Below are 72,089 nucleotides of genomic sequence, written 5' to 3'. Positions count from 1 at the left end.
AACCATGGAAAATATTCCTTTGACTTTGTCAAAAGGCGTCATCAATTTTGACAACATAACAATTTGATTCATGCTCTCACTCATGAACTTAGATCCCAAGTTGCATCTTGGTCATTTTCATTATGGAGTTTGGATCTTATTGGAAAAATATCTCCTCCTTCACAAGGGCATACATTTATCATTATTGCCACATATTACTATACGAAGTGGTTTGAGGTTATTCCTCTTTGATCCACTACATCTGATGCAATCTCTCAATTCATCCCAAACAACATCATCTCTCAATTTTTTATACCGTCCACTTTGATTTCAAAAAATGGTAATTCATTTAAGAACAAATATGTGAAGAAGTTCCTCAAGAAACATCACATCCAACATCAATTTTCTAGTCTATACTATCCTCAATTAAATGGCCAATCCAAAGCTTCTAATCAGATTACCGAACAAATCCTTTATAAGACTGTCAATAAGCACAGTAAGGACTGGCATACTCAATTAACCTATTCTTTATGAGCCTATAGAATTACTATTTGTATAGCTACAAGTATAACTCCTTATAATCTTGTTTAGAGTGCCGACACAATTATGCCTTTGGAGTTAGATATTCCTTCATTGTGAATTTATCTTAAGGGAATTATTTACGATGGCTCTTATAGAGAACAACACCTCCAATAACTTGAGATGTTAGATGAATAGTGTATAAATACTCTCAAACACATTCAATCTTATCAAAAGACTTTGCAGTGAAGCTATGATGATAAGGTCATTCATCACTCTTTCTCCATGGATGACTTGGTGCTCTATGATAATCAACACAACATAAATGTTCTACTAGGTGGAAAAGGAAAATTCAGTCTAAATTGGATTGGACCATACATCATTACAAACATTTATGGATCATGTGCTTACAAGATATTAGATGTGGAAGGGACACCTCTCAAAGAGCACATAATTCTATGCATCTTCTTAGATACTATGCTTAATTATCTCCTTTTCTCTTTCCTTCCCTCTTTCATTATCTTCATTTAGTGGTATGCTAGCATATTCATTATTAAATCATGTTATATTAGATAAACTCAAGTGTTATTTGGTATACATTTCTTTATTCTCAACAAAATTAGGTTGTCTTGAATTCATTATGTAATTTATTAGGAGGTTACATTTCTTCATGTTAGCTTATGATTCAAGTTTTCTAGGTAGTATGTTAATTAGATCATAGTATGTTTGGTTAAGACACATTTTAACTTAGATCATATAGGCATAGACATTTAATCCAATATAGGAACATTACATCATCAATAGTAGCATTTAGTTAAGCACTTAACTTGTTTAGTTAAATCACGCATGTATCAATTTAATCATAATTGCATTGATTAATCAGTCAGATGAGTATTAAATTAGACATACATGTTCATTACCATACTACTTTTAAATTAAAAAAATATAACACATTATATTGTATTTAAAGAGACAAATATAACAAAGATCATTATATAAGTTTTGATACAAAATGCATATCACAATATCACCACTCATACAAAATGTAGTGTATAATCTTGTACAATCATCTACTCTATGGATGATAGCTACTTGACCCCTCTAGTCCTGGATGCAATGGTCCCATGGAGGTGAATTTGTGAGATGACATAGAGCATGACTGACTCCTAGAGGAGCTCCTCCTATCTCTCCCCAACATTATACCTATGAACATTTTTGTCTTTTCCCTAGACTCCATGAGCTCATGCTATAGTTGTTCCCTCTCCTCTTGTGCAACCTCCAACTCAATCCTAACAACATAAAAAACATCCTCATGCCACCTCGCACTCTACATAGATCTAGGTGTGATCTGAGAGGATCATAGAATGTGTGTTAATGTGATGATATCTCCAATAAAATAATGAGTGAAGTCACACCACGCATATACATTAGCTATATATATCATAATTAAAATAGAATAATATCAAAATATCTCTAAATCAATCACATACCATGCCTAGATCCCCTTCCTGCAAAGTAGGATCAAAAGAAGTTGGAGACTGAGATAATGTGGCTAGGGGCATAGCTCTACTAGACTCTCCCCACTTATGTTTTATCGACATCTCAAAATGTGTTGGTGATGATCTACATGTTCTTGAGGAGGGCCTCTATGAGGGTCTGTCATCATCCTCCACCTTCACCTCTTTCCCTCTATCCTCTAACTATGCAATGTTTACATTTAGAATCTCCTCTTCCACATGACTAGGACCACCACTCTCACTCTACTCATGCTCCTCACCATCATCACCACCATGCTCTCTAGTTGCCTCATCCTCTCTCCCCTAACTAGATGGATCTACCGATCTCACCTATGGTTGAGGATCTCTTGTTGGGTACTCTGGTGGAAACATAACACATGGATATGTAGCTTCCCATAATCTAGTATATATATAGTAAACACCAATGTCATCCTCAAGTGGTGGATGTGCTATAACCTCTCCTCTTCCTCCTCATCAGTAATATCTACATCCTACACCATAGGTCGAGGTAGGGGCCCTAGTCTCATGACACTCCAAGAATGTTGTATGTATATTGACACTACTATAAGATAGCCCTACACTAAACCGAATTGTCTTATCACTCTATCATAGTAAAACAAAATGATGATGTTGTTATGGAAACCCTCAAGTAGACAATCTCATTACATCTACAATAACTATATATGTTGCCCCTCCAAAACATACATGCGTCTATAGGGCCTCCATATAATATCTATAGGATGTAGACGATCCATCACAACTCTCCAATATAGAAAATCCCATCTTTGCCATGGTCTACCACAAGGATATGCATTCTCTCAGGGCTCATCAAAGGAGATATCTACATGAAATATCATAGGCCTCATGCATGATATGTGCTCAAATATCCATGCTTGATGTAATGTGCAAGTCATCAAGCTCTTACTCTCATAATATACACAATCCCCTACGTCATGGTAGAGATGAGCAAGCATGCTTCATCCCCATGCAAACATAGTATGGTTCTCCTCCATCTCATGAATAACATGAGTAAGACCTCCATGCATATGAGTACCTCACACATAAGGACGCACAACTTGCCCCACTCTATCATTCGTAATCCCCTGAACCAATGGAATCCCTCCTATTATGTGTAGTAACCATCAGATGAATATTTGACCCCTAGAATCTATGGGAGTCACTCTACCAATAAAATATATCCGATCCTTCTCTACCACTACTCACAAGCATCATGGTGACTAATACTTCATGATCTTCCCTTATACTAGTAGTCTTAGAATGCGGTACACATCCTCTAAGGTGATGTCATCTATTCAGTGGAAGATGGAGGGTAGATGTATCAACATCCCATCTCTCCATCAATACTATCAACATTGTCTCATTGTATTTCATCACTACAATGCAATATACCCAATACAGTCCCATCTCTCGAAGGTAGTTCTTCTCATCTTGATCAAGGTTGGAGAGCTGACTTTGAAGAAATTTTTACAAAGAGCCTTCAGTATATTCTTGTGTGTAAGTTAATGCCTACAAACACAATCATCAAAATGAACTATCAGAATCATAATCCTCATATCAACACATCAACACTATCCTAAGCCCAAGTGTGTTGCATGGTCCCCTTCCTAGGACCACAACACCCAAAGGGGACCATGGCACCTTGGGTGGCCAATGAAGAAACACAAGGTTAGGAATAGAAAGAAATATATCAAATGAAAATGAATTAAAAACCAAGGTTGGTTAGCCTACCTCATCTAGTGGAAGGTCCTCCTTGACTGATTGCCTCGGGTTCTCCATCCTCGTGGGCACATTTGGTTGTCAACTTGGTATTTTCCCTCAGTGGTCTCCTCCTCTACACTTCAAGATAAGAATGTGAATAAGACAAATGAATAGTATGTTTGTCACTATTTAAAGGTAACTTCTTAAAACCTTAATTTTGTATGTTTTACTTAATCCTTCTTATCTTAAGCTAGATAAATCTAATCATTGTGTTGTCTGTTGTGTTAAGATCTTGATTCAATCCTCTTTCTTTCTAGCTAAATGCTCATTAAGTAGTTTTGATTCCCTGTTTGAACCTTGTTGAAAAAAAAAATCATCACTTACATTACACAATCCGAAGTGGTAAACATGATACCTTGTTTATACTTCCTAATTAACAAGCAAAAACAAGGGGGTATACAACTACTCTCGGATTTCATCACCCTTAGTAAGCATTCTAGAAGATTTTTTATTTTATCTAACAAAGTGGTTTTATAGAACGTGGTTCCTAACATTGTATTACATGTACACACTGGAGGCCTTGTGACACTTATGTAAATACCTTTTTTACTTGAATGTTTACTCTTCCATACTTTAGCTTTCATACACATGTAGTGTCATATGACTATTAAAGTGGGGACTAAATGTAGCATTGTAAATTGTACACCTTTGAGTAAGGTGTCCAATTCGATGCTTAGTTGGAACTCATTATAGTTTGTCTCATTATACTATGAATTATAGGACTTTCATATGCATTTATTTAATAAATTAATTAAAATTTGAGTCCTTCATTAATTTAAATCACAACAAAAATTGAGCCCTTGATTCTAGGTGTGCCCTTTTATCATGTTAACCTTATTTATACTTAATCCTATCCCGATTTCGAATTCCAAAATATATTTTTCATGTCCTTGCATCATGGTTTGAGCCACTGAGCTAGAATTAGCATTAGAACCCTGTCATCTTGCATCCCCAGAAATTTGAAAAAAAAAGTTGTCGAGACTAGTTTGCCCCACAGCTCCCTATCCCACATTTTTTCCTCAAATTTCAAGAGGATAATTTGGCAATCCTAATCAATTAAAATACCACTTCATATAAAATTTAAGTTGACTTTTCATCAATTTTAAATCTAAGATTTCATATATAGGGAAATTCACTTCCTCATTTGTGGATATTTTTGGAAGAGCGACAATTATGCAATTGAAGGAATCCTAATGAAGTGAAGGAACTGCTTCAAAGGAGTCTTAGATATGAAAATCAATAATTTATCAAGTATTCATCAACATTCATTCAACTATGGAAGCTTCAAGAGACATTGGAGGATGACAAAGAATTACTGACTAATGATTGGCTTGTACCTCTTCCTAAGTGATTTCGCATGATTTCATGTAATTCTTATGTTTCTATCATTTAGCTTCAGATCGACATCATATCTAGTTTTAGATCTTTGTTATTGCTTTATATTTGCATTCTAATTATGTGATTTAAAGCATTTTCAATTCAATCATTATTATTTGGGATTTTTCTCTGATACATTTGAGTAGGACACTAGTTTGCATATTAGACACTTTAGCTCATAGAAATCTTAGACACACTTAAGATTCATGAGCACACACTTTATTCCGATTTCAATGTCCGCTATTTGTGGAGGTGGAAATCGCCAAAATAGGGGGATGACCAAGGCAAACCCCTATATAGCCACCACCCTACCATTTTTCATCTTGCAGGTACAATTACAAGTACCCGACAGAGCGAAGAAGCCCAAAACAGAATCAAGAGGTTGATATAGACCTGTTCCCAAAACTTAGACTTGATTTCCTAGGACTAGGGTGCTTGGGCCATCCCTATCCTCATATTTTTCCACCAAATTTGACAAGCGGCCTCCAGATAGTCTCGGGGTGTAGATTTATAGATATTGACTCATAATCAAAAGACCAAGATGTTCTGAGCATCTCAAACCTGCAAATTCATCTTCAAATTGCATTTACAAGTACATAATCAGATTTACCATCTATTTATGTGTATGTTACAACATTTTAGCTTGTTTATTAGTTAATTATAGGAACATAAGTCTTCATTTACTTCATACTTTAGTCATAGTTTTACTTTCTTTCAACATATCTCCATAGTTCATTCACTTTCTAAAGCAATAAAAGGAATAAAAACCCTAGAAGTATCATTTAGCTCTCTTCTACAAGAGTTATTCAAGTATGATCACTCCTTTAGGTGATTTCATATTCTATATTTTGTGTGAAAGTGGATCTTGGTCTTAGTCCTACCCGGTTTTATTTTCATCCAATACAACTTAATAAAAGGAGGGCCTTCAAGTTCCTTAGATGGTGGCATTCCAAAGGAGGCACGGATGGGTAAAAAGGTAAATTGCTCATTTCTGAAAACTTTTGGTTGTGAAGCATTTATTCATATTGAGATGAAAAATAGATCAAAGCTTGAGGCGAAATTCAAGAAGTGCACTTTTATTGGATATGAAATTACTGATTTTGGTTATTGTTTATGGGATTATGAAAAATCACAAAAGCATTAGTAGTAGAGATGTCATATTCGATGAGAAGGTCATGTACAAATATTGGTTGCAAGGAAAGCATAGAATATATGGTACTTGATGAAATCCCAAAAAATATAGTTCCAATGGGGCCATAAAATCCAAATATTCAAAAACTAGAACAACAAAAGGTACCTTAAACTCCGACAAGAATATCTACCAATATAAGTAGATCCCCTAAACGATACTCGCCCTGATTATATTATGTATTATTGATTCAATCTAGTGAACCAAAAAGTCATGCAGAAGCAATGCAGGTAGAAACCAAAAAGAAGCGGGAGAAAGGAATGAAAGAAGAGATGGACTCTTTGATACAAAACCAAACTTGGGACTTAGTTGAATTTCTTAAAAGTAAAAGAGCATTAACAATCAAATGGGTTTATAGGCTTGTTAGATCTAATATGCAACACGAATATGAGGTCAAAAGTAAGGAGGACTTAGTGTGTAAGGAGGACTTATATGTTGATGGAATTATTGTTGTTAGATCTTATATGCAACACATCAATGAGTTTAAGCAGAAATTATCAAAGTCATTTACTATTGTAAAGTGGAAAAATTTGGATTCTAGGGTTCCATCCAAGGAATGAAAACCACTAGATCTATTTTTCACTTAGAGAATTTACATTCAAAACAGGATGGGGAATTCACTAGATCCAGTCATAAATTAGATAAAGACTGAATACTAAATGAATTTAGATTATAATGTTTCCTCTTTTGTAAGTTGAAATGCAGAAATTAGGTAAAAGGCTGAAAAATGAAGGTAAAAGCATGGAAAAAGTAAGCTACGGATGTGGGATTTTCGCACATACCTGGAACTAAGTAATGTAAGTTGAATTGGACCTGCCCCCCAAAATTGCTCAAAAATTGTCAAGACCGTGGCGCATCACATCGGTCCTCTGAACTTTTCTCACGCCAAAGGGAGATGATCTGTCTCTATGAATAAAGTTTAATCTGAAGAGTACTACTTTGTACCTATTTCTTTCACAAAGAAAGAAAGGGAAATGTGTTGGGAATAGGGGTTTGCCTTAGGTCAAACCCCGATTTTGAAATTTACCATGAAATTGAAATAAATGTAATTGAAATGACTAAAAGGAAAGGATCTCCTTTTGAGGGAGATGTTGAATTATGACTAAAAATTGAATTATGATACCTCCTTGTGAAGTTTTGATTGCCTCCACATGGAATTAGGGTTTATGAAGTCTTCAGCCAAATAGGATGAATAATGTCTCCTTCAATGCTTGAAACTTGACTTTACCGCTGCTCCTAAGCTGAAACAAGATTGATTGTTGCTCAATTGCTTGAATGCTTGATCTCTTATGTGTTGATTGATGCTTGTATATTGATCATGTGATGTATGCTTTATGTTCAAATGAGAGGGGAAATCCTCTTTATATACCTGTCTGTTGGTAAAATTGGTTGATTTTCTAACATGAGTCGACACCAAGAGGGAAATCCCGCTCAAATTTTAAATAGGACCAAGGGATCAAATGGGGCCCAATTTAGGGAGGACCATGGCCTGGCACCATCGTCCTAGTGAGGACCATGGTGTGGTGCCATGGTCCTACCCTATTTTGGGGCAAGCATAAGGTGCTTCATGGGGTACAATTTGAGTTAAATGCCATTTGTGATGTGCAAGAGTATAATTAGGTCTTCAATCGGGCCAAAGGGTGCAAACACTAAGGTGAAGACCCAAACGCGATCGAAATTGAAAAGGGTGCAATTGTAGGACACTACAACTATGAAATATTTGGGTGCAAAAAAACAAATACTTGGTATGAAAATGAATAAAGAAAGGAAAAATAACACATTAACATTGTCTCAAAGTGATTACATAGAGAAGGTTTTGAAAACATTTTAGATGTAGGATTCAAAACCAATTAGTACACCTTTACCCAGTCATTTTAAATTGACTAAGGAGATGCATCCAAAGACAAAAGAGGATATTTAATACATGTACAAGTTTCCATACTCTTTAGTGGTTGGAAACTTGATGTATGTCATAGTCTGTACAAGGCCAGTTATTGAACATCTAGTGGGAGTTGCAAGCAAGTATATGAAAAATCCTCGAAAAGAGCATTGGAATGCAATAAAGTGGATTCTTAGGTATTGATAGGTACTAATACTCATTCATTATTTTTTGTAGGTTCTTACTCCACTCTACAAGGATATGATGATTCAAATCTAGCAAGAGACATTGATAACAAGAAGAGCATAACAAGGGAGATATTGATCACAAGAGGAGCACAACAAGGTACGTGTTACTATAGGTGGAACAATGCTTGGTAGGATTTCACAATTTCAAAAATTTGTTTCACTTTTAAAAATAGAAGGAAAGTATGTTATTGCTATAGAGGCTTGTAAGACGATGATTTGGTTACAAAGGTTTATGGAGGAATTGGTTAAGCAACAAGAGAATAGCAGGTTCTTCAGTGATAGTCAGAGTGTCACTCATCTTGCAAAAACTCAATCCTTCACTCTAAGACAAAATAAAATATAGTTCAGGTGCCAATTCATATGCTCAATTTTAGAAGATGGATAGTTGAAGTTGGAAAAGATACACACTAACTAGAATCCTACAAATATGTTGACCAAGGCTATAACTCGAGAGAAACTAGTTTCTTGCTTGGTTTTTATTGACCTTTAAACACGATAATAGTGGAAATAAGAAACAATTCAAATCCAAGTGCATCAATCTATTTTGAAATCCAAGTGCCAAATCCAAGTGCTACAAGAGAAAAAATGTCCATCTAGGATCCATCTCCAAGTGGGAGATTGTTTGGTGTGGAATCTAATCAATCTCCAAGTGGAAAATTGTTGGTATCTGTAAATCGATCACATTGTTGGGCTTAAATTTTGGTGACTTTTTTCAGTCTCATTTTCCTTCCAAGTCAATTAATAGGGGAGTATAGGAGGGAAAATCCCCTCTTGTGGGGCCAGTGGGACCATTCTCCAGTGGGGTCCTAGGGAGAAAGTCCATGGTTTGAGTTTGGGGGCAACACTCGCAGCGGGAGTTGTTGGGGACAATGCACCTAGCTAAGGGATTGATTATTATTTGATAAACGAGTTGGCTATTATTTTGGCATAGAAATTGACCTTTGTAAACTACCAAAAAGACTTGATAAATAAGTGGTTGTGTAATGTGAAATATCATTAGATTGTAATTTTCTCTTCATTGGATAATAAAAGAAATTCGACAATTATTTATCTACGGATGTATCCCACATTGGTTGAATCCCATTAAATTTGTGTTATTGTGAATTGCTATTTTTGTCTCTTTTATTATGCATTATATTTAATATTGTTTATTGCTTTGGTCTACCTAAACCCTAATAAATAATTAGTGCTATAGAAGATGACATAAAATTCAAGCTCTCCTAAATGATAGTAAATATAGAACCTAAAATTTGATAAAGTACTAGATTTAAAATTTGGGGTGTGCTGCAAATAGCAAAGTAAAACAACTAGCATGCAACTAGGATTTTAAAGGATGTTGTGGGAAATGAAAGCAAGAGTAATTTGGAAATCTATTAAATTTGAATATTGTTTCCTTCATAAACATGATGATGGTAAGATATTGGACTACTACTAAATATAAATAGTCAATGGACAAGTCCTAAATGAGGTGATGAGAAATATATTTTCATCTTGGAATTTGTGTCAATGAAATCACACTATAAGTCAAATACTCAATATACCCATACAAACTGATGTAAATGAATGTAAAAATAGAAGCTATGCATATTTATCCATTGCAATGGTTAGCATTTGACCAATGAGTACATATTCTGTAGCATCATAAAATTGTGACCCTTGCAACTTTCGACCGCATTTGGGTCTTTCTGTTAGTGGACGAATCTTTAAGCTTGATCAAAGACCCGAAACATGGTCATGACTTCAAAAACTTGCATTATTCATCATTATGTACTGCCTTCTTGTTTTTGCATGTCCTAAATTAGGGCAGGATAGGGGCGTGCAACCCTTGTCCTAGCCCTATTTTGGGCCCCCTTTGGTCTCCCCTTGCATTGGGCTTATCAATTGTTGAGTGGGAAAAGGTTTTCCTATGTCGGCCTAAGATGAGAAATTACCTAAAACACCCCTAATTGGCAAGTATATAAGGAGCACTTCCCCTCCTATTTGCATAAGAGAAAATAAGTGAAATCAAGTGCAAGCGAAATTAAGGTGAACAAGTGAGAGGTCTCCATTATCATCATCAAACATTCAAGCATTGAGCATTTCAAGTCTCCTTTCAAGGCTAGGTGTTGCATTCAAGACAAGGATTCAACCATTGAAGAGGAGATTTCTATCAACATTCAAGACATCCTATTTCACATATCCATTCAAGCAAATTCATCTACAAAGGTATGAAAATTTCAATTACATCCCCTTATTGAGGTGGATTTTACTTCAGACATTTCCTTTCATTTACTTGCAGCATTTTACAACCACTTGGTTAATTCCAAAACAGGGTTTGACCTGAAGGAAAACCCCCAGTCCCAACAACATTTCCCTCTCTTTTTTATGTGTAGGTTGCAGGTGCATGACTATAATTGTAGGTTTAGGCTTCATTTTTCAAAGACGAAAAAACCCTTTTTCGACGCGCATATTTTTCGGAGGACCATGCATAACTTATGGACAGTCCCTGCAACTTTTGCTCAGATTTGTAGGGAAGCTTCACCTCGACATTCTACTGCTAATTCCAGGTGCATAGCTTCATCTCGCATCTCTATCTCAAGATATAATCATTTCTTTGTTCTTTCTGTACTTAGTCTCAATTTGCTTAATTCAACTAGTCTACTACAAAAGAGGGTTAATTTACTTTCCTAATACGTTCCAAATTTACTGCAATTCACTTAGTATTCAATCTCTTACCACCGAGGATTATATCTAGTGAATTCAACCCCTCTTTTGAATGTAATGTGTGAAAAATTGAAGGGAATCCTTTGTGAAACTTTCATTCATCTTTTGAGGGGAGTAAAGCTTTCCACTTGATCTCCCCTCATCATTTTTCAAGTGAAACTTTCATTCCTCTTTTGACGGGAGTAAAGCTTTCCACTTGATCTCCCCTCATCATTTTTCACCTGTTACATATTCATATTATTTTAGAGATTATACATACTAGAGCTATGTGACCATTGAAATGTGTTAGCTATGTCATTATCCTTTCCATTTTATATAGATAATAGTAAATCTAAACTTTGACTTATCTTTCATAATATTTAATCCTTAAGATATGGTATCATTATCTAGCTTGACCATCTTCACTGTCATTGGACACATAGGCTTAGTGATTGGACACAATGGCTCAGTGATTGGGCACATAGGCTATAGGCTCATATTTTATCTTAAGGTAGTTGAGGTTTGGATCTCACCACTAAAGGATTGCATCTACCATAACACTTTTAAAGGCAACATATATTATATTTGTTCCTAGCACAAGGTAAGGATTGGGAAGAACATCATAATTTATGAGATTAAGAGATGTATTATTGATTGCATGGAGATTTAAAGGCTTCACTATCTACATCCTCTTTGTACATCAACGACAAACACTTCACTATTTTTGCTACAAAGTTATCATCTTTAGAGGCAAACCATTATAAAGGTCGTTCTCATAATATTGCTAGATTGACTACTTCCTTTCAACCCATTTTATTTATTAGGGACCTAAACATCCCTAAGAGACTACAAATCTATAATATATTAACAACATGTTGCTAATACAATGCCTCCCTCCGAGTGTAGTTATGAGAGTTTTCCAATTATATTGTTTATATATTAGATGCAATTGATTTATCATGTCAAAACCCATGATGTTCTTGTTAAGGTACATTTTAATTATTAAGTACCTCTTTATGTTAAATGATTTGTCAAATTAAGATGCTTAAAAATTCTCTACAAAAAAAATCTTATTTCCTTATATTCTTATCTCAAAAAATAACATTACTTTTAATCTAAATTTCCATTAACTCCTTTTAATAAGATCTCCCCAGCTCAATTTAACTAAATTTTAACCAATAATATCTATATTTAAACACACATTTCTTAAATTCTCCCCAATGCATATGAGGATACCCATACTCATTATGAAGACAATTTGAAAGGGTGATATAAATGAGTTATTTGAGGAGGCAAGACTTCACAAAACAATAGGCTTCTTGATCAAGATCCACAATAAAAAAATCGACAATGAAAAGAACTTAAATATTAGTAACAAAGATACTCTTAATCACATAAAGTGATGATCTAGTAAACTTCATTGAAACTCATTCATTCATTCCTTAACATAGTAAATACCTTTGTTCCTAATTATTTTTATCAAACCCCCCATATTTGGAATCACACTGCATTATTTCTTATGATGCATTGTTTCCTCCTTGATTGGTCCTCCTTTTCATCCTCCTAGAAAGTAAAGGTAACAAGAGTGACACATTGAACATCTGATGAACACAAAATGATGACATAAAACATGATTGGCCTCTAAGCCATGATCATCTTCATTATGGGTCTCATCTTATGCACTTGTTTTCCTTTTAAAGTTATATAAAATACCACGGCTGTGATTCCAATGGGTTGAGATAAAAGGTGGTATATAAGCAAGTGATTGCTCATCATTCTAGTTCACTTTTGAGATAACTATATCATTTTATTTTTCATTCTAGTTCACTTTTGAGATAACTATATCATTTTATTTTATAACCTCATTATTGTTTTGTACAAATTTGTAGGAGTATGCCAAACGTTGAGGGCAGTCAAATCATTGTATGTTGCAAAGCTATCACTTTCGGAAATCAAAACGATTAAATATACTCAATTTCTTCTTCTCTAAAGTGAAAGGGTTTCGACACGTGTTACCACGTGAAATACAACGATCGGGGGTTTTTCAGCTTTCAAGTGTTTAATATTTATTTATTTTTATATATATATTTTTTTATTTTGATTTACGATTTTGTTTGAATAATTATTTATTATGAATGTTGGAAGTGTATCATTACCATGTATGTGTGAGTAGGGAGTATGTTGTGCAGTCTATTTTTAATGGAAATGTTTTTTTTAAGATTGTAAATTAATTATGTTATAATAATAAACAAATAAAAAATTTAAGATAAGTGTTGGAATTAAATAATGGGAACATGATTGTGTTTCGGTATATTAAGTGAAAGGTAAAGGATTTTTTTCATTCTATTTATAATCAAAAAATAAATACATAGTAGTAGTGTCTTGATTATACACATGAAAGATTATTATAGCTTTGCATAGATCGTATAAATTACTGAAATGATTGTAAACTAATCCTACAAAACAATCTAATAGTAAGCAAAATGACTATGAAGGTAGACCCTACTCACTATAAAAAATTGATGTCATTAGTTGCTCCAGCCACATTGAAGCACTCTTGCTAAGATATGTCCTTTAATGTTTGCAAAGTGCCAAAAGCTCTAATTGAGGATCATAGGAACGCCAAGCCTTTGAGAAAGACTTGAATATTGGCCACTTCTCTCACCAACGCCATTAACCTTGTCTAAATACCTTGCATAGTACCCATTGACTCTAACCCACAAAATTCATAACCACTAAAAGGAAGAGACTTGATTGTTATTGTGGTTGCATTATCCACCATCTCTTCCATACCATGCTTGAGCTTCTCTTGAATATAATAACAACCTAGAGCCTTTGTCAACTCTTTATCGATAGCTATAATAAAGATGTTTGTGTTGACCCTATGGTAAGCAATACCTTTTATGAAATCTTTTCCAAGCACTTCTTGGATGGCCTCCAAGATGTCTACCCTTAAAAGAAAAAGCATTATGTGGCCTAGTTTACTTGATTTCTCCCAAGAAAACCATGTATCATAAGTCACATTTTAATTGAGTATAGGGCTCCATGGTGGGGTTGTTGTGACTACCAAAAAAATAGAAGAAAGATGGAAAATAGTGCAAACTTGTGTAAAGGGAATGGTAAATAGAAAATGTATGAAATGATTTTGCAGAACCCTCTTGAATCATTCATATGTGCAAGGAGTATTCAACATTGATCAAAGAATGTCAAGGGAGTATTTTGGGTGAAGTATAACATGATCGTCCCAACTCTAATATTAATCATTTGAACTATCTCATAGCTCCAAAGGTGAGGCCAACAATTGATGTCATCTTGATTATTATATCCTCATTTTCATTAATAAATCAATTTGATAAAAAAGTATGTCAACTTATTCCATTCTTGATAACAATTGGTAATAGAAAATGGAGGTAGACTATAAAAAATGACCTATAATTCATTTAGGATACCTTTTATTCTCTATTTGGTTGAGTGTATATTAGCTATGCAAAGAATGGTTACCATCAAGTCACCCTCAATCCTTATCTTGATAATATTGCATAGTTTAGCCAATAAGAGGCTACAAAAAATAACTTTGGCTTCTACCTCATTACATTTGCATGGCTAAAGTTTCTTGGATGAAAACTTATCATGTTGTCACGAGAGTACCTAATAGCACAACTAGCCCTAAATTCCTCTGGATTGTCCCTAGAGGCACCATTAAAGTTCATTTTGCATTCTCCATTTGATGTTAGTGCCCATTTAATAATAAATATTTTGATGGAGATGGTTTAACCCAAGAATCACATTAATGGCAGGAAGATATAAACCATCCCTTATTTGAAGCATATATTTGTCCATGTAATAAGGCACTTGCTTTTTGTTTTGAGTGTGCCACAAGTCATAATTATTGTAGAGATAGTTGTTTCTAGTTTGGAGAAAAAAGTTCTCCCAAGCCAAAGCCACCTCTTGAAAAATTCTAAAATTTATCTCTTCTTGTATATGACAAGTTAATAATGATGGGGTGGTAATCCATAAAGGCCTTAAGATTCAGAACAGGCCTTGAAATCATGTTTTATTTGCACACCATTAAGAAATTAAAGACATTATTGAATGCAATTGGATATTATTCTAAAAAAATGTATTTCCACTCATCAAGCTTTTTTTTGGTAACAACTATATTCATCATGCCCAAGTCCTTTTCAATAAGCACATGTGGATTTCCAACTTGAGAACCTTGATCTACAACATCTCTCATTCAATACTTTGGTATTAGTGTATGCACTTGAAAATTGAGGAGAACATAAGCAATAGATTAATTGTTAAGCAACCACAAAACTCAACTCTATTACAAATTCCCAAAATGCAAATCAATAGAAATATGCTAATGATTTCAATAATAAAAACATTCAAATGAAACAAATGAAGCAAACTCCATTGTTGATCATGAGCATTGAGACTCCATTGTTCTTCTACTTCTTGTGATGTGTTGGCTCTCAAAGTGGTGCTATGAAAAACATGCAGAATGTTAGCACAAGAATTCAAAGATAATGGTTGTTGAAAATGGGAGATTGATGTTGAATTTATAGATTTCAAAGAGGAGATTTGATCGATCAAGATTGATATGCAAATTGATTTGATCAATGGTTGAGATTAATTGAGACGGAACTGACTAGAGGAGATTATGATGAGAATTGGTTGCATGACTAAATTGATTGATAGATGATTGGCTTGATTGATAGGTTGAATATGATAAATTGATTAGTCAGTTGGTTAGATGGATGTGTTCGAAAAAGTTGATTGAAAGTTAAAAAAGGTGATTGGAGAGTTAACTGAATTAACTAATTAGTTAACTGAATTGATTAATTAGTCAGAAAAGTTGATTGGGAGTTGAACTCAGAGTCAATGGCAATTATAATTTTGACATGTGATGTAGGAATTTGGCATGAATTTGCATTTAATTTGACTTTTGATTTTTGAAAACATTAAATGTTATGCACATGAAATGAAATTAGTTTTTAGTTAGAATTTGAGAATTTTAAATTTTTGAAATGAGAAGAAACTAAATTAAATAATTTGAGAAATTTATTTAATTTGGAAGACACGAAAGAAATTATTTAATTGGGGGAAGATAGAAATTGAATTTAATTAAATGATGAAGACCATTTAATTAAAGTAAATAAATCGTAATTAATTAAATAATAAAATTATTTAATTAATTTTAAGAAAGGAAGGTTTAATGATTAAATGATTAAGATAGAAATTGAATAATTAGTTTGTGTTGAAAATGATAATTAGTAATTTAGAATAATTAATTTAATTAATATACAGGAATAATTAATAAAATCGGCGTTTGCAAGCGTGGGACAATTTTAGGTGTCTACAATTAATATTCTCTTGCAAAATGTCATTAATCATAATCCACCTTACACGTTTAGTACATAACACCAATCCATCTCGCTTCATGTTTAATGAATGTTCATTTACTTAAGTCATTTTATAATTGTCATCTCCTTAATTTAAACATGGTTTTTAATTTATTATACCTAAATATGGTTGTCAAAGATGTGCTACTTCTATAAAAAATTAAAAGGGTCAAATATTTAAATAATTTTGTAATCATCTTGAAAAAAAATAAAATTACACAAATAAAAATTCTAATTAAAAAATGTTACAAAATATTTTATTTATCTAACAATGATAATTGGATAAAACATTTTATAATATTTTCATTCAATATTAATATTTATAAGTTTTGACCAAATTTTTATAATTTTTTAAAAACTCCCATCTCAACTAGACAAAGATGGACAAAACCATATATTCTTCCTTAACCTAAGATTTTTAACCCCATTTATAAATACCTAAACTCTAAAATTAGATTTAAATCTTCTAATATAAAAATACTCCAACTTAACATATGCATATCATAGTAATTGTGTAATAATAAATCATGTTTTCTTTTTAAACAAAATTTCATACAAATCTCATTTCCTTTCCTCATTCAATTTACATGCAATAGTTGATAAAAATCATGATATTTTTTAAAAAGAAGAATCCTCCACCTAAACCATAACAAATTGAATTAAATAGATTCATACTTACGTGATGACACCATAATTTCACTTCTAAACTTGAAGTCTCCTTTCCCATGCAATTTCCATGGAATTCCTAAGTCTAAAATTGTAATTATTAAAGGCTATGATATTCTTTAGAAAGAAGAATCTTCCACCTAATCCTAACAAATTGATTGGAAAACGAACTCATACTTATATGATGATGCCATTTTTTTTCTAACATCATTATAAATCAAATGTCTCAATCCCTTTCATTTGATGCCCTCCACTTTTTTCTTCTAATTTCAACAATGTCTTTAATTAATCTTTTGTTATTTTTATCTATCAATTCATTGGCCAAAGCTTCTCTTATACTCCCCTCCAAACCTCCTTTAAATCAACCAAAAGACATTACAAATTTATTTGTAGAAACTCCTATTCGATTCTCGCAAAAATTAGACCTCAACTTTTCAAATACTATCGCCCCTAATGAGGACCACAACCAATCCAAAATTAGCTCCTCTTCCCCAATACCTCCCCAACCACCTATGCCCACAACCCCAAACTTTTGTCAAAGGACCATAGCCAGAACCTCATGCCCCAACCCTCAAACAGTCAACCCCCTCGACTTAAGAGCTTACATGGGCACATGGTACCAAGCAATCTCGACCGCCCGCTACAAGCTTACCTTCCAACCAGGCCTAATATGTGAACAAACCAATTACACATTCCTACCCTCCAACTTTGACGGCACCACCAGAATAGCCGCCACATATAGCAGCTCCACCATCTTACCCCGCCTCGAAGCTGCCACCCTAACTCGATTCTCCCAGTCAACTGACAGAATCTGCACTGCCGCCAAAAATATCTGTCAACTAACGACCCCTCCCTATTCCGGTCTTCGTCAAAATCTACGAGCGTTATGGCATTCCATTCCCCTCCTGTCATCCTCGCATCCGTCAATTGCCGCCGAATTGCAGCGTCAAATCCGACGGACTTTTCATCTGATAAGACTCGTGGAATGCAGCATGGACTCTCTGTCAACTAACGTCAGCCAAATCCAGCAGGCCTACGGTCGCATTAGCATCGGCCAGGGGCTCCCACGGGAAAATATCCGTCAACTGACAGAAATAATGTCCGGCACTCTCAGGGTCGTGAGGGACGTCACTTACCAGATTTACAGTCGCGACTACATCCGCCGCCAAATCATCGATATCGCCGCCAAATTAGCGGCAGAAAAGCCTTCTCTGTCCCGCCAAATTAGCGGCTCGGTCTTGCAAATTGCTTCGGAATTTGGCAGAATAGAGGCCAGTTTGGCAGAAATGGGATATATTCTCACAAATCTGGAGGTCGGTTCTGCTAGCCTTAGAGGTCCCACTACCTTTGGCAAAGGTTATAAGGCCGTTTGGCGTGGATTAGGGTTTCAGAATCAGAGCGCTCCCGGGAAGTTGGTGATGGACTTTTATGGGGCGACGAGCCCTTATTGGATTATAGGGTTGGAGGGTAATGCAACTGAAGGGTATAAGGCTGCTCTGGTTTATTCCTGTACAGAGGGTTTGAATCAACGTATTAATGAGAACTTGTTTGTGTTCTCTAGGAGTAGAAGTGGGATGGTGGAGGAAGAGATCATGGCAAGATTTATGGAGATCGCTCGTCTCTATGAGATTGATGTTGACTGTAACAATCCTTTCGTTTTCACTGATCAGCGTGGTGGATCTTGTGGAGCTCCATAGTTAAGAAGACCTGGAAAGTCTTTTAAGGGATGAAAATGGTCTTGCGTAGAGGCTCAATAATAAAAAGAAATTTACAGGGATAGAAAATATGTTTCCAGGATGGCATACACAATGAATCAAGAATGTTCCTTTTTCACAGGAATAACTATACAGATAATATAATTCTTTTAGCTCATATATGTTATAGATATCTCTGGTATATAAGCTGCTTCACTTTTGTTTTTGTTTTTTTTGTTGAGGATTAATTGATTGGAGATTTTCGGAAAATATTGTCAATAAGTGAAAAAAAAAGGACTACAATCTATGTCTTTGGTTTTAAATGTGTCTATATGTATGGAATTGAGTTGTTCAAATAAGAATTTTTAGTCAGAGACATTAAATTTCCACAATCCATACTGAATAAGTGTTGTTTCTGAATTCAACTGTGAGAATTTTTTTGCATCAATGTTTCAGATCACACTCTGTGATCCATCATCCAAGACAAAATGTGATCTGAAACGTCAATACAAAAAATATTCTCACACAGTTGAATCCAGAAACAACACTTATTAAGAAATTTTTAGATCACATTGTATCTTGGTTTTAAATCTGTTACAACTAGTAATTGTACATTAATTTATAACTGTCATGTTGATAGTGATGTATAAATGAATCCAATCCTCTCTTAAAAAGTTAAGTAGATTGATAGAATTCACATAAAGTCTTTTTTGAAATTTTCTTGTTTAAACAATGAAATAGAATCAAAAAATATATATAATAACAATCTTTCTTTTATATTGAAAAGTAGAAGCATTTTGATAATAGTATCATTGGGATGGTCAGTTATTGTCTCATTTTAAGTGAAGGTTGCGATTTGCAAAGATCAACAAGAGAACAAATTTTGTTGAGGGTGGCCCTTGGCAATCTATGTTCATGGTGTTAATGATTATTTTTCTTATTGTTCATTCTTGCAATTTATGGATTGTTAGGATCCATGCCATCATGAGGTGTATGATATGGTGTAATATAACTTATTACAAATTTGTCCAACTCATACAAAGCTTTCTTAGCGTTAAGTAGATTGATAGAATTCAGAGAAAGTCTTTTTTAAAGTTTTCTTGTTTAAACAATGAAGTAGAATATATATATATATATTGAAAACTAGAAGCATTTTAATAATAGTATCATTGGGATGGTCAGTTATTCCCGCATTTTAAGTGAAGGTTGTGATATGCAATGATCAACAAGACAACAAATTTTGTTGATGATGAATATGAGCCCTTGGCAATCTATGTTCATGATGTTAATGGTTGTTTTTCTTATCATCCATTCTTGAGATTTATGTATTGTCAAGATCCATACCATCATGAGGTGTACATAAACATTTATGATATGATGTAATAGAATTCATTACAAAATTGTCCAACTCATACAAAGCTTCAAACTTCAGCAATTGCATTCATTGAAATGATCAACCTGTAAATACCTTTTTCACTCGATTGTGTCCCTCATTCAATCATATGATGAATGGTAAGATACTTTAACTTTCAAGTTTAATATTTTTCCTTAAAAGTGTGGTTTGATTGCTAAAAAGATATCAGGTCTGTATATTTTTAGTTGTGTAATAGATTTCTAGATTAACTGTGGAAATTACATGACTCTAATTTCTAGTTGGTTTTATATCCATTTCAAGCTGTCAATTAATGAAAGATTAAAATATATTTAAATGTTCTATATTTTAAAAAATTAGAAATACAAACAGCCACAAATATGTTAGTTTAATCTAATGTGGCAAAGCTCACTCTGGCAAGATAACCTAATAATATAGTAAGTAATATAAAAAGGTGCATATTATAATTTCTAAGGATACTCGGCAAGAATTTTAAAAGCCTCTTTCATTCCCCATGAAGCCTAACCTAATGATCATATCAAATTGACCACAAAAGCAATGGATGTTATTGCTAATACAAACTTGTTCAGATGTCATCTACCTTGCAAATCTTATCTTACATTTCATGATTCCAACGTCCTTAAAAAGTGTCCCTAAGCACCTAGGATGTATTGGGAAAATAATTTGTAATATTTTATTCTCACAATTGTTATAATTCGTTAATAAAGGATGATAAGTTCATCTAGCAATGGTAAATGTGACTTGTGGATATTAAAATTCAAATTTTTTCTACACTTGTGGATGCCTAGAATGGGATGGTAAAACACAAGTGAAGAAGATAAATGAGTGACTATTGGACTCTCCAAGTGGTTGTTTGGAAATAGGCAATAGGTGTCTCTTAATATTCCTTCATTTATGGCATTTAATGTGATGTTTCATTTTCAAGTTGGGCACCTAAGTTGGAGAAAGTTTTGGAACCAAATCATATTTCTAAGAGGCAAAACAAAGAATGGGAGATTTGGAATGAAGAGTCATCTTTGGGCACCAATTTTGGTGCACGGTACCTCTTTACAACTCTGTAAAATCAGCTCCTTAGATGGTAAAATTAACAATAGTAGTTGAATGCATAGTTCTCCTGCACAAACAAGGGCAGGTTGGAACACAAAAAGGCTTTTCACAAGTACATAGTTGTTGTCATGTTGGAGGCAAATAGGAGAATGCAAGTGCGGGAAATTGTGATCTTGTTTCAAAGATAATGCATACTTAATCTCTCTTATTGGTAGACTTTATTTCGTAGGGGTTTCTCCATGTAAATTATGTATCATGTGATGCTTTTATATTGTTGATTTGTGCCTCTTTGTTCCTATCTTATAGTGATGTTATATTTTATTTATTGTTGTCAGAAGTTCACATAAGTGGTATTATTAAACATGTTATGTTGGCCGAATTTTTAGCACCATTAAAAAGATGGATTGAACTATGGTAATTCTACATTAAGATTACTTAATTTCATATTTGCATATTGTAGCTAGGAATTCAGAAATCATCAAAGCAAATGGGAATTTGGTCTAGTTAAATCATGAAAACTCAATTGCAGTGACCAATCCTAATTACATTCAATGAAAACATGAAAACAAGACATTCAAGATTGAAAACTAAGCAAACCAAATGTAGATGTCTTCTTCATGTGGCTCCATTGTCCTTCTTTCTCCTTCAAATAGCTTTGTTTGTGGATCTCACCTACTAGTGCATGAGCATGATGTGAAAGCAAGTAGACAAGACAAGATGACAACATAAGGGTACTAGAAGCATGATTGATTCGACCAGGGACCTTGATTGAAGAAATTCATCCAATTTATAGACAAATTGGAGAAAAGATCAGATTAGCATGAAGAGATTTGAAAGGAAATTTCAAATCAAGAATGACAAATATGACAAATTATGACAAATTTGCACTTTCTATGCAAGATTGATTGATTGATAATTTTGACAAAATTACTATGTCAAAATTGATTGATTGTCAATTATGACAAATTATGACAAATTGAAATATCATTCCCATGAAATTAGGAGAAATAAGAGAAATTAGAAAATTAGATGAATTAGAAATTAGGAAATTAGAATTTGATGAAAATTAGGAAATTAGGAATTAAGAAATTTAGAAAATGAGGAAATTAGGAATTAAGTGAATTAATTAACAATTTTTCATTTATTAATTAATTCACAAAGAGGGAAGAATTAGTTAGCCAATTAAATAAACATTTAGTTGTGACAAGAAGACTTAGGATAAATAAACTATTTAACCTAGAGGGAGAAAGGACAACCAAAGTTAAATGAATAAATCATGAAACCCTAGAAAATGCAAGGATGACAATTAGGTCTTGACAAAAGATAATTGATATCGATTCGATTTGATCATGATTCTGACTTGATAAAAGACCAATGCTAACAAACGATTTGGTTGATAAATGTGCCAATTGACGAGGAACAATGACTAATTGATCCAAATTGACATGATTGAGAAGGACAACGATCGATGTCAAACTAATTGCAAAATTGACGAGATTGACAATGACAACGATCGATGACAAATCGATCACAAAATGACAAGATTGAACATGATAACGATCGATGACAAAATAGATTGCAAAACGACAAGATTGAAAATGACCACGATCGATGACAAATCGATCGCAAGACGACAAGATTGAAAACGACAACGATCGATGACAAATCCATCGCATGATGACAAGATTGATAAGAGGACAAAACCCTAATTAGGATTGACGATGTCCAAAATGATGACAAATGAGCACGCACATTGATGTGACAGGATAAGATCGACCAAAATCATGACTGAAGATTGTTATTGACAAGACCAAATTCGAAAGCGAGATAAATGAAGAATGCAGAAGAATGACTCAATGCTCGCAAATGATAAAGACCAAGTGCGCGACATAGGAGAAATGTTAATGCGACGCAAAAACCCTAAAATAAGGCAATGCGCAAATGTTAAAGTATGATTCTGCAAGCATTGACCATTTTTAGACGTCTACACATACAAACTTCAAATTTTCATATTCTAGTAATCTCAAGTCTTGTATTTCATCCAGTGATGTCATAACTTGAGAATAAGTCTTTAATATTAATTTATTGGATAGAGATTCTCATAATTTTTATCCTTCAACGGTAGGAGTTTCCTACTTCAAATAATGATCGAACAAAGCCCATGTGTGTTTTGAAGATTTCACATAACTTGTTACATGTTAAAAGTAATAGTCATGCCTTTGCCCGGTTGAAACATGCTCTTTTAACTATTTTCCATACATTTCTTGTCAAATACATTTCAATTTCAAAAAACATAGTGCTAGAAATTGCTAATCTATTATCATAACAGTGTGTTAAGTCCTATGGATTGGAAAATTGGATTGCATACTTCGATACAATTTCTTTTAGGACTTCAGTCAATATTAAAAACATCATTGATTGAACGAAACCTTTGAAGATTTTTCTGTCATCCCAACTCATCAGAAGATCCCTCTTTAGCAGCCTTCCCTTTTATCTTTTATGACATCTAAAACTCCAACCTTATAATTTTCAGGCAACATTTAATATTTTTGTTGTCATTTTTGTATGAATCTTCTGAAATATAAACAGCCAAAGATATAATTCTGCTCCCAAAAACATTTCATAGATATTTTTGTATAATCTTCTGCTGCCAAAAACCCAAAAATGCCCCCAAAAATATCTCCCAGCAAATGCTACAAGGGCTACCAAAAATGGCACACCCACTACAACACCTCTTACTTCTTATAAAGCCCACCATAACACCTAGAATAATCTGAAGTTACAGCATACATGTAGAAGTATCCACCATCTGAATAACTTTGAGAAAAAGTATTATGATCTGGACGAACAGTAGATTGATCATAACGTCTATGTAAGGGTTAGAACGAGCAGAGAAAATGATAACAAAAAACAGAAAAAGCAAACAACACTCGATTTATCGTGGTTCAGCAAATTTGCCTACATCCACACTCTAAGCAGGGAATAACTTCTATTAATCAACTCCATTTACATGGGCTACACACAGCCATTATATAATCATATTCAGATATGAAATGAAGAGTCTGGGGAAGGTAGACAGTCATGTGACTGTTGAGTTTCACATCCCAACAATCTCCCCCGTGAAGGCCAACCGACACAGCCATGCACTGGCATCCCCTGCTTCCACATCTAAACTCACATTGCACCCAATCTACAAGATTTTAACTTCGCAATCTTCTGCTCGCATACACTTCGGATTAATCTTCTCCAAAGCACGTCAGATTGAATGACATTACAATTAACTTCTGCAGCTAATATATCCAAAACATTGAAAAAATCATTAACTAGTTCTAAAATAAACCCTTCATCCTGAAATGAATCCTTAAGATCATCGGTGCTCCCCCGTGATAGAACATCGAAAAATCTGTTATCTTCCTTATTCGTCTTCTCCCGCGAGTTGAAGCACTCTTGATTTGTGATGAAAACTTCATACACGTTGTAACTACATTGTGACAGGCCTTCCACATCTTGATTATTTTCAATAACAGTAACGTTGTAACAATTCTCTGCACTCACCAACTTCACAACATCCTGGCGCATGAGAGAATCTACAATCTCCGTTTTTACACAATCCACACTAACCGCATCATTATCTTTGGCTAGCTGGTCACCTAGGTCCTCTGCAATGATGACTGTGACAGTTGGCAGCTTAACTTCAGCCAGACGGATTTCTATCTTTGGTACAGGCGTTACTTCATTCCCTGTCTCAAACACTAGCTTTACTTCTTCCTCCGTATAGCCATGCAAAGCAAACTCTTGATTCGCCAAATTCTTTTTATAGTTCGCAATTATATCTTCATTAATCGTCATGTTTTCTTGACAAACCACGACGACATTCATCTCTTCGTCGTATTGTTCATCGGGAATTCTACAAGCCACGGCTTGGGCAACCGCCAAGAGGGATAACAGGTCTACATCTACCTCCGATGGTGATATTTTCTCCCATCTGCGATGAATGGACTCTTTGATTCTACCGATCAAAAAAAGATAACGTTCCTTGTCAAGATAACCGATATGATCGGTGTGAAACAATCCGAATTGGAAAGCGGTTTTATTGGCTTCGAGATTGTTCTGATATCCCTTGCTAACGTTTGAACCACGTATGCAGACCTGGCCGCTAGTGCCCTGTGGTTGGGGCACACCACTTTCGTCCAGAATACCGACTTCTAAACCAGTGAGTTTGCCAGCAGACCCAAGTTTCCATTGCCCACGATGAGGCAAAGAGTTCGATGCCATCTGATATGACGCTTCCGTCATTGCATATGCTTCTAGAACCAATGCCCCAAAAGCGCTCTCCAAGTGCTCCAAGATCACCGGAGCCAACGCAACTTCTTATAAATCGGAGCTTCAGGTAAGCAGGCTATGGTTTCGCAAAGTGCCATTCCAGAAGAATCTGATGAATCGTGGCACCGTCATGTACCACGTGGTGTCGTAGCTCTTCATGTCGTTCCAGAAGGTAGAGGCACTGAACCTGCCCTTCGCCAGTAGCACAAACGTACCCAAAGATGTCTCCGATCTAAGTACTCTCCATCATTTGTTGGTTTGGATGCATACCAGAAGCAGAGACTATCTCTATATTAAACAAGTTTTGAACTGAATGGACTGTTTCATTACCCAACAACTATGGGGAATCATGAATGTGGTGAGTGTCCATTCAAAAATCTACATTATGAACACATCCCTTCTCTGTAATGGAACCAGACTGTGAAAAATGAAGGGGGTAAGAAATAGTCGCTTCCCCTCTGTTACCATGGTGAGAAGTGGAAACAACCGCTTCCATGACATGACTAAGCGACTCCCCTATAGGTCGTGAGAGGATCGAAGGAGTAACTGGAGAGAGACGTGAGGTTGCCAAGTTGCCAAACTTGGAAATGTTGACATGCTCTGTTCTTGTCACGTCAAACCAAGAATCCTCCTTGGCACCGAGCGATGAAGACTGGGAGCAAACGTGGGAAGCAATCGAGTCCCCTTTACCGTGAGCACAGAGGGAATCAACAACAACGAAGGCCTTGGGTCGCGTTCTTTGCCTTGCCCTCATTTGCTTTTGCACTTCAGGAGTAGGGGGAATCTCCATCTCGACATTACTCTCAACGGTTGATTCAAGTTGCTCCTTCACGCAACTCTTCTCAACCTCAAGCTGCTCATCATCCGCGTCCATCCAAACGGGTTGGTGAACCATATCCCTTCTCTACCTGTGACGCCTTAAAACGCTTGGAGTAATGCCCATTGTCCTCGACTCTTGTTAATGGCCGCTTCTACTTCAAACCAGAAAACCGTCTTTTATCTTGCACTTCTTCATCCAAGTCCATAGGCTCATAGGCTTCTATGAAATTGTCTATGCAAAGGTATTCTCCCTCTTCAACTGCAACCTCTACTTGGGCATTCAACAATTTTTTCTCAACATCCTTTAGCTTGGCCTGAAGCTGAGCTTCTCTCAAAGAAGCCTTTTGCAAATCTTCTTGAAGAGAAAATAACTTGGCTTGTGTATTGCTATGATGATCTTCTAGAGCTATTATGAGATTCTCCAACTCAAGATGCCTATCAACGGGTATATCATCAAGGTTGCCTTTATTTACTTTTGCTCCATTTAAGATTTCCATCGGTTCTTTCTCTCTTAAATGTCTTGAAGTCTCAACCTCCAAAATTCTTGCCAAGGTATCCTCTATAAAATACAACTGATCCGTCAGTAAGAAATTTTCCTCCTTTAGCCGCATAATTTTCTCTTCTTGATATTTTTCGACATCGTATGTCTCATCTTCTTCAAGTTCATCTTCACTCGCCTCAACGTCCTCATCTTCAGCCGAATCCTCCTCATCTTTCCAGCCATCCCACCAATGTACATGGTGTTTCATTTCAGCTTCTTCTTCTTCCTCCATCTTTGCTCAAGCCAACATGGCTCTGATACCAATTGTAAGGATTAGAACTAGCAGAGAAAATGATAACAAAAAACAGAAAAAGCAAACAACACATCGTGTTTCGGCAAATTTGCCTACATCCACACTCTAAGCAGGGAATAACTTCTATTAATCAACTCCATTTATATGGGCTGCACACAGCCATTATTTAATCATATTCAGATATGAAATGAAGAGTCTGGGGAAGGTAGACAGTCATGTGACTGTTGGGCTTCACATCCCAACAGTCTAGATGTTGATTGTGGAAGTAAACAACATTCAGTTGCATCAGCAATGATGACGAAGATTAACAAAATAATTTAGGATTTAAGTAGACTTTTTGAGGGACAATTCTGAAATCAAAGACGAATTGTTTACCAAAACATGCAAATCTAGCACGACATCATTATCTTCTCAAATCCTATTTCAAAATGATAAAAATGCTGAACATGGAAATCTGGGGCAGCCATCTCAAAAACAATTAAGAACCATATCTAACACAGGTCATACAAAAACATTGCAGCCCTTATTTATCTGAAATTTGCATGCTGCATCCCTCCCTACAACAAAAAATGCAGCCAAGGAAGTTGAAACCAAACTTGTAGACTTTAAAATCTGACACAAGAAAATTTTATTAATCGGAGAAATAAAGATATGCTTTGTTATCATGAAGCCTACATGCTAACTAAAATCAATGTATAAAGAACAAACTCAGACCGCATTTCAAAATTTTTTTGCCTGTTCTCCCCTATTTTAGGAGTTATATTACAAGTAGATTTCTTAGCCAAGGAAACCCAACTAGGTTGGATCTCATGCTAAATTCAATTGCTTATGCAGTTGAGCCAAAGTAATACATGAGATTGTACAACCAACTTCAAGAACTTGGCACAAGGCGGCCATGGTACATCTTATCCAATAGTTGCTTACCCTCGGGCCTTCGTAGTAAACCCTTATTATTTGGTAGTCCGGTTCCAAGACAAACTGGACAAACTAATTTCCCACGGCCTGCATCAAAACAAAGTACAAGATTAGAGACTGAATGGATCTTCAAACAAAGAGACCTTACTAAAGAATGCATAAGAAAAATTCAAAAATGAGGAATGTGAAGTGGGAAGTTAACTGTGCAATATGGTTGATGTGAGATGAAGGGGAATCAAAAGTAGCACATGGAAGAGAAAAAAATGAAACGTGAAGAAAGTGCAAGTGGATAATGAAACTGAAAATTAACAATACATTCTATGTGTGCACAGGCAACAACATTTAAATTTGCCAGCACATATGATGATAACATGAACAAGAGAGGGAACAGTATGATGTAATTAAAACACCATACAAATATTGTTAAACAAATCCTGTGATTGTCTTGTTCTAAATCCTAAGTGTTTTTTCAGTTTTCATTGATTATATATAAGTTGCTGCTACCATAGTAAACATAGAAAGTTAGCAGTATCAGAGATTAATCACCATAGCAATTTGGGCACTCTGTGAACTCATAAACATCTTTTGCACGTTTTCTATTCAAAGCTTTCCATTTGCCAGTCCCGCCACACATATCACCTGAAATGAACAAATGAAGAAGGCTGACAGTTAAATCTTGGCATTGGAATGACAAACTTAAAAATTAAAACAAGGGACAAACATAAAGCACAAGAATAAAAACAGTTGATAGCAATAAGAAGTAACTTGAATCACAATCTGCCAACTAGCAACTTCATGGGCAGTGATTCTAAAAGTTTCAGCCATATAAGAGTGACTTTAATTATCCGTTTAAAATGGAGATTTATAATTCAGAAAAGGAAAGAGTTAATTGCAGACTAAAAAAGATTGTCAATTTGGTAAAAAATATAGGGCTTGCCAATTAAGAGGTAGCTGATAAACAATAAGAGTTAATTTTATACTCAAAGCACAATCACAATGAACGACATGATGAAAAATTAGGACTCTTCTATGTAAATATCGTATTTCCTTCCAACATAAATAACTAAACAACAATCTGTTTCATAAAGAGGTGTGTATTTTGAAAAACCATTGATGTTTAAAAATGCCAAAAATCTTTCAAGGCACATATTAATCATAAACAAGGCATTGAATAATGGATTTAGGTATTAATGATATATCCTAGTTCCCTAAAGTATAATATTGTTGGTGTTGGAAATAAGCCACACCTGGAACGACGATGGACTGGTCCAAGAGGGGCCAGTAGCTCAGTGGTAGAGCACTCCAGCAGCATATGGAAGGTCCTAGGTTCGAGTCCTAGCTGGTCCATGTCTCAACATGGTATCAGAGCCAGGTCCAGGCTAGGAGCCCCAAGCACACAAGAGGTGTGGCTTAAGGGGGGGGGTTGGTGTTGGAAATAAGCCACACCTGGACCGACGATGGACTGGTCCAAGAGGGGCCAGTAGCTCAGTGGTAGAGCACTCCAGCAGCGTATGGAAGGTCCTAGGTTCGAGTCCTAGCTGGTCCATGTCTCAACAAATATCACATACAAGATAAACTTGAAATATTAAATCCACGCTTTTAGGAATCAAAGTCATGCACAAGAAACGCTTCAGCCCTAGAATAAATCAGTTTTCCAAAGTTTGCCATCTAAATTGGCAAATAGCAAGTTATTGCAAGCTTTTGTTAATGGGCATGTAGGAAGTTAGACTTTGTGGTGAAAAGTAGCGTACGGAATTTTCTAAATGCCCCTGATCTCAAACTTCATCCATGTCGATGTTTTTTTCAAGTATAAACATTGTGTGGTCAACACAAATATTTTCACATCAAAATGGTGCAACCTTAACTTGGGATTTTTTTTAGAACTTGCCCCATTACTATGGTACGATGTTTAGGAATTTTGCTTGGTGATAATATTTTGTTTTATTGCAATAGGATTTTGTTAAGGCCTAATCTCCAACTTGACTAAAAAGATTTCCACTTTCTTGTAGAATTTGGCAGGATTGAGAAATACTTTTCAGACCATCTGTGTATGGAATCTACAAATGGCTTCAAAGTGTTATCCTTATATAGATATAAAGTTAAACTCTGCAGCTGTCTAGATGGCTTTGATATACGTTGAAAAAATTATCGAGACAAAATTAGAGACACCAGATTTACTTTCAATTTCCTTCATCATTAGTACGTTACCAAGCTGACATTACAAAAGCACCCTAGTGAAGTAAGAGAAAAACTACTGGTTGAGAATCCTTTGGAGCAAATACAATAGAAGTTACACCAGAAGGTGCAAGGTTTTTGCCAATCGGTATTATATGTGTTAATTTGTTCCTTAGCTTATTTTGAATTGTTCCTTCAAGACCAATATACTAGCAGTTGCACGACAAGGTGCAAATTTTTCCTCAATCAGTATTGTATGTGTTATTTGTTCCACAATTTGTTTTTAAATGTTCCTTTAATAATAATTGATCAACAGGGAAAACCTTTGAGATCATGCTATAAAAAATTACGCATTTCCCTTGTAACTAACAAAAAAATCATTTATTAGAAGTTTCTGCATGAATACTGAATGTTGATGAATGTATTTGTATCATTTAGATGCCCATGCATCTGAGCATTAAAAATCAAACAGTATAATTCTGTCAGGACATGCAAATACCCACTCTGGTCTCTTATGATGGACTCAACCTTTGTATGCTCTTCTTATATATAGGATAAGATAGAGGAAATACATTACTAGAACAATATTAAATCATTTCAATTAATAAACAAAATTTTATCACAAAATAATATGTATTCTTTTGTTGTTATTTAAAAGGATAGTATTCCTCCTTGGTGGAGATTTCATATTACAGTTTGAAGTTATTAACAAAAACAGCATATATTCCTTATCTAAGGCTCGTTAGAATGATAAACAAAAACTTGAGCTGTTTAGGGCTCAAATAAAAAATCATTGGTGCTATTTACTACTCTTTCTAATCCTGTGCTAGATTAGTTTTTTCCTGGGCAGATACATGATGCTTATATGGATAGACAGTGTCTAAGTTGTGCAAACAATGGTGCCTTCCTATAATTGTGTCATTAGATATACATTTTTTTAATGCAATGAAAGAAACATATCGATGACATTTCTCTCTCTAAATGTTGCAATTCTTAAACCATAACACCATCTGATATGTTGCATTGCATTCCTACACCAAGGAGGCATTAGACCAAATCGATTCATTACAGAGTTAACTTATTCAGGCAACTACATTAGCATCCGTCCACATTTGTTGCAGATCAAGATTACCAATTTGTTGCAGATCAGAGATCACCAGTAAATCAGACCCAGTCTGAAGCAGTGACTACTGTCATACACTGTAATGCTGCCTATAGAGCCTTGAGCAATTATTCAAATGGATTTATTAGAATAGTAAACAAATGAAATTGTAGCAATGTTACCATTATTTTTAAATAAGTACTTTTTTGTGAAAGAATACTTAAACCATAACACAATCTGATATGTTACATTACATTTCTACACTGGGGAGGCATTAGACCAAACGAATTCGTTACTGAGCTAACTTATCCAAGCAGCTAGATTAGCATCCGTCCACATTTGTTGCACATCAGAGATCACCAGGAAATCAGACCCAGTCTGAAGCAGTGACTACTGTCCTACCCTGTAATGCTGCCTATAAAGCCTTGAGCAATTATTCATTTTTATTCCAGTCTGATTTTGAGTACATTAATTCTGCTGATAAAATAAAGTTGTGGTAGCCATAATTCTCTTGTATTTATGTAGTATTCAAGTAAATTTTCTGTGCCTAAGTTAGTATGGTGTGAGGATCTAAATTCTGAGTTCTATTACCCAGTCTTAATTTCCTAAAGTTGCTTGTAAGATCTGATTTGAAATTGACAAGAAACCCTAGATTTCCTACAAAAAGGTATTCAAAAGGTCAATCTTATTCTAGACTTTCACCAAGCCCAAAGTAGTTAGATAAAGTTCATATATTATCTAACTGTTTTAAAGATGAAACAAACATTATTTGGTTTCTCTATCTTAAATAGTTTTCATACACCACCTGTGAGATGTCTTCTTAAGAAAAATAAATAAAGTAGCCTTTATTAGATTTAAAAAATATATAATCCATATTTCTACATTCAACAAGGTCAAAAAGAAACAAGTTCATGAATCTATACTCACAAACTACAGCACCCGAGCCCCCACAGTTTTTGCATACAGATTTAAGCTTGGGAATATCATTATCCATTGTCCTTAAGCCATTATCTTCTAGTGCGTTACTACAAGCTCCATTACTATTAGCTGAAGCAATAGCTAAGCACACAGAACATAATACGAATCGGCGTGAACTAGATAGATGACTCTTCTGCAAGAGAAAGGGTAAAGTTTAGTCATCAGTCCCAATCTGAAAAAACTGCCCATCCAGGATTGATTAACTAAATGAAAATGTGCATACCAACAAAGATGATTAATTAAATTTTTGTTATGTTAAAAAAAGTTAAAAAGAGGGAGAGATAAAAATACCATATTTAAGATTTATAATGTGCTATAAATTACACTATATCATAAATCCGTAATCTCAAATATTCAAAAGATATACAACTCTTTTCGAATGAATTATAATAGAATACAGCTGAAGGATATAAATGACACTTAACAAAATTGGCGGATATTAATGATATGACAAATTTAGCAAATTTGAAGCCAGGCATGTCTTCTACAGGGGGAGAATTCAAAGTTATTATTGTACCTAAATATTAATATAGTTCTTTACAACTAGCAGAAGGCTGAAGGAAGAAAGATGAATTTGTTGAACACCCACACTAAGCCACTGGCAAAGAAACTATTGTTTTGTTTGGATCAAGAGAATTTCAGTTAAAACTCAAATCATCAAATGCAAAGAGCTGGAAGAATACCAATCTAGGCTACACAATATCACCAGAGTTGGACTCAAAAAACATGTCAAGCAAATGAATCAAATTCAATTAATAGAAGAAGCAAAAAAATTAGCAAGACTAGACAAAAACACATCAAACACAAAAAAATGTAACATGTTCAATTTTTTATAGCAAAGAAGCAAGATGAAAATCCATCCATCAGAAACCCATAATCTACACATAAAATTAGATGAAGATCATGATAGTAAACTAGTAAATTTCACATACAGTTGTACAAAAGTAATCATCAAATGAAGAATCAAATCATCAAGCACTCCTATTTGTAATACTTATGCAAAAAATGACATTCAAAATAGCCTAAATGGCAGAAAAAAGAACCAACAATGTAAAACAACTAGTGAATTTTGTGACTTAACATGGATGGGGTCTAACTCGGCTATGATTCACAAATTTTCTTCAAATATTTAAAATCGACAAGGCTATGGGTAGGTTGAACAGAGGAGATTTGTTTCACATAAAATATCTTTAGAGAAAATGGAACTTGTACATAGGATGAACTTCACATAGAGTGAACATAGTTAAGACGTTCCAGAATAATGTCAGTTTCAATGAGGTTCACTCTTGTCCAGTGGCAACAAGAGGACTGAGGAAAACTTTAAGAGCATGTCAATTGGCAATCCTTGAACAAAAAACTTGTTAATGTGAGTAGATTCACTGACATTGGTATATCAAATAGATTTTCATCAGATTTCAAAGCTCCCACCAAGATATATGCACTGATATCATATGAAGACTTGCTGACTCAGAAGCAGAGGTATCTTCCTTGGGGGTTAAATAGTACTTGTGGATGTCTCAACAAGAAGTTTGAAAGTTGGGAGTGTAGTCGGATGTTATGCCAGATTGTTAATAAAGAACTATTTTGTAGCCAAAGTATTATTTATGTGAGTATTAGTCAGCTAACATAATGTTGTTATGAGTCCCCGATGGGTAGTTGGTTTGGCAGTTCCTCGCGGTTGGTAATCTTAACCAACCGCTGGGTAATATTTATGTAATCATTTGTGTCTCGGGAACCAGTTATGATCTTGTACACATTGCATACAGTAATAAACAACATATCTTTCTGAAACTCTTGTATTGACATTGTTATGTTCTGTTACTTTATATTCTGCAAATAATATCTCTGTTTACTCTGCATATTAATTAGCAAGTTCCCTACACAAGTAAACAGGGAGGTTGATAATATCTCAAATGGGATATACTGATCCTCACACACAGAGGATTAGTCTCTTACAATGCTAAAGATCTCAGTTCAAAAACCACATGTTTAAAGTCAACTATAAAGGAGGTTTTAAAGGGTAAAATACAAGATATTGGTATAAGAACTCACTGGTTGCTCATCAACCCTTGAACAAATAAATCCTCCTCCATTTCAATCTCTTGCACATCCTTAACCAAATGGGAATGGCTTGGAATTCATTTTGGCTTTTTGTCAAACAAAGATCCCCCAAGTTTTCTCAGCACAGTTTACAGGCATCAAGTTGGCCAAGGAACATCTAGTCACAGAGATGTAATTGTAAAATCCGAAATACTCTTGACATCTGCTGGTTCAAAACCAACAAATCTTTGCAAATTGGATCTGTATTAACTGTTTTAGGCTTTGATGACCTTAAAATTTTACTATGGTGTGCTTTTGGGTCATCGTACATTATGTTGTTTCCTGGTTATTTCTCCTTGTCATTGTTTAAAGTCACATTCAAAAGACCTCGTGTTCTTTATGTTGTTTATAACTAGGGAAGATGGGTTTGGATTGCCTTAAGGCAACATCCGAACCCATTTAGGACTGGGTCCTATCTTTAAGGGGTAGCGTGCCCCCAAGACAAGTCCGGCCCCATCCTCCACGCTACACTAAAAAGCCTCACGCCACAATAATATAAATTGGCGCCAAAAGGATTAAGGCCGACCTAGGTCAAAGATCCATATAAATAAAGATGAATTGCAAACACAATCACACATTCATTCATGCAATCAGCGAACTAGCTCTGCAAATAAAAGTGCGAATTTACCCAAGGATTGTGTGAACTTGTCAAGGATTGTGCGAACTTGTCCAAGAGGACATAGGCCTTTTTTGGTGCAGACTTGAAGTGCTTAGAAGTGCAGATCTGACATACAAAAAGGATCAGATCTGGAGAAGCAAGCTAAGTATTGTATTTGTGCAATTAAGAGAGAATATATAATCTGACCTGTGGGTCTTTAATGCTGGGTTTTTTCCTCCTTGGAGGTTTTCCCAGGGTATTTGTGTTTGTCTCTTGTTTACTTGTTTCATTTCTGAGTTTACTGAATTATGGTTTACTAAAATGTTACAAATTTGATTAACAAACTAGGGCATAATTAAAAGACATAAATCTGATTACTGATCTAGGGCACAAAAATTAACATGGTATCAAAGCTAAGGTGTCACTAACTTCAGATTTTAGTAAATCATTTACTACATATAGTTGATGTTTGTTTTCAGATTAAAATGTCAAGTTTGAGGGCTGAAGATAGACTTGATGGAGCCCTTGATTTTGCTGCTTGGAAAGTCCATATTCTATTGATCCTTGAAGAGAATGATCTGCTGAAATTCGTAGAAGAAGAAAGGCTGTCCCCTCCGGAAGATGTTGAAGAGCTAAAGCAGTTCAAGAAAGACTCCCTCAAGGCTAGGAAGATCATAATTGAATCCATTAAGAATCATCTTGTCACTGTCATATCAAAATTTGCATCTGCCAGGGAAATGATCAAACACTTGGAAGGGATGTATGAAGTCAACAACCTCAACAAGGCTCTTGCTCTAAGGCAGCAGCTTCTTCACATGAAAATGAAAGAAGAAGACTCAATCATAGCCTACTTCATGGAGATCAATGAACTAAAGGACAAACTAAGCAATCTCGATTGCCAAATTTCTGATAAAGATCTTGTTATGATTGCATTAAATGGTCTACCTGATGAATGGGAACCATTCATTCGTAGCATTGGTGGAAGAGCTGATCATCCCAACTTTGAGCGTCTTCAATCTGATTGCATTGAAGAGGAATCTCGAATTGAGGTAAGAGGAAAACTCAAGAACTCTCACAAAGATGATAATCATGTTCTCTTAGCTAAATCTAGGAAAGGTGGACATTGGAAGAAAGAAAAGAGAAGCAAAGATTTTAGATCCTCCAACTATGATCCAAGGAAAAAGTCAAGAGATTCCTCTCACATTCGTTGCTTCAGATGCAATAAGTATGGTCACTATGCCAGAGACTGTCAAAATGATCCCAAGGAAAGGGAAGTCAATTTAAATGAAGTTGCCAATCAAAGTGAGGACTATCTTCTTATCTCTGCTCTATCCAGCAATGTTCCTACGGATAGTAATACTTGGATAATTGACAGTGGTGCCTCCAGACACATCTCAAGTTTTTGTGAGCATCTTTCAGATCTAATTGAAAAAGACACCAACCTACATGTGGTAATCGGTGATGAAGCTCGATACTTGGTAAAAGTTTCTAGTACTACCTCTTTAAAACTAGATTCTGGTACTTCCTTACAACTCTGTGATATTTTTTTGGTACCTGGTATTAAAAGAAATCTTATTTCCATTTCTGCCTTAGAAGATAAGGGTTTGCAAATAGCATTTTCTGAGGGGAAAGTACTTGCTTGGTCTAAGAAATCTAATTTCAAAACTGCTTGTGTTATTGGAAATAGATGTGATAGTTTATATAAGCTTGCAGCTAATCCAATTCAAGCTCTCATCCATGAGGCCCCTGAATCATGTGAGCTATGGCATAGAAGACTTGGGCATCTACACTTTCAAGCTCTTCCCACTCTCGGTAAAATGGTTAAAGGTATGCCTAAACTTAGTTTATCTCATGATGATGCTTGTAAAGGTTGTGCAATGGGTAAGAATGCAAAGAATCCTTTTCATAGAAGCAATAGTAGGGCTAAAGAAAAGTTAGAACTTATTCATTCAGATTTATGTGGTCCTATGTTTGTAGCATTCCTAGCGGTTTCCTGTATTATGTTATCTTCATAAATGATTTCTCTAGGAAAACATAGATTTACTTTCTTAAATCTAAAGAGTCTAAAGAAGTCCCAAACAGATTTAAAGAATTTAAAGCCTTAGTTGAAAACACTACAGGAAATCGAATTAAATGTTTAAGGTTTGACAATGGAGGTGAGTACACCTCAGGTAGTTTCTATGACTTCTGTGTTAAGGCAGGAATTAAGGGGGAGTTCTGTGTTCCCTACAATCCTCAGCAAAATGGAATTGCTGAAAGAAAGAACATGACCATTGTTGAAGCTACAAGAGCCATGATTCATGATCAAAACCTGCAACCTTTTCTATGGGCGGAAGCATCCAAAACAACAGTTTACATTCAGAATAGATGTCCTCATCGTGCTCTAAAGAATGTAACTCCTGAAGAAGCCTTTACAGGAATCAAACCTGATATTAGCCACCTAAAGGATATTCGGGAGCCCAGTGTATGATCATGTGCCTAAAGAAAAACGAACCAAGTTGGATCCCTCTGGAAAGAAAGGCATCCTAGTGGGATACAGTGAATCTTCCAAAGCCTTCAGGATCTACATTTCAGGTCGAAGGTATGTTGAGGTAAGTAGAGATGTAACTTTTGAAGAAGATATTGCTTTCAAAAGATCTAAAGGTTCATTATCTGACAATAACGATATGGTGATTGAAAACCAAGATTCAATAGTTGATGCTAACCCTAAGATATAGGAGGAGTCCACTGACCTTCCGAATCAAGAAGTTCAGAATGACCCAACAGAACCCATGGTCTCTATCGATATACCTCAGGATATTGTGGTCTGCAAGAAGAGACCACTTTGGGTTAGAAACACGATTCAAGATGCTAAAGGATTTGTTGCTCCCAGAGGAACCTTTAGAGATAGCAGGAGATTCCAAAACCACGCCAACTACATTTCTATGATGTGTAATATCATTGAGCCTGAGCCTCACAATGTCGAAGAAGCTATGTCCCATCATGCTTGGAAATCAGCCATGGATGAAGAGTATGGGTCTATCATCAAGAATGATGTTTGGGACATTGTACCCAAACCCAAAGGTAAGTCTGTTGTTTTTTCTAAATGGTTGTTTAAAGTTAAACATTATGCTGATGGCAGTATTGAAAAATACAAAGCTAGGTTTGTAGCTCGTGGTTTCTCTCAAAAGGAAGGAATAGATTATGAAGAAACATTTGCTCCTGTTGCTAGATATACTTCTATTAGATCTATAATAGCTATTGTTGCAGCCAAAGGTTGGGAACTGCATCAAATGGGCGTTAAGACAGCCTTCCTCAATGGTGTCATTGAGGAGGAAGTCTATATTGAGCAACCGGAAGGTTATGTAATCCATAAAAGAGATTCTCATGTTTGCAGGTTGAAGAAAGCCTTATATGGGCTCAAACAGGCTCCTCGCGCTTGGTATGAAAGAATTGATAAGTACTTACTAAGCTTAGGATTTCATAAGAATGATGCTGATGCTAACATTTACTTAAAGGTTTATAATGATGATATGCTTATTTTGGTTTTGTATGTGGATGATTTATTTCTCACTGGTGAAAATAAACTAATCATAAGGTGTAAGAAGAATTAGCCTCAGAATTTGAAATGAAGGATTTAGGACTAATGCATTACTTCCTAGGGTTAGAAGTATGGCAAAAATCCAATGAAATTTTTCTAAGTCAAAGAAAATATACTATTGATATTCTAGAAAGATTTAGAATAATGGATTGTAAACCCATGCATACTCCTATGGAATCTAACTTAAAGAAATTAAATGTTTCTGCAGCTAACTCTGATTTTGCAGATCCATCTGAGTACAGGCAGTTGATTGGATCCTTGATGTATCTAGTCAATACAAGGCCAGATATCTGTTATGTTGTGAATGCCCTCAGTTAGTTCATGAGCTTGCCTAAACTTGTTCACCTGGTGGCTGCCAAGCACATTCTAAGATACTTCCGTGGCACTATTGGTTATGGGCTGAAGTATTCACTTAATACCTCAATCTTCTTGGAAGGCTATTCAGATTCAGATTGGGCAGGAAGTGTCAAGGATAGGAAAAGTACTTCGAGTATCTGCTTCAATTTGGGCTCTGCAGTGATCTCTTGGGCATGTAGAAAGCAATCTTCCGTAGCATTAAGCACTGCAGAAGCAGTGTGGCTTCGCAAACTCCTCGTTGGATTATTTGGTCAAGCTAGTGGTCCTACCACCATTCATTGTGATAATCAAAGTTGTATAAAGATGTCAGTAAATCCTATGTTCCATGACCGGTCCAAACATGTGGAAACGCACTATCACTTCATTCGGGATATGGTGCAAAGAGGCGCCATTCAGCTAAAGTATATTAGCACAGATGAACAGGTTGCGGATATCCTTACCAAACCCTTATCCAAAGTGAAGTTCGAATACTTCAAAGACAAACTTGGTATTGTGGAAAATGAAACCCTGGTTGAGAGGGAGCTCCAATCTCAGTGACTCTATCTGTTGCGCTTTGATCATTCTTTGCTTGTGTGCAAGAATGAAAAGTATTCAATCTATGCTTGTGTGCTAGATGGAAAATTGTAATTATGTAAAGACCCACTTGTGTATTACACTTTCTATGCTTGTGTGCTAGAACCATCCTATGCTTGTGTGCTAGGTGGAAGATGTAATTCTATGCTTGTGTGCTAGATCCATTCTATGCTTGTGTGCTAGATGGAACTCTAAAGGTTCAGATTATGTATTCTCTTCTTCCCTAGTTAAGAGGGAGTGTTGTTTATAACTAGGGAATATGGGTTCGGATTGCCTTAAGGCAACATCCGAACCCATTTAGTATTGGGTCCTATCTTTAAGGGGTAGCGTGCCCCCAAGACAAGTCCGGCCCTATCCTCCACGCTACACTAAAAAGCCTCACGCCACAATAATATAAATTGGCGCCAAAAGGATTAAGGCCGACCTAGGTCAAAGATCCATATAAATAAAGATGAATTGCAAACACAATCACACATTCATTCATGCAATCAGCGAACTAGCTCTACAAATAAAAGTGCGAATTTACCCAAGGATTGTGTGAACTTGTCAAGGATTGTGCGAACTTGTCCAAGAGGACATAGGCCTTTTTTGGTGCAAACTTGAAGTGCTTAGAAGTGCAGATCTGACATACAAAAAGGATCAGATCTGGAGAAGCAAGCTAAGTATTGTATTTGTGCAATTAAGAGAGAATATATAATCTGACCTGTGGGTCTTTAATGCTTGGTTTTTTCGTCCTTGGAGGTTTTCCCAGGGCATTTGTGTTTGTCTCTTGTTTACTTGTTTCATTTCTGAGTTTACTGAATTATGGTTTACTAAAATGTTACAAATTTGATTAACAAACTAGGGCATAATTAAAAGACATAAATCTGATTACTGATCTAGGGCACAAAAATTAACACTTTATTTCTTTGGTAGGTCCATCTCAAGCTTCTAGCATTCATCTTTGTTGACAAGAATCTATATACCTGCATCTTTGTTGACTTGACCACTCTGGAAAATCATTATTTTCCTTCTAAGATATCAGGTTATCAAAACCAACAGCATATTTGAAATTCCCCTCTTTGCTCAACTTCCAAAAGACACCAGTCAAACTGCAAACGAAGCTTTGTTCAAGGACAACTCAAAGAACGCATATCTTGGCAATCTCTTGGAACTTTGTTCTGGGTTTGTTGCTTAATTTGAACCTCCTAATTGTACAGTTTATTTCAAGCAATTGACCTTATTACTCAAATGAACTTCATAATTATTGATCCAAAAAATTGGGTCAAAACCATATTGGACCACAGCAGTCATGTTGTTCTATGCTCTTCGAGGTGTTGACAAGGGGATTAGGAGATGGATTTTCTCAAAATAATGTGTTACAGAGCAGAGAAGAACGGGAAGATGTCACAGGGATGACTGAGGTGATCAGAAGCATCATGTGTGAGAAGTGTTGAAGACATGTTTCACACCATTGAAATGAGGAGAAAATCAATTGTGATGAAGCCACCAATTTCCTTAGGCAGCAAAATCAATGGCTTATTCTGCGGTGAACTCTCCATCTACCATGGTGAATGCAAGAATACCACAGTGATTAAGCAACTGTCAAACTGTCAATTTTGCCAAAAATACAGATGGAATGTGAAATACAGAGGGTTTTCATTATTTGGTTTTCCAATGTTGTTTGGACTTCCACTTCCCATGGATAGGAAGTTAGAGGAATGTAGTTTTAGTCCATCTTTAACAAGCATAGTTCCAGGAGTTTGCATAGTACAGAGGTGTTGCAGGTGTTCCAAGGGTCTCTTGTTGACTGTTGGAGCTCAAATCTGCCCTTGGTGGCATTGTAAACATCTGTAAGCAACTGTTACATGATAATATAGAGAGATTATAGCTCACTCTTGCAGGAGTTTCTTTTCCAATTGAAGGGTAGCTCCAAGCAAAACTTGTGTGTTTGCATCTTGTATGGTGTTTTATTGTATGTGTCTTGGTATTTTTGATGTCTCCAAGTTGTTACCTTTGATATACATGTAATATGTTAAGTCGATAACCACTAGTAGTGGTTAACATGTGTGTATTAGAGATATCGTGGAAGAGAAAGAGTGTGATTCCATTGTTGACAAACAATGAGTGAGGGATATCCTCCCTGTCTAAGGATCAATTATTGTGGCCATTTTGATGTTAATGCTTTATAACAAGGAGTAGTATCTACATCCAAATCAAATATTAGCACATGTAAATACAAACATCGCTCTACAATTTGTCAATAAGTGCTACTTCCAATATGCATATGAGCTGGATGGGCATATAGAGGATAATAGTATTGAGTAAAGGCATTTAGCTGTTTCCTGGCAAGAATAACAATACTGCTTGGAAAAGCACTAATTATCCCACAGATATGCTTCCGTTAGGCCAAATGCTATGTGTGGGAGACACACTTTACAGTAGACCATCAGTTTTAATTCTCGCAGCACATGTATTCTAAACTTTATGTCATATTTTAATCAGTTGGTAGAGCTAAACTGGATGCGGAAGGTGTTAACAACAATGCTCCACATTGGATGAACTAACCACCATGCTCTAATATTTCTTTCACCATGTCTATAGAATGGTTCTATTCAGAACTGAGCTTGCTGTTTCAAAACACATCCCGTGTGCAATGTCTCATTGTTAAGCACACATTATTATCTTACACATTTTTTATGTACTATATTATAATTACACTGTTGCATCTCCGCTGTCCTGAAATTTAGGTCTTTGGTCCCCCTGTCTCCAAAACCAATCCCACCATCTCCCCATTCTGAAACTTTGTGGAACTATAAAATAAACTTCCATAACTAATACACATAAACTTATTTCACATGACCACAATGATAGTATAAAAGAGTGCCCTTGGAAAGAATTCAATTAGATATTACTAGGTTTAGAGAAAAAAACATATATAAATAAAAGCATCTGGCATTAATCTCAAAGATACCCACATTTCTTTTAAGATTTAAAGGCATAAGTTAATAAGACGACAGCCATTCCACTAAGTGAATTACATATCTAAACCCTCATGATGAATGCTGCATGAGTCAATTATTTTCATTTCGATAGGAGTAAATAAGGTAAATCAGATTAGAAAGTTTAGTTCAATTCTCACATGAAGTTAAACATACTACAAATTTCCATGTGCGGCAAACTTCCCATGGTAGCTCAAATGAAGACTAACCGTATATTTTTCCATCTATCTTATCGTTTATGGTAATTTATAGCCACTCTCCACAGAACCCGTTTTATGTACTTTGATCCTATTTCAGCCTTATCCACCAACTAAAATTATTTACAAAATAGCGTTCCACATAACAATGGGGTTTACCCTCACTTAACAGAGACTAACTACATCACTTAGGACTCTACCCTGAGCACATCCTAATAAGTCCCCAACTACAGAAGAAGCTTCATTTTCTTATTTGTCTGATGTGGCCATTTTACTGTATATGGCTCCCTTTCATTTCTCTGCAACGCCCACAGAGAAAATTACGGTGGTCCGCAATGCTCCCCGTACATGGGACCACTGCTCGATGCATATAATTGTTTTAAAAGTTTCAAAGTGAAATTAAAAATAGTTTCCAAATTATGTCTCTTAAAAATATTGATGTAGTATCTACTATTTTGCTTTGCCATCTGACAGTAATCACTCCTAAGCTTACTCCACCAAAATTGAGGACGCACCCTCCAAAGGAACAGATAACTAAAGATGTGGTCCCATTAAAGGAGTTTCCACTTCTTAATTGGCACAGAGAAAGTTCCCATTATATAAAAAATTTGTAGAATTCACTCCTGTAAAAGCCAGAAACCTAAACTTTCTGCCTGCACATTTTCAGATCCTATTTAAAGGATAGGGCTGAAAATTTCCCCATCAGAATAGGAGTTTTTGGTGGCAGTGTAAATATATCCTTCATTAATTAGCAACTTCTTATAATTTCTCATTCCTAACTTTTTTCCAAAAAAATACTTAAAATGATATAAAATCTACCTGGCTCTTAAATTTTCTTAGCCCTGACAAGTTTTAGATAACCCCCTCCAAGTGACCATAGCATGACTGTTATACCTAAAGAAACATAACTATTCCAACATAGTAGCAGTGGCTAATCACTGTCCCTCCTCCTAGAATCATTTCTGTCAGGTTTAGCTTCATACAAGCCCTCCCGAATTTTTTTGTAGGGAACTTCTATAACTTATGGCGGTTGTGATGCAAACAAACTTGTAATTACAAGGAGCTTACAACCCAATCGGCATATCTCAACATTGGGCAATCTGGTTCCACTATAATCCTCTCGTAAAGCACATACATATGGAGGTGTAAGAGTTGAAATTGGCTGCAATCTCACCTCATGATTTGCATCCTCAGGTTGACAATGGGAATGCTCCTCCTCCCCAGCGGAAGCCGAGTTGGTGCAGGCTCGAACCGTGGACCGCCTCGTAGTTAAGCCCTGCAACTTCAGTCTGGCTCTTTCATTGCTTTCATTATTATTATTGAGAGGATGGAATGAGGATGCGGTTGTGGGGATTCGAGCCCGCGACGTCCCCGGGCACAACACCGCAGTTGTTCTGCTGGTGGAGAGGGGATTCATCGGATTGGGCTGAGCCATTTGTGTTATCCCTCGTCTGCACTTGTTATCATCATTGTTATTTTGTTGATGATCTTTTTCCCGTTTATAATTTGAGGATGATAGTACTTTGTCCACGTGGCGGCACAGTCGCTTATAACTCCATATCTTACATTCCTATAAAGTAGAACAGAATAGAATAGAAATGAAAGATTCTAATGATATTTATTAGTTCCAGTAGTCCCTGGGTTAAGAGTTTTAAGGTATTTTTCAAATATTTTTAACGCTAATTTTTTTATTGTAGGTTTGATTAGAAAAATAATAGTCATATAAGTTTTTTCTATTAAACATATCAAGATATCTCTTCTATTTGTATTAAAATTATTGTTTTTAGTTTGAAAATCAAAATTTATGTGAAAGATTAGTTTAAGACATTTAAGATATTGTTTTTGATTAAGGAAAAACAAGTTTTTAAGGGACCAGAAACCCTTTACAAGACATTTAAGATATTGTTAAGATTATATATATGTTGCAAATTTTGAAATATTTAATATTTGTAATGTATTATACTAGAAACCTTATGAAACTAGGTGTCACCTTGAGGAATCTCAAGATTTTTTTATAATAAATCTTGTCATGGTGAATATCTATTATAGTGGTTGTGCAATTACAAGTAATTTACAAGGAGCATTTTTTATGAATTAAGTATAATCATGTGTAAGAGTGTTGTAAGAGTAATTAATGCTTCAATGTAAAGCACTTGGATTGTTCATTTCACTTCCTTTGTTGTTAGGTTCAAGATTTTTCATTGAGAGTTACATTATATTTCAAATATACATTAATGGAGAGGGGGCTCCAAGTTGGACCAATTTAAATATGACTTAGATCATGGTTTGAGCCAATGTATTTCGGAAAAAAGTTGTGAATTGCTAGGTATAGTTTTTAGATGATAAGTATAAAATACTAAAAAATGATTGTTTGCAAAATCTTGCAAAATTTGGACCTATCTAATTTGAACAAATAAAAGCAATCTATAGAATCAAATGAAAGATAATTTCTTCAAAATAATACTTTAAAAAGAGTAAGATCTCTTTAATTACATGGATTGTTTCTATTGTATATCTTTCTTTGAGATAGTTTGTAATCATAATAGTGTTGTTATTATTAATCTTTTTTTTTCTAAAGTTTCTTGGAATAAGTTGTCATTACCTACAATCTTTTGCATTCCATAAGACCACATTCTAACATCTTCCAATAGCTATACCAAACTTTGAGTCATCCTCCTCCCACTTTTCTTTTACTTACATTTTATGTTCATTTTGATGTCTTAAACTGCCCAAATACTTTCTTTCTTTTTTTTATTGCACTTAATAAATCTCTACTCCAAGATTTTATTGCTACTTGTTATCTCTTCACTCTTATACCATACACTACCAAATCCTCCTCATATTCTTCCACAATTTGATCATCCCTCCCTTTTTCTTGTCCTTATTATTATTACTCATGTTTTGAAGGTCTTCCTTTGCATTCTTTTCCATTTGGTGGATTTCCTCATATGTGATGAATGTCCTTACCCTAGCATGGGCTTTCCATTTTATTACAGATAGGAAGAGTTTGTTGGCAACGATTGGGGGATTTTGATTTACACCAATATCACAATAGCCCACAAACTCTCAAATACCATCCTATTATCCCATGTGATTCAATACCGTCTTCTTTTATTCGTTTTCCAAAATTCCTTTATTCCTATGCTTAGATGGGCATATATACTTTATTCAAAACTCCCCTTTCAATGAAGGTAGAGAGGATGTTGGAACAATCATGGAACGTAGATTTTCCCTTACCAATTGCCCTCTCTTGAATTTTTTTGAAGCCTTTTAATGAGTTATGCATACCCATATCGTCCTCTTGTCACCAATCCTCTATTTAATGGTGATAAATTATGAATGTCCATACCTTTGCCATTAATTTGTGGACTCTTTTTTCTTTTCTTTTATGTTTATTTTATCTTAACTTTTCAACATGGGTGTGACTGATGTGGGATGTGACGATGAAGTGAGTGTATAGAGATGGAACACTTTGTGCACAATACCTCACTACATAGTCTATTTTGTTTGTATCATGATTGACATAATAACATGAAATGGCTAAATTAGAAAGTATCGCCAAAAGTAGGTATTTTAATCTTGAAGTCATAAATTGGTAGCATAAGCTAAGATAATAGAGCAAGTGAAGTTTATGGATTCAATTGTGTTCAAGATTTTTACATCGAGAAACAATTGAACAAAATCTTAAACATGGTTGAATCCACAAATTGCACTCTCTATATTATGGATCGTGGAAATCTCTTAGCATTACTAAAAAAGTCTCATTCAATATTTTTAAAGAATACTACAATCAAGAATAAAATTATCAACATCAACTAATATTAAAGCTGAGAATAAAATTAATATAAAATCAATCAAAGTATTATAAAATATTTCCACAACCAATTGTTTTCTATTATATGAGTAAAACAAAACTTGAAGGAGACATAAAACCCTTTTTAACACGAACATTCAACCAAAAAAAATAGCAAAAATGTAGCCAAAAAGACAAGGTATCACAAAACAACCAAGTTAGCACAAACCAACAACAAATGAACCAAGCTACCAGCACAAAAAACAAGGATAGCCAACTACACCAACCCTAGACCCCTCATAATGCTCTGAGTACCTTGACCTAGGTGTGGGAGTGACAAGCATGCTTATAAATATCTATCTTCCTTTAAACAATCTTCCACAAAATATCATCCTCCAAAGGCTCAAAACAAGGGGATGGGGCAGGGCTAGACTCCACTATCGCCAAAGGTGAAGAAAAAGGAACTATATGTTTTACCAGAAGCATCCACTAAAGTCTGCTCTATAGAATTTCCACGCTTGACATCGATGGGTCCACAAGTGGATTGGTTGAAACAAATCCCAGAGAGTACAACCTAGCAAGAGATCTGAAGTTGCAACATCCCCCAAGGCCAAGTCCATGTCCAACATCACATCCTTTAAATTAGTAAAATCATTAACAATTAAATGCTCACAGTGTGCATTTTTCCATCATCCCCTCGTCTTTCTTGAATTGGGAGCTAAGGCAATATGAAGCCAAGTATCCAATAGCAAAGCAACTCCCACACTAGAAGAGGAGACCCTCATAGTTAAGTGTCTGAATCCACAAGTTATCCCCAACAACCAAGCAATTATTAGGTTGAGCACAAATACAAAAAAAAAAAAAAAAAAAGTCTCACCATTTCAGCATTGAGCAACAAAGGAGGGTAGTTTAGTTATCTTTTGTGTGATCATCTTGCATTAGGAAGTCTAGTATCACTAGGGAGATTTATTTGAGTGAGATAATCAAATCAATCATGAAAGTTTTAATCAAAGTCAACTCAATACACAAATTATAAACATCTTCGTTGAGCATCATCCCTATCCTACCATATGTGCATTTTGCCTACACAATCTTTTTGCTAAAAGAGTAAAAATGTCCATTCTTACAAAGACAATAAAGAAAGAAGATATCAAGAGGGCATTCTTTCATTAGTAAAAATAAAGACTTCATCACATTGAAGAAGGGTTTTGAGCCATCCAACTTATCTCCAACATAGCCTTCCCCATCTTTGTTGTAGACTAGGAAGTTGCAAAGGAAGGCATAAAACCATATGATTAATTAAGTAATATGCAAAACAAATTGTAGAAATGATGTATGATTAATTGGAAATGAGGATGTGACTCCACTTTGAAGAGATCTTATTGGAATAAAAAATGGTAGAGCCCTCACTATAATTTATTTTATTTGATAAAGAAATAAAGATGTTCATAACTAAATCAAATGAAAATGTCAATTGCTTTAATATTGAACATAAAATCATGTAATTTATTTTCTTAAAAAATCAAATCATACAAGGTTTCCTCAAAAAACCATAAGACTCCATTAATAGCTTCTACCAAGCCTTTTTCAAGAAAATGAAAACATATTTAATAACCAATTTGAGCAAACACACAAACCCTAGAAAATGAAATAATTAGCACAAGAAAAATCATGTTAATTCCTTGTAATTTCTTTATTGTATAATGATTGAATGAATATACCATATGGTTATATGATCTCTCTCTTACTCCCACATTTTTTTTATTTAGAAAAAAGAGTCTCAAAAAAATAAAAACACGTTATCTAATTGTAAGTTTATCATCATATAATGATTAAATGAAGAGGGTATATCATTAAGAGAATTTAGTCACTTACAAAAATATTGATAGTTGCAAGGTGTTTATATTATATAATCCTACATGTCTAATATGATAAAATATAAGGAAATGTCATATTACATGTTTATAACTTTTAATATATTTTTAAGACCATATAAACCTAAAACATTGTTTATTTAATATATTTGATCCAAACACATTTAAGACATGCACACAAGATCAGCACCTATTCTTAAACAACATCTGTTCAACAATCAAAGGTCAACTTGACCAATAAAAATAAAACAAATATTTATCACTTTTCGTGTGGATGTGATGTAACATTGCTATTGGTTGTTTGACTTCAAACTAGATGATACTTAAATAAAGTGAGATCAAATGACCATGAATTCACCCAACATCTATATGAAATAAATCTTAAATACACGAATTATGAAGATTATGTGAAAAAAACACATTCATTCAAATGGTTTTGAATCATTTATTATACATTTTTTCCTAAACAAGTAATAATGAGTAAGTTTAGAAATTCACATGCCATTTCGTAGAATACAAACACTAATATATTTTAATATCATCTTTAGCTAATTTGTTATACTTTCTCTTTATTGAGCAAATATGTGAATTAAGTGTTTCTTTATGTGAAGACTAAATAGAGTTCTTATATACTTCTATAACAATTAGGAAAACAACAAATTAGCTAATTAAAACGTGTTTATTTATGTGAACATTAAAAGAGTTATTATCTCCTTCTAAAGAAATTTAACTTGAATAGAGAATTAACTCAAAATCATAATGGTTCCCCATCATTTATGACTATTTAAATAAAATTATTTTTAAAAATGTAATTAAAAATAAGGTAAAAATCGTTTCCATATATTTCAATATGGATTTATTGCAACATGACAAGGCTTCATGTATTAATTATGTAATTATTGCAAATTGGATGGTTTAAGTTTGTTTGATAGTAGTCATTTTCTACTATCGATGTCTGTAATGGTTTAAGTTTGTTTGATAGTAGTCATTTTAATTTCTACTATCGATGTCTGTATTTCATCTAGTGCTTCTCACTAAAGAAACACTTATCAGTATAATTTAACAAGAACTACAAAATTAAGGATGCCTTAGCATACAAGAAAAGAGAGCCAGCAATATATGAGCTGTGAAAGCAGAGCGTAGAGGAAAAACTCAGTACGACTGCTGCATAAACCAGCCGCTGTAAACATATACATGCTCATCAGAGATCAATTGCAGTCACCATAAACATTTATATCTGAGACTGTTCATTGTTCTCCACATCCTTTACCAAAGCAAAGACGACTTCAAATTCCTCAAATTTGACCAAGAGAGCTACGCAATCTCATAAACCCTCCACTACTCAGCTACAGTGTGCCATGATAAGTCATTATTTGTGAAACACCTGGATAGTCTCAAAAACATTTCCCCACACTACTCATGGATGAAACAAACTTCCTGAAAACTGGAGCTAACAGGACTCCCAAAATACCATATATCATACATGAAAACTACCAGGATGAACAATGAAAACTAAAGAGCTCAAAAACCAGACATTCCGAAATGAAATAACAATCTTGCAATAATATCTATCAATGTAGTATTTGAGCTATTCTTTTGTATGCGCATAAACCTATGCAATCTAAAACTCTATATCCTATACCTCAAAAGTAGTTGAGGAATTTGTGAAGATTGTACCCTCTGTGTAATTCTTTGGGCGAAAATTAACAATGGGTGTTGCAAAACAGATTGCCACAGCCAACTATGCAAAAGCCATTGATAATGCTCCATAACACCAGACCTACCTTCTTTGCTGTGGAAAGTCGTAAGTGAATCATCTTCAGGGGAAAATTCACCTGCAATTGTTCCAAAAGCTCCATTTCCTTAATAACTAAATAAACTGTTGTGTTTTAAAATACAGAGAGTTGCAGGGAGAGTTGAACTGACTTGAAAACGGGTCTGCCCAACAATAAATTTTTCACCAAAACCCATTTTTGAAAATCAAGATCTAACTGCAGCACTGCAAAAAGGGCTCTGATTTACTTCCTTGATTGGTGAAACAAAGTCAAGCTGAAACAGCGTTCAGATCTCCATCCCCAAATCCTGCAACTGAGATTGAATTTTTAGAAATCAGAGCTGTAAGATCTTTAAAGGCAATTGTTTTGTCCTTAACCAGGCCACAGAACTTTCTGTCATGTCCCCTTTTCAGAAACAAAAGAATTAAAAATATTTTTAGGCAGGCCCAATAACTTTTGGCCAAGGCTGGACTGAATAAAGATTAAGGTTTTGACATACCCTTCATTCTAAAAAGAGCAAAATACTAGACATTCTCAATTTCTCTCTCAAAGAAACATGTGTATCCAGTTCTCCTGGCATAAGAATAATTAAATAAATATGAGGCCTTGCGAGTCACTCGATTGCATTTATAAATCAAGGAACATTTTGTATCCTAAATATAGCTGATTTTCCTACAGAATAGAGTTCAAGGGGAAATAAAGAATAAAAATGTGAGTAGGTAATCCAAAAGAGGAAAGTTTTACACTTTGGAAGGTTAAATGAAACAGATACCACTAGTTACCTCCAATTAAAAAAAGTTTATTACCATATATAATTTACCCACTTTATTGTATATGATCTTTTCGAGAGGTTATCATGACAACAAGAATTGGATTGAACTTCAATGCCCTTACCTTTTGCCTTCTGGGGACTGAATAATAACACTAGAGTTAGGAACTGATAAGAGAGTCGATTTCAACAAAACAGAAAGCACGTTCAGATATTTTGGCATCCATCTGTGCCAAGGTCATGTTAGATAAGGTCGAAATCAAAAGTTAGTTTTACATGGAGGAAATGTTGCCAGGTCAGAATACAATGAAGAGACCCTTACGGCCGGCACTTTCAGATATTTTGGCTCCGATACTTCAGTTTTATAAAAAAATCTCAAATGGTAAATGTAATTGATGTACCTCTCGATAAACACATAACTGTGGCATCCAAGAATGTCACAAAATGCTTTAAAATTTACCTTGTATTCATCCACATCCAACCTGTAGCAACACGTACTTCATTCGGTAGGTTTATAATACAGCGTCAAACAGCGAATTCCCTCCTTTAAGCCTGTGAATACAAAACATATGGTTAATTTTTGTTTTATCCAAACTGTCAAACCACAAAATTATATCAAAAAACTAAGAATGCTACCACCAAAGAGCTTATGCCAGACGCTTAAGTTTTCAGGGCATCCCCAGGAGACCAAGAATTTTGATGATCTTAACCTTTGAATTGTTGCATCACCATTCAAAAAAAGAGCAATTGAACGCTCACAGTGGTTTCTCACCCAAATTTTCTTTGAAGACAAGCTTGCCAAACTATCTTAGTAACTCCAAAAATAATCTCCTTTTTGCAATCTTTGTAATAGCAGTGCCCAATCAGAAACCTGGCTAAACTTCGTAATAGCATTGCCCAATCACACTGAGGGTTGGCTGCTGAAGAAATCCGGCATGAATCTTACCAATAATCAGAGCAGGAACAAAGTCCGTCCTTGAAATGGTGAAAGCGATTGGTATCTCTGACAACAATTTCCCGTGCCACAATTTTTGAAATAAGCTTGATAACAGAATGACAGTCACCACAAACACGAAGGTTCTTGATTATCTGCAGCGGTGTCCCAGGAGGTGTGTTGATAAGTCCAAAGGCAATGGCTAGCTTCTCACTGTGATGGCCAAGTAACTGTTCCTTCTGCTCATCTTCCACATCATGGAGCACAACATCTGTATCTGGCGCATACCCTGCAGACTTCATCTGGACTTCTAACCTGTCCAAAGCCTTATAGATCTCTTCGGTTTGAGGATGTGATTTGTCCCCCACAAGAAAACCATGTTTCATGTTCTTGACCTCAATCCAACTACATCCTGGTTTCTTTTTTATCCCGTTATCATTCATAATTGTTCTCACCCTTTCAACATCAGCCCACCGGCCTGTTGCAGCATAAATGTTTGAAAGAAGAACAAAAGCCCCAGTGTGATGCGGTTCTAATTCCAACATCTTATTGGCTGCTCGTTCCCCAAGCTTCATATTTCCATGCATTCTGCAAGCACCAAGTAATGCACCCCAGACTACCACATCGGGCTCAAATGGCATTTTATTAATGAAGTCCTGTGCCTCATCTAGACGCCCTGCCCTACCAAAAAGATCAACCATACACGCATAGTGTTCAGGTCCTGGTACAATGCAATAATCTCGGCCCATGGATTCAAAATATAGCCATCCTTCGTCAACATGGCCAGCATGCCTGCATGCACAGAGTACACCAAGAAAAGTAACTCTGTTTGGCTTCATTCCTATTAGTAACATTTCTTCAAACAATCGGACAGCATCCTTCCCAAACCCATGTTGAGCATACCCTGTAATCATTGCATTCCATGAAACTATATTTCTCTGTGGCATCTTACGAAACACATGCAATGCATCATATATGCTGCCACATTTTGCATACATATCAACAAGAGAACTCCATGTGATGACATCAAATTGTAAATCTGACTTAACAATGCCAAGATGGACAAGCTTACCCTGCTTCAGGGAAGCGCAACTAGAACATGCACTGAGAACACTGGAAAAAGTGGCTTCGTTCGGCCTTGTGCCCATCCTCTGCATCTCAAAGAAAAGTTCCAGGGCTTCATCCCCACGCCCAGATTGAGTATATCCTGTAATCATTGCAGTCCATGAGACAATATTTCTCTCCGGCATTTTGTTAAACAACTGACGAGCTTTCTCTATACTTCCATTCTGAGCATATCCTGCAACCATTATAGTCCAAGTAAACACATTTCTTTCAGGCATTTTGTCAAACATTTCCTGTGCATTAACCATCTTATTGTTTTGCACGTATCCAGATATCATGGCATTCCAGGATACCACATTTCTGTTGGAGAATTTATCAAATATGAGGCATGCATCCTCCATATTTCCAAAACTCACATACATGCTGACAATTGTATTGCCCACAACGACATCAGAATCAAATCCTGACTTGATGACGTAGCCCTGAACCTGCAATCCTTCAACACCACAACACGCACTGACCAAGCTCGTGACTGTGAACACATCAGGTTCCACCCCAGCCTGCTTCATCCCACAAAATAACTTAAAAACCTCTTCAACACTCTTCTTCTGTGCATAGCCAGCAATCATTGCGTTCCACGACACCACATCTCGTTCAGGCATTTCGTCAAAAAAATTGCGCGCTTCTTCTACCTTCCCATTCTGAGCATACCCCGCAACCATGGCGCTCCACGATACCACATCTCGTTGAGTCATTTTGTCGAATAGTCTTCGTGCATCCTCAATTCTTCCAACTCGTGCATATCCTGTGATCAAAACATTAAATGACGCAATAGTTCGATCGCGCATTTTGTCAAACAACTTGCGTGCAGACTTCAAACTACCACATTTTGCATACATTATAACGAGTTTCGTTTGCAGAAAATTGCCAGGATCGAATCCAGTTTTTATCATGTGTGCATGTACCCTTCTTCCCTCTGCAAGAGATTTCATGATTATGCATGCTTGCAGAAGAGTTTTATACATATGGATGGCACTAACCTGGTGTGTGAGATATAAACTGTCCACAGCCATCTTTAGCTCACCATTTTTACATGGCAAAATCACATTTTGGCCAGCAACAGAAGAATCTGCATTTGAGTGAATTTTCCCTGCCTGCCTGTGGCATATAGGAGAGAATTTGTGGTGGTTGAAAAGTGTCCTTTTTTTCATCATAGTTTATTAAATCAACAGACATTTTAGTAGTTTGATCTTTTCATAAATACAATATGATTCATTGTCTACAGAATACTTAAACAAATTTCTGTTTCCCACATTCACCATTGAATGTATCTTTATGTTATGCATGCTGATACATATCTAGCCCGGCTGTGCGTTTTCCCACCTTTCGGAATCTAAATCCCAGCATATCTAAACTGGTTTTAGATTTGTGAAGTCCCTCAGTTTAGGTATGCCTCCGATAGGATATTGCTATTGCAAAACCTTGAACAATTGTTTATGATAACTGCCTTAAGAAAAAAGGAGATTGTTAATATAAAAATGTTGTAGCAAGTTGTAGGGAATTGTCTAAGCTTGAGAGAGTAAGAGAACCCAAGAGAGAGAGATTGGAATAAATTTATAGATTTAATAGTGAGAAAAGGAGGGAAAGAAAGGGCAGATGAGATGTTACAAGTCATTTTAAGCGGATTCCACTTACTTGGGCTAGTGATAGGTGGCAAAATGGACCTTTGAATGATAAAATATCATGACATTAGCATGACACATGGAAATCCATGCTAGGTGCTAGTGTCTAACCAAATCATACTAAAAATGACAAGATATGAGAAAAATACATGATTGACACAAAACTAACACAAGAAGGTAGTTACTAAAAAGGACCCTAAGCATCTTGAGAGGGGAAAGGTTGATGCAAGGGTTGAAATGAGCCTACAAAAATGCTAAGAAAATGGACACTAAAATAGATACAAAAGTGTAGGTGAAATTACAAGGGTGATTTCTAACACTATAATTGTTATCAGAAAAATTTAGTTGTAACTGTAGCATCGTAAATTGTACACCCCTAATTAGGGTTGTCCAATTCCACGCTTAGGTTAGCACCTGCCTTAGCATGTCCCATTGCATTTTGCATTTTTCAAGATTATTTAAAGCATTTAATTAAATCTAAGGTTCTCTCTCTCATCAATTCACATATTATAAAATTGGGCCCGTAACCCTAAGCATGCCCCTTTTTGTTCTATTTTAATTAATCCTAATAAAGTATTATTTCTCATTTTCAAGGCACATTTTCACATATCTAAACACCTTGTATTGACCTACCGCATTGGATTTGACTTTATAATCACCATATCTTGCGTCCCTAGAAATTTGGAAAAAAGTCCGCCGAACCGAAATGATACCATCCTGGTCCCAACTTTTTCTCCTCGAATTTTGGGAGCTTAATTTGTTTGTATTATAATGTCTAATTCCCACTTTGTGTCATTTTTCATCAATTGTAAGTCGCCCTATGATCAAAATTAAAGTTAGGGTTTCATATGTATAACCTTTTCTTTCTCTCATTTGAGGATCAATTCTCTAACAATTGAAGGAGATCCTTTTGTGAAGTGAAAGTATAGATTTATATGAATTAGCAAATTTATCATTGATCAAGTCTTCATCAACCTTTTGATTTGTGGGACTAGAAAGGTAGGAAGATATTGTTTGGGTTATTTGTAGTGCCAATAGTGTTCTATGGATGTGAAATCAAAGTCAGTAGTATACTAAGTCTAAAGTGGAGGCAAAAAGAGAAAATTAGGATTCTCTTAATCATAAACAACTTCAAGATTAAAATGCCAATCACCTACAAAATAATTCTAGCAAAAATTAGTACTTTGCTATAGAAGGAATAGTTATTTGTTGTCTCTTATGTTATATAAATAAAATAGTAAACAAAAAGCAGAACATGTGGCAAAAAGTTTTAATAAGAGAAGAGATAAATATATAAAAGAGGACATCAATGAGACAAAATAATTTATAGATCAGCAACTACAATATCAACTTATAAAACTACTCAATTACCAATCAAGAGATTAAAACTATTAAGGGAAAAAAGAAATAGACATGTGGACAAAATAATTAAAGAGGTAAAACTAATACTATACATGAAACAATACAATCACACCTAAGAACATGACCAAAAACATACATAGAGGCAAAAATCAAATGGAAAATGAAGATGATTAGAGCCCAATAAAGGATATGTTTGTACTAGCTTATACATTAGATGGGTAGATGCAAGGTTCTAAAAGAAAGTTGGAAAGAGAGAATATTTATTTTCTACACCTCATGTGCTCTTGAAATAGAATGGTATCATACCATGAAATTCTACATATGAAGATAGTAAGATAAGTACTAGGGCAACTTGCAAGGTAAGTTGATGCTTACCTTATTGAAAGGGAAATTTTTATCAAAAATCATAGTAAGAAAATGAAACTTCAAAAGTAGAAAAAGAATAGAGATTCAAGCTAGGGCCTTGTTATTTTTTAGAAACACCACATTTCTTCAATTTTTTTCTCTAGAAGTTTCATAACTTGTGTTACTCTCATGGATGTTATTAATAAATATATTCATCTATCTATCTCGAGCTTTGTGTAATGGCGAAAATTGCATATCCATGCTCATTTCCATTAAGTTTTGGGCTTGTCTTGCTTAGAATATCTTAAATATAATTACTACTTTACCAATGGCATATTATTGATCCCATTATCACTAATCCTTAAAGATTGGTCTTGATCCTTTGATGTCTACTCGATCACCCTAGATCAAATCTATTGGCATTGACTTGAACTAGGTCAATTTTGTAATCATGGTAAAAAGCCTCGACTTTCATATTTTTAATTTACACCTCATCAACATTTTCACAAGTTCATGTGAACCAACTTAGCACATGTTTGTGTAAATTTTAAAGGTACATATTATTGTAAATTTAAACAAATGTCATCGTTTCAAAAATATACCATTTAGGATCATGCAAGGATTATTAAAGAGAACTTTTGTAAGGCATTTAACATAATAGCATAGTAGCATTATATCAAAGTCACAACATCCTAGATCCATCAAGCATGATTGCCTGTTGTCCTCGTTCATTATTCCAAAGTTATTAAATTAATTGGTTTAAGGGTTTAAGGAGAGATGATTCATCAAAATTTAATAGATTCCCTAAAGTTCCTCTTAAATACTACTATATACATAAAATTGGCTATGAGTAATTAAATAGGCTATGAGTAATTAAATAAATATTTTATATTTATTTAATGATTATTCTTCTATTAAATAATTAATTTGAAAAGATTAATTTATTTAATTCATTAGTATTTAATATTCTTCTATTAATTAATTGAGTTGAAACATTTAATTAATTAATTCATAATCCCTCTTTCTTCTAAGACAATAAATTAATATTTAATATTTAATTATTATCCCTTGTCATATTTGTGCACTATTCACTGTCCAATAGTTCCATTATTGAATAATTTTATAATTATTTAATTACCACTTTCCAACTCATCCTTCATCTCCACCTTTGCTAGCTCATCCATCATGTGGCTAATTTAAATATATAAAATCAAAAAAAAAAAATCATTTATGAGCCACTTATCTCCAACTTTCATATTCATGAATAAAATGTGTACGTGCACATAATCTTGGAAACTATTTTTGCTCCAACATTTCTATATTCTTGGAGGAGGTTTTGTCCACCTAACCCTAGTCCATCTCCACTTGTCCCTCCGTTCCTAAATATTCTCCAACCAATCCTATATTCTCTCAATCTTCCCCTCAGTCAAGGTGAGATGAGTGACATTTATCTTCTCCTCACCCCTTTCTCTTAACCTTCAACCTCTTGCTCATAGCCATCCAAAAAGCAAGATTTAATCATGATCATTGATCTCTGCCACCTAAGCTTATGCACTCAAAAATCTATAAATAGAAGTCTCCTAAGCCATTTTTAAAACTAACAGCTAATCTCATAGTTAACTAGGAGTCTTAACCTTTGTATCTGTGAGTTCATTTGTTTAAGCATTTTAGAGTTTTTGAGCAAGTTAGCATAAATCATTTTCATAGCATAGCTTTTTGCATATCATATCATCTATTAGTCCATTCCACACTTGCCATCTTGGAAGCTACCAGTGCTTGTCTGAGAGCAAATCAATCTACAACCAAGAACAATGGGGTTATGACACAATGAGACATAATCCATGAAGGTATAATCATTTTATTTGCTTTATTTCATGTTGTTTCATTGGTTGAAGCTTGAGTTCCTGTAGTTTTATATTTTCATGATGGACTAACAAGTTATAGGTTAACTTTTGAGGTGAAAACTTAAGTTGATACAACTACTAGTCAAGTTACTAACAATCAAACATATAAAAATTAAGGTCAATGAATTTCAAGAGTTCCTTATATGTTAGTTGTTCTTTTCTCAAGTTGTAATTCAAGTCCATGTGTAATCATTTTCACTCACAAAACCAATTCCACAAGTACAAATCTAAATTAGAGTGACATGTAGTTAGTGTAAAAATTCTAAGACACTTGTTTTACCAATCCTAAATTCAAGCATTATGGGGAATCAATTCCAAGCATCTTCAAATCCACTTCCCCAATATTTAGATTCTATCTAAATTAATTTCAATAATCTTTGTTGGAGCAATCCAAGAATTTAAAAACACGAAAACAATCTTCCACTAGTGAAATGATAAATACAATAGGATAATCTATCATATAATATGGAGAGTGTGAAATGTACATAGAATCCTTACATATATAGCCAAGGGAGAGGAGGTAAGAAAGTAGAGTCAAACTCTGACTAACCCTCCAAAGATGAAACACTTTTGAGCTCACTTGTCAAATGTGTGAGCAAGTGTCAAATATGCATGCAAGAGGAGTTGAAAGTGATGAGGAAACATGTCTTGATCATATGAAGTGAGGAAAAGGCATAAAATAGCTTGAGTAAATTTAAGGTAAGTGTGAATAGGTTACTCACTAGAAAGGTGATTATCTAACTAATTTGACAATGACACTATTTACACTAACATGAGCTAAGTGTCAGATATGCATGCAACTTAGGAAGTAATGTATGCAATATGATGAGTCTCGGCTAATAGGCCATGTTAGATACTCATGTAAAAATTTCTTATGAAGTAGAGATATGGAAGAAAATACAATGCGAACAAAACTCTTCTCCAAAAAAGAAATGATGCATAAAATGAAATGTACAAGTGTGAAAGAGGATAAGGGATAGAAGGAGCACTCATGATGACCCCTCAAGGGCTACTTCTAAAACAATGTACATGAATGTTCCCACCATAAAAGAAAGAAGAGAAGGTCATGTGACCCCCCCCGCCCCCAAAAAAAAAAATGTGAATAACGAACTCCATGTGAGGAAATGCTTCCTCCTGAAATTTGTATAAGAGGAGAAATCATACAACCTCCCCTCAAGATGATGCATGTAGAGTTGGTGGATGCTCAACACTAGATGTTGAAGATGATTTAGAAACATTGAACAACATTTCTCCTTTTGAAAAGAAACACACCACAAATGTGTGAAAGATCTCATTCATGAAAGGAAAATGCAAAAAGTACTATGAATGTATCTAAGTTTTGCACATGATCCAAAGACTGAAATGGTGCCCATATGTCATGCCCAAACTTTTGGGCACAAATGGAATAAAAAAAATAAAATTAAATACTTAACTTAGAACGACTAACTTAATTAAAATAATGCAAACTAGTTTGGTCTTAACTATGTTTTGAGTGAATCAAACAATTAAATTAATTAGGCGATAAATAATCTAAGTTATAAGCGAGCTAATATTTCTCCAAAAGAGTTATTACTATCTTCCACTAATAAATTATTAAACTCTCTTAGCCAATAATCTCAAACTTAATATATAATCTCTAAAATTAATTGTCCAATAATCTCTTATAGTTATTTCAATTACCTAGGGTCTAAATAAATTGTCCTAGTTATTAAATTTAACAACCCTATTAAATAAAATCTCCATAAATTAAAATACCTTATAATTTAAAATTTAAATGGGCCATCTTGACCCTACATATATCAATAAATTTTTCCCAAGGGTCTATTCTACCCAAGAATTTTAAAATCTTCTTTTTTGAATGCTTCAACATTCATTAAATAATTAAAAGAGCATTACTTAGTTTTACAACTAACTAATTTGATTTCAAATAAATATAGAAGTTAAATTACTTTTATATATATATATATATATGCTTAGATGGGGGGTGGGGGGGGTTTATTTTATTTTATTAATTTACCCCTTTTTTTAAAAATCCTACAAAGTCACATGTTAACCCTAACCTCTTCTTTATCACTCCCACACACACACATCTTATTTTAAAATCTAAATGTGTTTTCCCTAACCCGAAATTAGGGTTAGGGCATGTGTGTTAAAAAACATTCATACTTTTCTTTTTGTGTGTGTGTGTTGTGTGTGTGTATGTCTCTTTTTTTTTGTGAGTGTGTGTGTGTTGTGTGTGTGTATGTCTCTTTTTTTTTGTGAGTGTGTGTGTGCAAGTGCGGACGTGGTGGCCCGAGCTCTAACCCTTGGCAGAGCCGAAGAGAGAGTGGCAGCAACCATGGAAGGGAGCGGCAGGATTGAAGAATGGCGGTGGAGTGCTGATCAGCAGCGGTGGGGGTTTCCCCCGGGTGCCACTGTGTTATTCCACAGTGCGGCCGAGCGCCATCCACTGTGGGTAAACACAGTGGCGGCCGAGAGCCACCACCATTGTGGTTGCCCATAGTGGGGGACCCGGTGCCGTCCACTGTGATTTCCCACAGTGGCGGCGCCGAGCCGTCCACTGTGAGCAGCCACAGTGGAGGCACGGCCGCACCGTCCCCTGTGTTCACAGGGGTTCGGCCTTTGCCGAAACACATGGTGATATCCTTTTTTTTATTTCTTTTTTTTTGTATATTTTTTTTTATTTCGTTATATATATATATATTTATGTTGATATATATATCTATTTTTGGGGGGGTTTAAAAAAAATATAAGCATTTTCAAAAATAACTTATTTTAATGTATATATATATATATATATATATATATTTCTTTTATAACTCACTTAAAACAACTTATGATTTTTTTTTTGCCTTTCTAAATAAGTCTTAAAACATATGCAAAAATTATTACTAATAATTACAGCAAGATAATGGGTGAAATATATTACTTTCTATAAGGCTAAAACTAGGAGTTTTATATTCTGTTCTCTCTTCTTCTTTTTTTGCATGAATAAAACAACAAAATGTAAATAATTAGATTTATTTTCTGCAGTAATTAAGATGACGGATTGTGGTAAATTTAACAGCAACTATATTAACCTAGGAAGCATTAAAACAAATTTAGGGATAGATATATTTAACCTATTCAACATAATTTTGTATTTGCATTTAATTCAAAGGGCCTATATGCTTGCTTTTCTCATTTTCCATAAGATTACCTACATGAGGAAATAAATGAACTTATATTTTTCTATATGACAAGGTCACTACAAATGTTATTTTGGTAACTAGAAGGAACTTGATAAAAGTAGTACACATTTCATTTTGCAAAGGCAAATCAATAGAACAAAGGATTTCCTTATAACATATTTATAGTACAATGTAGATAAAAATACAAATGGGTTTAAAACCCTACTAGTTTCTTCATTTCAATGAGAGGGGACTTTAAATAAATACATATTTTACTTTGCTTTTGGAAAGGTAAATACAACATAGACTCCTCTTTTCTTTGTGCTACAAATTAAATACAATTTTTTTGAACTATTTCTACAACTTAGAACAGCAACTAATCCCTTTATCCTTTCTTTTCCATCCCAAGCAACCTGCAATGAAAATACAACTTGACCATGGAGAGCTCACCTCCCAGCCTAGGTTTACTAGAAGCCACCCCCGAGCTTGGAGAACCAAGTACTAGACGGGTCACAAACAAACAAACAACACAACAACAAAAGCAAACACTCAACATGCATTTTCCCATCCCAAGCTACACTCTCACCACAACTTGTGATGATCTTTCCATGGGAGGAAGTGGACCAAGTACCATTGGGGAGATTTCAAGCATAATAAAAATCAAGCCACCTCATGGCAAAACAAAATACAACAAATTTCACCTCCTCACCTTATGCCCCCCAAAGGCATAAAAGCCATATTTCCTCCCCTTATGACCCCCAAATGCATACACAAGGCTATGCAGCAAGGGTCACAAAGGACACCCTTGAGATCTCTCTCCATAAGGAGAGCCTCTCACCCAAGGCTGTCATACTTCTTCCACCCCAAGACCATCCTACTCTCCCAAGAGTAGGAGGCCTTGGACACTCCCAAAACAAGAACACATAAAACAAGAACATAGAAATGAAAACTTACATTTTTCTCCTACAACAAATTACATATACACATGTCTTTCAACAAGCATTTCTTTCTTTCAAAAACAATCATAAACAACATAAACAAAAGGAAATAAAACCAACCTGAATCTGCCAATAGGTATGTTAGCCTTAGTTGGGGATGAGCTGCCCAAATCCACACAAACTTTCCACCAACACTTCACCAAAATTCTATCCTACAACTAAATTTCAAAAATTGCATAATCTCCAACAATGGAGAGTGGGTGATTACTCACTATGTCCCTAATCCTTGCCTAAGAAGGCCTCTCACACACTTCTCAACCCCTTGGGTAAGGTGAGAGTTCCCATTGGTTGCTCTTCCCAACCTCTTACATATTACTAAAACTGGAAAGGGAAAAGGGGAGAGAGGATGGGGAAGAGAGTTTGACATCAAAAGGGAAGGTTGTCTATCCTAGGAGGAACCTTCTAAGTTGAATTTTCGCTCACCTTGGGAAAACCACTTTTTGAGGTGACTAAACAGTCACATGGGAGTAGTCACATGTTTCAAAATACCCCTAACCCATAGGTATACCCTTTGGACCTTTGGAAAAGCCCTAAAACTGACCCTAGGAGTCCATTTGACCCCTTAGAAACCCAACTGAAGTTAACCTACGGGTCAAACCTAAGTTGACCACTCCCAAGACTCCCTACCCAAGACAAATTTGAGACCACACTCTTTTGTTTGAATGGCTTTGGTAGAAACAAAACTCCCTCCAAGAGACAAGTCAAAATCAATGACACTAATCAGCACATGTGTCAAGTGACACAATAAAATACAATATATAAAAATCACACATGGAATTTGTCTCTTGTAGGTTTACACAATTACAAAAAATCAAATTAACACACATGCATCATTTACTTTCACAAATAAAATACATTACAAACGGGGTGTTGTCTCTCCAAATAGACAACCCCTGGCTTAACAAACGTACATTGGTCTAGGTTTGGTTCTCCATATTTATTCCATGGTCACATGGATAATTTTCTTGCGCATCTCAATTAACACATTAGTAATTTCAAATAATCACAATTATACATAATTAAATACATAGATTTCATTGCACATCAAACACTCATACATTTGACAATAATAATTCAATATCTAATTCATTCAAATTCGATTCCACATAAGCAATTATCATAATTCTCAAAATTGAACCATTCACAAAATAAACATCATTTTTCTATCATCAAAATGAAGTCCTACAATTCCAATAATGACATTCACCATTTCAAAGTAATTCTATTCTAGTAACATATAAAGTTTCATAATCATCATGCATAAAATAAAGCATCAATATATGTCAATGTGATCCAAATCATGGAATCATATAGGTTCTAAATCCATAAAGCATAAAATAAAGCATCCATAATAGTCTCAATATGCAAATAACTGAAAATGTCAAACTGAGTCGGGGTAGGGCCTCACACCATAGTTTCTTCAAATATGCTCAAAGATTTCCAAGCCAATTTTGTGACAAAAAAAATCAAGAAAAGTGACCGTGGATGAATTGTGATATATGGATTGATATAAATATAGTACTATTGTAGATGTTGTCAAAATATATGATGATTGAGTCAAATTGAACTCATCAAGATCTATTGAATCTATCATTATAAAAGGTAATGTAGGTGAGGCGAAATCAATATCCAAAGATGCAAATGAAGTGACAACAGAGTTGATGTGACTAGCATCAATGTTTCATCCAAATCTACATGGTGGGATTCTAAAAATAGAGTTGATATGTCTAGTAGATATGTGTCCTAATGTGGTGGATCTAAACAAATAATAGCAATGTCTTTATGCATAGAATCACTAACACTCGTGGATGAGTCAACTCTAGATTTAGATATAGCATCAAGTGTTTCAATTTTTAAGATCCTAAATAGAAGTTGGAAGAGGTTATCTAAGAAAGGATAATAGAATTCATTCCCATGTTTACAACTCCTACAATATGTTCACTTCATTTTGCAATTTCTAGACATGGTCTAATTACGAGCAAAACAAATGAGAAATGCAAGTACACTCCCCTAGATGCAATATTGTGACCTCCTCCCAATTTTGGCACTTTATAAATTAATATATTTTACAATAAAAATAGGTCCAATATGTGGTGAATGTGGAAGTATTAACTTTTGCAAAAAATGGTGCCTAGTTTTAGGCTACCGATCAAAAGTTATTACATAATCAAATCCTCATAAAATTGGCCTATTTTAAAACATATGCACTAGAAATTAAAAAAAATTGCTTATGGAGAGATAAACTTATCCTACCAACTATTCATTGGAACTGGCTCAAAAAAAGATTTTCATGAATCATTTACACTTAAAAAATACCCCTTCATTCACAAGATTTGCAAAAAGGAAAAATTGCCCCCTTTACATGCACTATAATTGAGTGAGATAATTAATTATGCAATGATAAATGGTTAGATGAGAATAAAGTGTTAACCTTAAAGGTTAAATATTGTTTTTTAATCCCAACCATCAATGCAAAAAACTAAGAAAGGTCATTTACAAGTATGGTGAGTCAAAAAAGCCACTAGAGAGGTGAAGGGGGTTGAAAGTTGTTAAGAGACTATTGTTATGCAGTCATTGATTGTTGACCTAATTGCATGTGGGGCTTGAATGTTGTTGTGGGCACTTCTTTTCCATTTGTTAGTACCACACCAAGCATTATACTCAAACCAATATGTACCTATTGCAAGTTGCAATTGTGTTGAGGGTATCTAGGAAGATTGGGGTCATTAGTGTTGTTAAACAAGGTGAAGAAAGCTTGCAATATGAATTTAAACTAAAAGATTACAAATTTGTAAATAAAGATTAATCATTAATAATTTGATTGCAAAATCAAAACAACAAAAAGAAAACCTTAACACGTAAAACCCCATATTTATGTGGAGAAACCCTTTTGAGAAAAAAAAAACTCTGCCATAGAAAGATAGGCAAGTATATTACTAATCCAATGAATATTATAATAGGAACACACTTCTCTTGTAACCTCGAAAAAAAATGGTAGCACTCTGTTATCTTGGAAATTGAATGAATAACTCTAGCTTAAGGCACCAATTTCAAGGATTTTGTGAGGATCAATACCACTGTGATATCACCAAACGACAAGCAGCAAAACCACTTCGAAAAACTCATGCCTACCTCCTTAGAATTAGTCAAGTCCACCCAAAATAGAAACTTACAACTGTCATAAGGCATCTCTCATGCATGGGCACTTGTGTAATTATTCTAACATAAATATTGTCATAGTTGCCATAACATCTTATGATATTTGTCATAGATCCTCTTACAACTTATGATGGATGTCATAACCCCCAAAAAATAGGATATTCAAAATGGGACACCTTGTTATTTTGTCCTTTTCCAAAAAGGAAAATGGTAACCATAATTTTGCTTTTACATGGTCTCTTTCACCATTGGTTAAACAGTTTAACCTCTTATGGGTAAATTACAAATGATAATAGGAAAACTAAAATTAAAGGATTTACAAGGTTTATGGCACCTAAATCCCATCATTCTCCCTTTTGACATCATACATTGTAAATTACTCCATAGAGATGCATAATACAAATCAAGTACAATGATCAAGGCCCATGGCCTTCCTACACTAAGAGAACTTACTTGTGGTTACTGGCTTCATAAGAGAATCTTAAACATTATCCAGAGTGTCAACTTTTTCAATCAAGATCGATCCACTCTCAACCATCTCTCGCAAAAAGTGATACTAAAAATCAACATGTTTAGTACAAGCATGATACATAGGATTTTTGGCCAAACATATGACACTCTGACTATCACATCCAATCCTTGTTGTCTTGCAATCAAAACCAATACCATTACCAAGTCTCTGTAACCAAACCACCTTATTGGAGGCATGTGTAGCAACCATATACTTTTCTTAATTTAATGGTGGACAATGCAACTGTAGACTGTCTTTTACTCATCCAACTCACTACACATCCAAACAAAGTAAACACATAGCCACTAGTGGACCTTTGACTATCCAAGTCACCTACCCAATCCACATCAAAAAAACCCTATATGTCCAATGACTTAACCACATCATCAGTACCATAATAAACCAAACAATAATCAGAAGAACCTCACAAGTACCTTAATACCCTTTTCGCAAAACTCCAATGATCTTTACCTAGGTTAGTGTGGAGCATGAAAATGGAACCAATTAGCTAAGACCTAATCCCACTCTCATGTACACATAATGGAATACGAAAGAGCCTAGGGAGATATTTCACTTTGACCATTTCTTGTAAGAGAGAGAGGGTCAAGGAATATCCCTTAGGGTTTCTATTCCTTTGTTGTAATCAAGAGGAGATGTGCAAAATGTGATGCAATGATCAACTATGCTAGGAGATGAACAAGGAAGCAAGTATAAACTGAAAATGCAGAAACTGACAGAACTGAAACTGAGAAACTGAGCACCTAGCAGGGAGGGGAATTCTGATGTGTACCTAGCACTAAAATTTGATGTTGACTGGGCTGGACTAGGGCGCCACACCCTAGTCCTTGATGAAACAGAGGGTTGAAATCTGGATTTGAGACCTTGAGACTCAAAGATGCAAAATTGCCAAAAAGTGTTGCAAAACAAGGGGGCCAAGATGCCATGCCCTAGTCCCTAGAAACTGGGATTTTCTTTTGAAGCTGAGTCTATACCTGTGTCTTTTGTCGGTCCCGAAATCGTGCGTTCACCAAATTTCTATACCTGCACCAGCAACTGGAAAAAACTGGTGTCTAGGTGACTCTAGTTTTGCCTTAGTCAAACCCATAGTTTTGGTGATTTCCACCTCCACAAATAGCTGATAATGTATTGAAAATGTGTGTGCAAGAATCTTGTGTGTATGCAAGATCCTAAATGAACAAGAAAGAGTTCTACCCTACGCTTTGGAGAGTAAACCCTAAATGATTGTAAATGTAAATGTAAATGCTTCAACTAACAAGTACAATAATGGATCTAAAGAATGAATGTAAATCTGGAAATGAGTGTTTTGAAGCTCATAGAAAGACATGAAAATAACATGAAACCATACCAAACCCCAAGGCAAAGGTACAAGCCAAACAGCAGTTGGTGATTTTCTATTATTCTTCAAAAGATCCTAATTGTTGTTGAAGATGATTAATTAAGGCTTGATAAATGCTTTATGAATGCTTGATTTGTTGTTGTAGAATTCACATAACTTGCACTTTAAATCACAAGAGGCTCCTTCAATCGCTAGGTCTTAGATCCTTCTAATGAGGAAAGGAAGGCTTTATGTAGGAGACCCTAAATTTGTTTTAAGTCATGGGCCGACCTAGAAATAATATTTTCTGCCAATCTCTTGGATTTGAATATTAAATTACCACCAAAAGATACTCCTGAAATTCGGGGAGAAAAATTCGGGACCATGTTGGTACCAACATGGTCCGAACACACAGTCCAACCAACATTTTGCCAAATTTTTGGAGAAGCAAGATATTGTGATTTTAAAGAAAATTCTAGGAGTATGCGGGAATTTGAGATGTCTAGATATGCAAAATTGGGCCTTGAAGGTCGAAATAAGACATAATTAGGGTATTTGATGAAATGATTTATTGGGAGAATAAAATAAAAAGAGGCGCACTTAGGGTAAAGGGCCCAATTTTATGATGTGTAGAGGGATGGAAGAAGACTTTAGAGTTAATTAAATTAATTAATTACATGCTTAAGGGGGAATTGAAATGCAATATGCAAACACACTACGGCAGGTGCTAACCTAAGCATGGAATTGTACCACCCAATTAAGGGTGTACAATTTATGATGCTACAGTTAGACATAAACCTTCTTAGAACTCCCACTCTTGGGCTATATCTCATCTAGTACAAATTGTTGCATACATTAAACTACCAAAGTCACTAGCATAAGGAACATTAGACATCTCTTCCATGTCATCATCGAAATTAGGACACATGTCTAAACTCAACTTAGTACCAACAAAAAATGAAATACTTACTAGTTTACAATCTTGCATTTTAAATCTCTACAAAATGGTATCAACATACTTACTATGACTTAAACCAAAGTTTTTTGTGAACTCGATCCCTGTTGATTTTCATTCCAAGGATAAATCTAGCAACCCCCAAATCCTTCAAATCAAATGTGCTAGAAAGCTAAGTTTTGGGCTTTCTAATAGTTGTCTTGCTATTCCCAATAAACAACATGTCATCAACATACAAGACAATAATAAATAGTTGATCATCAATTTTCTTAATATAAGCACAAGAATCCTCTTTGCTTCTAACTTAACCCAACTTTAATGTGAATACATCAAACTTCAAGTACTACATAATTTTCAAACCATATAATGACCGTTTTAACCTACAAACCAACTTTTCTTTTCCTTTCACAAAAAAACCATTAGGTTATCACATATAAATCTCTTCTTCAAGATCCCCATGCAAGAAAGAAATTTTAACATCCATTTTCTCTATCTCAAAATCACAAGCAGTAGCAATAGATAATAGGAATCTAATAGAAGTTAGCTTACCAATAGGAGAGAATATTTCATCAAAATCAACTCCTCTCTGGGAGTATCCTGTAGCCACCAATTTGGTCATGTACCACTTTAACTAACTTTCTGCACCAAACTTCTTCTTAAAGACCCACTTACATCCAATGGGTTTTCTTCCTTCGAGAAAACTAACAAGATCTCAAGTGTCACAACTATCCAAAGATGCAATCTCCTCTTGCATGGCCTACATCCAAGACTCGCTTTCCTTGGAAGAGAGTGTCTCCCTATAAGTTCTAGGTTCATCATCAATACTTAGTTAAAAAAAATTATAACAAAAATCTTGTGGGCTATACATGTCAACTAGATTTTAGTGTCTTGTGGACCACCTCAAAGGTGGAGTAAGAGGTTCTTCTTAATGCTCTTCATTATAATCAACTTCTTTTGTTGCAACTAAATCTTTAGATATTTTACTTGGACTCTCTTCTTTTCCTCCATCTTCTTGTCCATCTCTCTATTCTTCCACATTTGCATCTTCCTGCTTAGCTTCAAAACACATTGTCTTTGACTTTTCGTTTGGTTATTCTTCACCTAAGTCAACTCTAAATTCCCTAAAATCACATCTCTAGAAAAGATCATTTTACGAGTTAGAGGATTCCAAAGCTTATAACCTTTTACATTCTCACCATATCCTACAAAGATGCATTTTTAGCTTTTGGATCCAGTTTAGATCGCTTCTCTTGAGGCACATGAACAAAAGTCTAACAACCAAAGACCCTTAAATGTGAATGGAAGGCTTTTTACCTAACTACATTTCATAAGAAGTTTCATCAACAAGTGCTTTACAAGGAGATCTATTAATTAAATAACAAGTAGTACCAACAACTTCTGCCCAAAAGCATTTATCTATCTTAGCACTACTTAACATGCTCCCAACTCTTTCCATTAATGTATGGTTCATTCTTTCTACTACTCCATTTTGTTAGGAGTGTAAGGTGTAGTCTTTTACCTAACGATTCTTGCATGTTTGCAAAACTCATCAAATTCCTTAAAGAAATATTCACCCCCATTGCCAAATCTCAATAAATTTATCTTATAATCTAATTGATTTTCAACCACTGCTTTAAATTCCTTAAACTTGGTGAAAACTTCAAGTTTTGAATGCATAAATTAAATCCAAGTATATATTGAGACATCATCAATGAAGGAAACATAATATCGAGATCTATTCAAAGAGATACCATCCATTGGGCCACATACATCTGAATGAATCATCTCTAAAAGTCTCTTAGATTTATTAAGTCCTTTAGAAAATGAAGATCTATTTTGTTTACCAAACACAAAATGGTTGCAGAAATTCCTCTTACTAATAGAATAATAAAAAATTGCATCTCTAAAAGTCTCTTAGCTTTATTAAGTCCTTTAGGAAATGAAGATCTATCTTGTTTACCAAACACACAATGGTCACATAAATCGCTCTTACTAATAGAATAATCAAAAATTTCATCAACTAGTTTATTATCTAGAATGGTCTTAAGACCTTTTCACCAATGTGACCCAATCTATGGTGCCACGACATGCATTTTTAGTCCTAATTACAAAAGCTAAATTACAAATAATAGAAACATGAAGCATAAACAAATCCTTGTCTAAGATCATTTAGAAATTACAAAACTTCCCCTTACCAACCTATAACTAGACTTATTAAATGTCACATGCATTCTAGAATCATTTAACTTGGAAACCAAAACTAAAATTCTTGCAAGATGTGGAATATGTAAAACATTATCAATGGAAACAATCATCACATCACTGAAACACAACTTTACCTTTCCTTTGCCAGTAATCTTCACTGAGATGTTATCAACAAGAAAAAATTCTCCATCATATCCTTCATGCTTAGAAAACTACTCCTTGTGAGGATTCATATGGTAGGAAGCACCTAAATCAACAAGTCAAGCATCATTACTAATAAAGTTAGCTAAAATAAACAAAGCAATAGAAACACTATCATCTAAGGACTTATCTAAGGAAGCTTCTATATTATGTTTCTTGTTTCTACACTCTTGCTTCAGATGTCTCTTTTACCATAGTTCCAACACTTAATTCTGCTCTTTTTCGGGGGTCTTAGGACATCCTTTTTCTTTATCCCTCTTTCTATCCAATTTAGGCCCTTTTTCCTTAAACCTTCCTTGAACATGCAAGGCATCTTGGGAACTAGCATTCATGTTTTTTCTTCTCATCTCTTCCAAAAGAAGTAAGGGGACCACACCATCCTAGACTATGCACTACCACTACACATGGCAACAACTAGATTTCCCAAGAATCAGGCAAAGAGCAAATCAGTAAGATACATTTTTCTTCATCTTCAATCTTAACATCTATTGAAGCAAGTTTACTTATAATCAAATCAAATGCATTCAGATGTTCAATAATAGAATCACCATGTTTCATGTTTAGAGAATACAATCATCTTTTCAAATACAACTTATCAGGAAAACTCTTAATTTGATAGATTTCACCTATTTTCCTCCATAACTTGTAAGTGGTTTCTTCTATAGAGACATTCAGGAGGACAGAGTCTATAAGGCACAACGAAATGGTTCTTTGTGTCTTCTTGTCATTTTTCTTCCATTCTTCATCTAACAATAGAGAGTTAGTTGGTTTCTTTTCTTCAAAAACATACAACCACATATCTCTCTCTTCAAGGAGATCTTCTACTTTCAACTTCCACATCTTGTAACCAGTTCCATTGAAATTCTCAATATCTTAATGAGAGGTAGAGGCCATGGCATATAATCTTTCTCAAATCTAAAAAAAACCCACAAAGCAAAATCTCCCATTGTAGCGAAAAACCTTCAACACTTATAGAGAAAGGCGTTCCTCCCTAAACAGAACCATTAGCTCTTATATCAATTATTATTAAACAAGGTGAAGAAAGCTTACAATATGAACTTAAACTGAAAGTTATTAAAAATTTGAAACTAAAGATTGACCATTAATAATGTGATTGCAGAATCAAAACAAGAAGAAGAAAACCATAACACATGAAACGCCATATTTACATGGAGAAACCCTTTG

General features: G+C 34.9%; 3 protein-coding genes across 12 annotated transcripts; 1 reads left to right on the top strand and 2 right to left on the bottom strand.

Moving 5' to 3' along the window:
- Positions 1 to 17,451: 17,451 nt before the first annotated feature.
- On the top strand, positions 17,452 to 19,112 carry LOC131026746 (uncharacterized). The gene has a single exon (XM_057956680.2). It carries the CDS (start codon positions 17,462 to 17,464, stop codon positions 18,935 to 18,937), a length of 1,476 nt encoding a protein of 491 aa, XP_057812663.2. The 5' UTR covers positions 17,452 to 17,461; the 3' UTR covers positions 18,938 to 19,112.
- Positions 19,113 to 27,923: 8,811 nt separating this feature from the next.
- LOC131026747 (protein PHOTOSYSTEM I ASSEMBLY 2, chloroplastic) lies at positions 27,924 to 44,435 on the bottom strand. Its single transcript, XM_057956681.2, has 4 exons — positions 44,041 to 44,435; positions 32,430 to 32,613; positions 28,772 to 28,864; positions 27,924 to 28,312 (listed from the first exon to the last, which is right to left on the bottom strand). Exons 1-4 carry the CDS (start codon positions 44,299 to 44,301, stop codon positions 28,182 to 28,184), a joined length of 669 nt encoding a protein of 222 aa, XP_057812664.2. The 5' UTR covers positions 44,302 to 44,435; the 3' UTR covers positions 27,924 to 28,181.
- Positions 44,436 to 49,494: 5,059 nt separating this feature from the next.
- On the bottom strand, positions 49,495 to 54,654 carry LOC131026748 (pentatricopeptide repeat-containing protein At4g02750). Of its 10 annotated transcripts, none has more exons than XM_059221335.1 (4): positions 51,788 to 54,654; positions 51,538 to 51,629; positions 50,460 to 50,621; positions 49,495 to 50,368 (listed from the first exon to the last, which is right to left on the bottom strand). In XM_059221335.1, exon 1 carries the CDS (start codon positions 54,288 to 54,290, stop codon positions 52,020 to 52,022), a length of 2,271 nt encoding a protein of 756 aa, XP_059077318.1. In that variant the 5' UTR covers positions 54,291 to 54,654; the 3' UTR covers positions 49,495 to 50,368; positions 50,460 to 50,621; positions 51,538 to 51,629; positions 51,788 to 52,019. The 10 variants fall into 10 exon arrangements, 9 of the variants coding, with proteins under 9 accessions (XP_059077318.1, XP_057812667.2, XP_057812668.2 ...); XM_057956684.2 differs by having other exon boundaries at positions 50,808 to 51,629; positions 51,850 to 54,654; XM_057956685.2 differs by having other exon boundaries at positions 50,460 to 50,615; positions 50,808 to 51,629; positions 51,850 to 54,654.
- Between the last annotated feature and the right edge of the window lie 17,435 nt (positions 54,655 to 72,089).

Source organism: Cryptomeria japonica, chromosome 1 (genome assembly GCF_030272615.1).
Source record: "Cryptomeria japonica chromosome 1, Sugi_1.0, whole genome shotgun sequence".
Taxonomy (NCBI): Eukaryota; Viridiplantae; Streptophyta; class Pinopsida; order Cupressales; family Cupressaceae; genus Cryptomeria; species Cryptomeria japonica.
This window is presented reverse-complemented; position numbering and strand designations above follow the sequence as displayed.

Bases quoted from the DNA above. Each gene is read 5' to 3' on its own strand.
- LOC131026746 (XM_057956680.2), top strand. From the start codon at position 17,462: ATGTCTCAATCCCTTTCATTTGATGCCCTCCACTTTTTTCTTCTAATT.
- LOC131026747 (XM_057956681.2), bottom strand. From the start codon at position 44,301: ATGGCTCAGCCCAATCCGATGAATCCCCTCTCCACCAGCAGAACAACT. The intron at 32,614-44,040 runs GTGAGATTGCAG...TTTCTCTTGCAG, and splicing joins CTGAGGATGCAAATCATGAG to AAGAGTCATCTATCTAGTTC. The intron at 28,313-28,771 runs GTGATTAATCTC...GTTTTGATGCAG, and splicing joins AGAGTGCCCAAATTGCTATG to GCCGTGGGAAATTAGTTTGT.
- LOC131026748 (XM_059221330.1), bottom strand. From the start codon at position 54,290: ATGATGAAAAAAAGGACACTTTTCAACCACCACAAATTCTCTCCTATA.